Source organism: Papaver somniferum, chromosome 9 (assembly GCF_003573695.1).
Source record: "Papaver somniferum cultivar HN1 chromosome 9, ASM357369v1, whole genome shotgun sequence".
Lineage (NCBI taxonomy): Eukaryota > Viridiplantae > Streptophyta > Magnoliopsida > Ranunculales > Papaveraceae > Papaver > Papaver somniferum.
In genome coordinates, this window is record NC_039366.1 from 86664143 (window position 1) to 86736231 (window position 72089).

General features: G+C 38.4%; 1 pseudogene; it reads left to right on the plus strand.

Moving 5' to 3' along the window:
- The first annotated feature begins 47638 nt into the window (after positions 1-47638).
- LOC113314434 lies at positions 47639-49926 on the plus strand (annotated as a pseudogene).
- Positions 49927-72089: the final 22163 nt, after the last annotated feature.

The following is a 72089-nucleotide window of genomic DNA, read 5'->3' on the forward strand; positions in this document are numbered from 1 at the left end:
TCGTCCCAGAGAAAGGTTTAGCTCCACATAGTGAAAAACACGCTCAAAATATATTTCATAGCTCAATTGGTGTTTACAAAGAAGAAAATATAACTCCGGGAATTCGCAACACTGTCACGGCGCAACAGAGCTCACCGTTACAATATTTGTCACAAACTGAAGATAGCGTTACAAATCGGCCGTTACAAACTGTTAAATATAAGACCCTTGAAACGACAGTCTTTTACGGTAGTATGTTCTTCAGGTTCTTCTTCTCTGCAGCAGCAGAAAAATATGCTCTGCAGCTTCCTATTCTTCTCTGTAGCTTCCCCCAGTCACTCGACACCCTCTCTATGACACCCCAGCAGCATTTATATAGTCACAACACCTCCAAATCTCCGCCATCAATTCGAATAATCCTCCATTAATGATTTTTATTCTCCACGAAAGTTCACAGGGAATAATTACCATTCTGAACTCTTTCACGCGTCTGTTGTATACTGATTCACTCCAACACGTTGAAAACACAATCTTGATTGATTCAAACTCTTTGTAGCACACGCCAGCTTCCCGAAAATACAACCATAATCCCGAGATAATATAACTTTCATGTTTTGAAGAGATCTCCTTTTTCTTCCATTCCAAACTCGTTGGCAGTGTTCTCTTGTCGCAATAGGGTAATCACAAACCTATCTCACAAAAATAACCGAGAAAATATCACCACGTAATTGCCAGATATCACACAATCTCCCGATATACCCTCACTCCTGTTTCAACGAGATAATTATGGTAAGTCGGTTGTTTTCCAATTATACGCCACATACCAGCCCTGGTTTGTCGTAACAGGAAACTACCAAATCAAATCCAACCAAAACTCTGACCGAATATCCTCCAAAATGTCGCCTGTAATTCACACTATAAACTGATTTTTCTAATCAATTTTTCCCGCACAAATTATGTTCACGGTCATGAAGATGGGTGCCTCTAGCGGAGTCTAGAGTGCCTTTAGCAGTGGGGTGGAAATAGAAGCCCTGGGGGTGCAAGTAGCGGTGGGTTCCCCTTAGTAATTAAGGTACCCCTTATCCAAAGTGAGGGTACGAATAGCGGGTGTTCTCCGGAGATGCCTAAATCAACTTTTCGAGTCGAATTTTCCAAAAATGTTTATTTCCTAAAAATGCCTACAAACACACAAAACTCCAAATTTAGTACAAAATCGAGTGCCAATAATATATAGTACCGAGATCAAATTAGACACAAAAATGTGTCTATCATTTGGAAGTAAGTGTTACATTCTGAAAGATCGAGAACAGAAAGGGAAATTTTATTTTAAAAGTGATGAAGGTATTTTTCTTGGCTATGCATTTGATAGTCGTGGTTTTCGAGTATTTAATCTCAGAACCCAAGTTATGATGAAATCTGCAAATGTCATCATCGATGATCTGAGCAATTTTTTCATGATAGCTCTCCTGCTGAATTGCCTCCAACCGAGATAATTGAGAAAGTCAAAGAAATTCCAGAATCAGTAGAAGTTGTTCCAACCGTTACCGATCCTGACATTTCTAGTGACGAGGAGAAAAGCCCTAATCAGGCTATTCCTGTTGAAAAAGAACGTGCTCCTCCAAGGCACCTCTAGGTTCAAAGGAATCATGATACTAACAGTATTGTTGGAGGAAAGGATTCTACAGCTAAGACGAGAGGACAACTTCAAAATATTTGCATTTTTGGTTGTTATCTATCGCAAGTAGAACCAAAAAAATATTGATGAAGCTCTTAGGGATCCCTTTTGGGTGAATGCAATGCATGAAGAGTTAAATCAATTTCAAAGACAAGATGTATGGGAGCTCGTACCTTGTCCCCCTAATATCAATATTGTTGGCACCAAATGGATATTCAAGAACAAGTCTGATGTATTTGGCACCATTGTCAGAAACAAATTCAGACTTTTCACTCAGGGATATTCACATATTGAAGGTATCGACTTTGACAAAACCTTTGCTCCCGTGGCACGCCTTGAGTCCATTCATTTGTTATTATCTCATGCTTGTTTTCTTAAGGTTAAGCTGTTTCAAATGGACATAAAATCCGCGTTCCTAAACGGAAATTTAAAGGAAGAGGTCTATGTCGCTTAACCTAAGGGATTTGAAAATCCCGATTCCCACATCATGTCATTAAGCTCAACAAGGCATTATATGGGTTTAAACAAGCACCTCGTTCCTGGTTCGAAAAACTAACTACTTCTCTTCTTATGAAAGGTTTTTCGAGGGGTGGAGCTGATAAAACATTGTTTACCAAATGGAGTGGGAAATATGTTGTCATTGCTCAAGTTTATGTAGATGATATCATCTATGAATCAACATCTGAGAAACTTGCAAAAGATTTTCAAGTCTCTCTTGGTAAGGAGTTTGAAATGAGCAATGTTGGAGAATTAAAATTCTTTTTAGGATTACAGATTCAACAACATAAGGATGGATTTTACTTATCTCAAGAAAAATATGCTAAGGATCTTGTGACAGGGTTCGGTATTGATAAGTCAACTCCAAAATTGACTCATATGCCCACCACTGGTAAACTACATCGAGATGAGAAAGGAGTGAATGTGGATCAAAAACTTTATCGATTTATCATTAGAAGCCTTTTATATCTCACTGCCACTAAACCTGGTATTGCTTTTAGTGTTGGTTGTTGTGCTAGATTTCAGGCTAATCCAAAGGAGTCGCATCTTGCAGCTGCAAAAAGGATCATGCGATACATTCAACACACTTTCGAGTATGGTCTATCTTATACTTTTGACACTAACACTGATCTTACTGCCTATTCAGATGTTGATTGGGAAGGATGTGCGGAAGACAGGAAAAGTACATCTGGGGGTTTCTACTATATGGGATTGAATCTTGTAGCATGGCATAGCAAGAAACAAAACTCACAATCCCTGTCTACATGCGAAGCAGGATACATGTTGTACTCAACTTCTATGGATGAAACAAATGCTTGATGATTATGGAATTGACACTGGTATAATGAAGATCTTTTGTGACAACTCAAGTGTGATTCGCATTACTGAGAATCCTGTTGAGCACTCAAGAACTAAGCACATTGACATATAGTATCATTTTATTAGAGATATCTATGAAAATGGTATTATTAACATGGAATTTGTGCCTTCCGAACAACAATTGGCTGATATTCTCACGAAACCTTTAGATACTACAACGTTTCAACACTTACGATAGTCTATTGGTGTTGTTTTGGTTCATTAGCAGTCTAGCCTTTTCCCCCTGGACTTATCTATATCTATTGGGAAATCAAGGCTTAGAACTCCAGTGTAATGTTGTTTCAATTCCGCATTTGTTTCTACATAGATAACGTTATGTTAGGTATCAAAGTATACAAATAAATCCTTTCTTTCTTGTGAAAGTAAGGTCGCTCTTGTTGTTCTTTCGGGAATGATATTTGATGGGGGAGAGTTCTTAATTGAACTTGTGCTTAATTGCTAAATTTTATGGGGAGTGCGGTTGTGTAATATTGTAGGAGTTATCTTGTATCTTTATAAACTCCTTGATGAATACACTAAGTTTCGACTATGTGAAATCATCGAAACAAAGTTGATATGTTCTCTTTTAGTCATGAAGTATTTCTATGAGAATTTCATTATGATCCCGCTAGTTTTCGTACCTTTGCCAATTTATATTGACAAAAAGGGGGAGAATTATTGTGTAGTTCACACTACAAATACATATGGTTTACGGATCATTATGTAAGGGGTTATGGTTTTCATTGTGAGATGAAGTATTGACTAAGGGGAAGCGATACATATCACCATAGTATTATTGTCAAGGTTGTGATACAATTGAACTTTGATGCCGTGTAATAATACTATGATACTAACAATATGAAAACATCATGTTTTTTTATATATTGTTTTAGCTATGTATCTTTAACAACTATGATACTGAGTTGAACACATTCAGAATCAATGGAGTACTTGAAAGTAACGAAGATTTCGAGTAATGTTGAAGAACCAAGGAAATCAAGCATTTGGATGAGAAGCTACAAAGTTTATTTATTTTGTAATCCCATATGTATTGATAGTTTTGTCACTAAAATTGACAAAGGGGGAGATTGTTAGAGCACTGCTCGGCCGAACTCGCAAGCGTTGCTATCTCAAGCTTGTTTGTCAAGTTTAGTTGTCAAAACTATAAGTCTTGATTTCTAGCTTACTTATAGCTATGTCTCGGATTAGGATATAATGTGTATTTGAGCTTTAGACTTCACGGCGTTCATCGATTGAAGATGAAGAACTACTAAGGGGAGCATGTGGAACTTCATCATCAAAAGGTATGTGGAGACTTGAACTCATCTATCACTCAGAAGTCTATTTCTGTTCTATCTCCTATTGAGACAAAAGTCGTACAGCTATATAGAAGTCTTTAAGTCCAGTGTATCTTGTGTCGCTACCATACGATTAAGATCATGTGTCGTTCGTATGTGATTCTCTTCGTCTATTTCTCTTCGTCTCATCGTTTTTGATTCCACAATATCTTGTGTCGCTACCATACGATTAAGATCATTGTGAGGTGATTGATATTACTAGGATGTTCTTCGGGAGTATAAGTCCAGTGTATCAATTAGTTCATGTTCCTATTGATTTATCAAAAGACGAAACAAAAACTCGTAGGTATTTCTGTGGGAGACAGATTTATCTATTCAATAGACTTTTTTGTGTGTGTTTATCAAGTCTTCGAATTTGGGTCGTAGCAACTCTTAGTTGTGGATGAGATCAGCTAAGGGAATAAAGTGCGTAGAGTCTTGTTGGGATTCAAAGGCGTAAAGAACGCGACTGTACCTTAATCAGTGTGAGATTAGTTAGGGCTCAACTATATTCCAGTCCGAAGTTAACTTGTAGTAGGATAGAGTCTGTAGAGGCTTAATACAGTGTGGTGTTCAAATATGGACTAGGTCCCGGGTTTTTTTTGCATTTGCGGTTTCCTCGCTAACAAAATTTCTAGTGTCTGTGTTATTTTTTTCTGCATTATATTCGTTTATTTAATTGAAATATGACAGTTTGCGCGTAGTTCAATCAATTAGATAATCCAACCATTGGTTTTTTATATAAATTGATTGACACTTGAACATTGGTCTTTGGTACCTTTCAAGTTGTTTCTCATATTAATCAAGCTCACGGATTTCTATCTGTTTGATTTGCTTATTACATTGAGAAACAAAGATATAACTCTTGGATGTATTTTCCTTGATTGAGTCTGACTGTCTAGTTGATTCTATTGTAAATATATTGGAGTTAGTCTATACAAATTTCCTAAACTAAATATTGGGTGTGGTTGTTAGACCACCGCTTTTTCACTTAGTCCTAATGGTAGGGTTACCGAAGCCCTGGCCGATAACGAAAGGAATCTCTTCTGAAAGAAGAGAGAATGAGCTACTAGTGGCTGCAAAATCACCACTATGACTATGAACATCATGCTCACTGAGAATCAATCAAGATCAAAGTCAGACTTACAAAACTTCCTAAGTTCAATTCACAGAAACTTAGAAAACTTCCTGTTAGAGCATAGCTCGGTTGAACCCACCAAGCATTGGTATGTCAAGTTTGGTTTTCATATTTTAGTATCAAAACTCATCTAGAGTCGCTTGATTAATTTCTAGAGTCAACTTCGTTTAGGTTAGAATAGAAAGTCTAGGAATGTTGAGACTGAAGACCTGAAGAATGTGAAGAATTATCGACTACAATGAAGACATCATCCTTCAACTTGAGGTTAGTAATAATGACTTAACTTGTTTTTATTCCTAACATAACTTTCAAGTCGCTTTATACTGAAAACATAACATGCGAAGATCATTAACGAACTCTTCAGGAAAAATATTTTAATTGAGAAGATCATTAACATGAGATTTCATGAGATCAAGGTTAGATGAAACCTTTTCCAACTCAGTCCTTAGCATGTCTTGACCTTTCAGTGCTTCAACAAGCTTAATCTTTGCATTGTTTAAGAAAATCATAAACAATATTAGCAGAAATCATCTCTTCTTGTTCTATATCCTGATGATCATATGCAAAGTAGCAATTGACATGAGGATGATCCCCAGAGCCATCAACTTCATCATCAACGAGAGTTCTCTTCTTTTCCCCTTTTATCCCAATACCACTGCAATTATCAAGAACCCCTTCCATGTTGTTGCTAGCCATGAGAGATAAGCTTGAATGCAGAAATACTTTCAATGAGAGAAAACTCAAGTCTAAGGTATTTATAAGTGTATAACAAGAAGTCTCCCAAGAATAGGGTCGGTTCGTGACAACTAAATTTTTGGAAGTTGAGTTAAACAAGGACAAAGTTCGCGAACGAATTTTCTTTAACTCAAGAGTTTTATATTAAACAAAACATGAAATTAGAGACACATTGTCTTTTTATCTTTATCCACGAGTATTTCAAATGCACATGCAACTGTGAAGTACAACAGACAAAAAATTTAGAGTAAGCTCAACAATAATTTTGTAATGTCTTCAAAAAATCACAGTAATATGATATACTTTCTCTTTGAAAGGACAAAAAATAACTAAGTCAAAAGCAGAACTATTTGGGACAAATAGAACACTTGTAATTTTAAATCCTCAGCTAACAATACTTTTAGATGATGGGGTTTGCAGCCTCCTTTCCTAGGGGCATTAATATGAGTATTTTCATACTCATCATTTGAGACCCACGTTTTGATTTAACTCTTCTTCTTTGTTTACCATTGGGTTTTGAGAAGTTATCATAAAACTCACTATCATCAGAGACGAAGTTGGAAAGTTTACATGAGTTCTTATGCTTCTGAAAAGGGAAAGATAGCTTGTCTATGAGATCATTGTATCCTGCAATCATCAAGTTCATATTTGCGAGTTGAACCGTCTCTTCAACTAGTGAATCTTTAGATTTCTTAAGAAATTGAGTTCCAGCTGGAACCCATGTATGTGAAAATTTTCTTAGGTTTTTCTTAATTGTACCAAAACATGTTATCTTTGTTCTAATCGATGAGTAAGCTATACTAGCATTCATAAAAGGTGCCTTGATTCGAGAACCAGTATCTTTCGTTTTAAAATTCGAAGATTTTGTCTTCTAAATATCAATAACTTCTTTTAAGATGATATTCAAGGTATCTTGAATGGAGTCAATCTGATTGCTTTTCGGATAAGAAACGATTTGTTTCTTAACCAACGGCCAGCAGCTCAAGCTCAAAAGGTCATGATTCGAGGAACCAATAAATCAAAGGGGTAGCAATTTTGCTTAATAATTCTCTCTTGTTATCATTAATCAACTCATAAGGCCTATTTATAGGCTAAATTACTTGGAAAATAAGAAAACAATACTACTCCTAAAATACTATTCTAAACAAATATAAACTCTAAATAAAATAATTAAATACTTAAAATATAATAAAATACCTAAATAAATATATTATCTCTAATAATAAATAATTTATGCTTATCCAATGCCTTGTGCCTCCATTGGACTTGTGTGCTCGCTGCGCCCTTTACTTGCTAGCCAGGGTGGCTTCCACAATCTTGAGAGACTTAACCCGTATAAAGGATCATATATACCAAATATGCTGAGTGACGCATCGGGTCAACACCGTTGACATGTTCCATAAAACGTGGTCTTATCATTCCACCCTCCTTAAACGAGACTTTGCCCTCAAAGTCCACTATATATATTGATACTGGCTCCACATGTGATCTTACCATTCCACCCTCCTTAAATAAGACCTTGCCCCCAAGGTCCGGTTTTGGTGCACCCATAACCTGCTTTTCTTTTCCGACAGCTTCCAAAGGAATATTGACCGTATCTGAAATTTTAATCGGCTCACTGGGTGTTGAAGTTTCAATAATTGAATAATCAGATATAATTATTTGTGGTTTAACAACTTTAGCTCTTTCACGCTCCTTAAATTCTTGGAATACTGATCTCCAATAAGCACGATTGTTATCTAAATTTTGTTGCAAGTTAGCAGAACAAGAAAGGGATCATCACTTCCGAAACGCTTTAATAAAGCAAAACAAAAATTCTCCCAAGACCCTGAAATATAATCTTGCATCCACTTGTACCATTTGAACGGACTACCGATAAAGTGACCGCTAGCTACTTGACAAAGTCTTCCGGCAAAATTTTACGAAACTCAAAAATTAATCTTGCTTGAAATAACCAACTTTCGGGATCTCTGCCATCGAATTGCTGACATAATAATTTGCTTGTGGATCGTTCATGCATACTGCAAGCGAAACTGGTTGTCTAATACTTTGATGCAACTATTGTTGGACTGGACAGTTGGGCTAAAACGGGTCCACCTGTTAGCGAAGTGCTGGTGTTCTTTGTGGGCTTAAGTCACCTATCGGAATGCTAGTATCAATGTATGGACTGAGATTGGACGGTGTACTGTGTATATGAGGTGTTAAAGGGTTTGTGGATTGAGTGACGGTGATGGAGGCAACCAAACCTAGGATATGATGTTAACTTACCGAATAAAGAAAAATTGATAACAGTCCTTGACCATGAGCCAATCCAATAACACTGTTGACCCACACGTGTTTGATCTCCTCGATGTGAGCAAGCAACTGCAACAACTTGATACCAAGTATCAATACGGAACGAAAGAAACACAACACCTTGATGCCGCGTGATTGTTTTCTTTGATATTTGCTTCACGAAACACTAGACCCGGACCAGTAATGATTAATTTTGGAGTTGTAACTTGTAACGGCTTTGGTGGTGTTGTACCCAACCGGTATGGTAAATCCCCTGTGCTGTTCTTCGACAACAGTAATACTTCAGCATTTACACGACTTTTTTTTTTTTTTTTACGATGAAAGATGGGATAGATGATGATGATGGCGGCGGAAGCTGGGATAGAAACGAACTTGTTCTGATACCAATTGATAAGAAACGATTTGTTTCTTAACCAACGGCCAGCAACTCAAGCTCAAAAGGTCATGATTCGAGGAACCAATAAACCAAAGGGATAGCAATTTTGTTTAATAATTTTCTCTTGTTATCATTAATCAACTCATAAGGCCTATTTATAGGCTACATTACTTGGAAAATAAGAAAACAATAGTACTCCTAAAATACTATTCTAAACAAATATAAACTCTAAATAAAATAATTAAGTACTTAAAATATAATAAAATACCTAAATAAATATATTATCTCTAATAATAAATAATTTATGCTTATCCAATGTCTTGTGCCTCCATTGGACTTGTGTGCTCGCTGCGGCCTTTACTTGCTAGCCAGGGTGGCTTCCACAATCTTGAGAGACTTAACCCGTGTAAAGGATCATATATACCAAATATGCCTGAGTGACGCATCGGGTCAACACCGTTGACATGTTCCATAAAACGTGGTCTTATCATTTTCAATCGAAGCTTACATATTCTTTGTATATATCCTTCTGTGGAACCCTGACAGAGTAAGTTTGCACAGGCTTAGCAACATAACTTTTCCTTTTGGGAGATACAATTTTTCTTGGTCAGAGAAACATAACTGATCATCCTTTGTCAAAGTGGTAGGACTTTGAACATGGCCTTCTAAAACAGATTTACTTGAGTTATCATGAGTGCCACAGGAAATAACTTCCTCTAACTCTTTTATCTTCAAAATGGCCATAAATAAGGAAAATTTCTCAGATTCACACGTATTACATGAAGTTGGAGGAGTCTCCAGTAGACGTTGAAGATCCAAGGAGTTTTTCTCAAGTTGAGCCTCAAGTGAAATAATACGATTATTTACTTCAGCCTTTTCCTCAAGAAGAATCCTGATTTGTGAATTTTTTTCTTTAACCTTACCAATAAGATTTTTGACTTTGGTTTTCAGCCTATTAACCTCAGAAGCCTGAATTCCTAGATGACCAAGAATCTTAACACTTTCTTTGGCTGATTCTCTTTCTGCTTCTGAATTGGATTCATCAATAAGATAATAGGGATAACAATTGTCAACAACTGTCTTTATGGGAATCAAAGTGTCAGGGATTGATTTTCCCAGTTGACAGAGATGCTCTATTTATATTTTTCAAAGACCAGGGTTAGCTTAGAATTCAAGCTAAGATAACTTGAGAATCAAGCAAACTAATTAGGTATTCAAACTACAATACAAGACTATACACATAGGTTCGGTTATTGAACCGTGTATAATGACTGTTCAGTTTGGAAACTTAGCCAAAGAACTAAAAGCTATTTGATATTCATTTAAACACTTAAGAAATTAATCATAGTTCACACACATAAGTGTTTACGTGATCAATGAAGTCTTATAAGTGTTTAAGAGAGTTCTAGCAATGATAAACATATTAACATAATAAGTCTTTGAGCATCTGCTAAACATTTTCAGGACAGTTGGTACAACGGTTTGCCAACCATAGGGCTTGTTCACGAGTCAGGGTTCTACGGTTCGTGAAACGAGTTTTACAACCCTACTATACTACTGAACTCAGTTGACCTCGGTTCGTGAACCGAGTTCTCAAACTGCTAGCCAATTAATCCAACTATATAAAATCAGTTCACCACGGTTCGTCAACCGGGTTAGTGAACTGTTCCCAACTGAACTTGTGGTCTGCGAACTGGTTCGCCAACCTTCATCTATTTATGTATCTCAGATATCTATGGTTTGCAAACTGAGTTCGGCAACCTACCATGAGTAGAAATTCCAGTAAATTCATACTTCTCTCGTATGATGTTTGAAACATTCCCAAGTGATATAATCATTTGCATGGGAAATTTTCAATTGATCCACAAATTAATTCATAGAACCAATATTGTTAAGGATCTTTGATCATCTAATCGCTAAATCATATTTTGATATTTTTTACAAGACAATTGACTCGAAACATCTTCTTTGTTAATCAATTCGAAACTTGACTTAGTAAACTAGAAATCAAGATATAGTTTTGATCACCTAACATTGACAACAAGCTTGAGATCGCAAAACTTGTGGGTTCAACCGAACAGTGCTCTAACATATTAGGTAATAATACAACCCATGAAATGGCTGCTTATACTAAAACATTATAAGCAGTAAGCAGTTGAAGAATGGGTCTACATTTGGGCTATGCAATTAGCTAGGTCAAATGAATCAGATGTAAACAATTTGAATCATTAGATCTAATGAATTCCTTTTCTATCAAGAAAAAATGTTTTACGTAAACAATTTGAATAGGCCAAATGTAGACGTAAACAATTTGAATCATTAGATCTAATGAATTCCTTTTCTATCAAGAAAAAATGTTTTACGTTTTCAGATGACAATTTTAATCTTGCAAATGCTTAGTTCGACACATGGTGTTTGCCGGCCTAAAAGCAAAAACCTCTCTCCAAATAAACCCAGGGACGAAAACTCCCTTAGCCTGAAAACCCCTCTTCTCAGATCGGCTCCCTTAGAAGATCAATCAACACCCAAGCTCTCTTTTCACCTGTATTCTCCGATCTGTGTTTTTTTTCCTAGTTTTATTTTCGGATTCATCTTCTTTCAGTTGATGTTTTTTGCTGCTTTTATGGGTTTCATAATATATTTGTGGATTAGAAGTGAAAGTAAGGTTTGTGCGAGAAGGATTCGGAGCATGAGGGTATCATCGGCTCGGATCTATTAACAAATTCAAGCAACAACAACTATGTTAGTTCTCTCAACAGATCCACTGAAGATAAGCAAACTTACTTTGGGTTTTGGTTTTGGTGGTAATTTGTTTGCGTCTTTAATCTATTTTCGTGTGTTAGGATATTCAACAGATCATGATCTTATTAGATCTGATTTCCAAAGTAATGGTGTTTGTGGAAGGTTAATTTTAATTTTAACTCATGTATGTGGTGTTGTTAGGATTTTAATTTATCATGATTTAGTTTTAGTATGGAAGGTTAATAGTTCATCCTTGCTTATTTTATCCTTAGGTTTACTTGTTTTAAGATTTGTAATGAAGAAAAAGAGAGCATTAACTCGTCCCAGATCATCATCAAGTTCAACTACAATTTTTACAACATCTCCAATGCCGAGTCAGCCCGATTCATTCCGATTCAGACACTTAAAGACCGATTCAGATTACCACCATTACTTGAAACACTTTGGTTACCATTTGAGACATTTCGGTTACTTTTTTGCTAGTGTTACTACTAGTTGGGTCACTATTACCTTAATTGCATTAGGCAATCTAAACTTTAAAAACTCCAGTTCATGTTATTTACATGTTCAGATGAACATTGGGTTGGATTTGATCCAGTCATAGCCTTGTGCTTTGATACATATTGGTTTTGTTTTCAAAATCAGTTTGGCCCTAATTGGTTGGTCCTCTCCTCTCCGAAAGAGAAGGTCCTCTGAAACTTGTTTTAGGTCTGATAGGATAGTTTTGATAGGCAACACTTGGTGGAAATATTACAACTTGTATGAATGTGTTGTGATCTTGAAAAATTTCTGTAAGATTTCCGATTTTCTAAATTGGGTTTCTATAATACAATGAGGTTGGCCTCTTTTACGGGGGGGGGGGGGAAGTGGTGTTTGAAGTGTCAAGTTAATGTTTCGTTGTTGTATGGGAAACTATATACCCATGCGTGGGTATGTTGTAAGAGAGAATAAAATTGAATAAGGCATCTCATTTTCTCCATAGCTATGCACATTCTCATTCCGTCTGCCTGTTACTAATTGCATAAGCTACTCATGTACATTCGAGTGATGTACTTTATCAATTAATACGTAACATAACAGAAAATATATCTTTGAAAAATACTTTCTCATAGGCTTTTACTCATCTAGTTTTAATTGTAAATTGTAGCCACTATGACTGACACGCCACGTGATATGACATTCTAAGGCTGAAAATTTTGGTCTGGCTAAAAGACCATTAAACTGCTTCACATCTTCATCTAAAGTTTAAACAACACTACTGTGTTATGTCAACAAACTACTGTTAGTATTATCAAGAACACAGTAATGAAGCAAAACATTGATACGAGTCTTTATTATACAGTTATATAGAAAATATTAGACAGGAGATTTATTATGACAAACAAGAATGTAGAAAAGAGAATTCATCTAAAGCATTTGTCACCTGGAACAGGAACTGGTCCAGGGATGAAACCCTGATCCAAGAATTGCAAACCAAACACAACTATTACTCCAAGTAAAGCTAAGTAAGATTAGCCTTCAACAACACCCAACAAACCAAAAGGTCCATTTAGAAGACCAGAACCAGTTTTAGATTTTGTATACAAAAGCCCCGTTTGGGATTGCTTTTTTTTTTTTGCCTACAAAAGCACTTTGTAATCAAATCTAACAAATTTTTTAGGAAAATAGCGTTTGGTAAACAATTTTCAAAGCCTTTTCTGCAAAAGCTCTTCTGTTTTAGGCCAACTTTTAAAAGCTACATGTTGTGGAGATTAAAAGCACACAAAACACTTGCAAGTATACAAGGCCAAGTTATGATATAGAAGGTAAGCAGGGGGTCAGTCCACAGGGAGTGGGAGCATACAAGAGAAACCTAAGCTAACAATGGTGACAATGCACTATGGCAGTGAGCAAAGCAAGGTAAATAGCATGAACCAAGGGTGCAAGGTAAAGCAGCAAAGAAACAGCTAAGAAAACATCAAGGTAAAGCAGCAAAGACACCAAGGCTTGGAAGCCAAGGGCAAGGTGAGGATTGTGCACTGACTCAGTGCACAAAAGGCTTCAAAGTGCAAGGAAAAAAAGGAAGAAAATAAACTGAATTGAAAGCACACAGAACTGAAAATGTAAGTGACTGAGAAGGAATTGGTGGGTAAGCCAAGCTTAGGATCCACCTTGTGTCCTAACCAAATGACATGTTTCTAGGTTGTGTTTGATCCTATCATACATCTAGAAATGGAAGAATACCAAATTGCTCAATAGTTTGCCCTAGCATTGGCTGTCTTTTGACAGCACAGCCAATCACAGGCACTATGAGCATTGGTATCTCCCATTTGCTCAAGCAAAACAGGCAACAGGAGAAACTCTCCTAGCAACCTGTCAAATGACAGTGCACAAGGCTTCGCTGAGCCTTGGCCTGAAGTGTTTAGCTCATGCCTAAACATGATATAGCAACATACATAGGACAGATGATTCATACACAATTAACATTCAAGATAAAATTCTAAAAACACATGCAACATTAAACCATCACCAGATAAGCAACTGAAATTGAAGTTCAAAAAATTGGCTCAATTCTCTACTGGCTAGTCCAGAGAGATATTACAGTGTCTATAACACAACCCAACAGTACTATTTATACCCACAGATTAAAATTAGGGTTCTTCCCCCTTTTCCCAAAATCAGAAATTAGGGTTACCTAATTTGTTGAAAATTGAGCGTTGAAATCGAGCACCCATGCTTTGAATCGTCCTTATGCTCCTCCTGAATCTTCTGCTACCATTAATTTCCCTAATCGAGATGTTTTTATCAACCTCACCTAGGACAGTTGGTGAGAGAGGATAAAACAGCTAGGTTTAGGGGGATTGTTGGGGGTTTGTTCTGTGGGTGATGGTGGAGGTTATGGTGATGGTTGAATGATTTGGGGAAAGGATGGTGGAGTGATTTGGGGGAGAAGATGGTGGAGTGATTTGGGGGAAGGGTCACTGTTGCAGGAGAGGGGAAGAAGAAGAAAGAAAGAGGAGAAGAATGGGTCGATAGTTTAGGGTATAGGTATAGGTTGCTAGGGTGTTGAGCAGGTGTAGAGGATTTGATGTTTCGCGAAGCTGGACCGATGGATGGGAAGATGGCAGAACAATCTGACGGCGAGATGGAGTGAAGCTTATAGCGACCGCTGGATTGTATAATACAACAAATCAACGACGCCAGATGGAGTTAGGTGTTGTAGTGTTAGGCGGAGATATCAAACTTCGATGTACAGCAGGGAGCGACCGTCGGATGCTTCTGAGAACTGATCTGACGGCTGAAGACGCAAGCGGGTATGGATTTGGGTTTTAGGCTTTTGGGTATAGAATATGGGTTTGGGAAATGAGTTTGGGCTTGGAAAACCTTGAGCCCACTTCTCTTTAAGAACAACTTTCTTCTTCTTGAGCCCATTTCCAGCTTTTTGGACGTGCGCTCCATTCTTTGCGGCCTCCTTGCGTAATTTCTCCCGGCTTTTCACCACTTTTCTGCTCTTTTTGCTCCGCAACTCATCCAATCTTTATTTATTACCTAAAAATGCAAAAATTAAGTAAGAAAAATATATTCTTGAAAACAATGAAAATACAGAATATGGGATAAAATGTAGAATTAATGCATAAAAGATGAGTTAAATGCCAACAAAAAGGGGTAAATATTATACATATTTGGCACTCATCAAATACCCCCAAACCTGAATTTTTACTTGTCCTCAAGTAAAACAAAAACTAAGGAATCCTATACTATACCACTGTCGCTGGTCTCTCGAATGCATTTAGCGTATGCACTAAGCCTTTTAAACCACTAAGTGTCCCTAGTGGACGAGTTGAAGTCTCGTGAAGGTTTGCTTAGAACGTACCTACAAAGTTCTAGGTCAAAATATAAGCTCAGATTCCATCAATGTGACATGTGCAAAACAGTTTAAGCTCACAGCAAAATGGAGATGTCAATCTAGCTATCGAAGGCACAATCCTAGCACTGATAACAAAAAAAAGACATGTGATAGAGTGTAAAGTGTATCTACACATGTGTAAAGAAAGATCGGATTTATGATACTAATCACCAAGAGTAGTTTTCAGGCTAAGAACCAAGGTCGAAATCTAGCTAGCTGTCCGGACTTTACGAGAATTGTGAATGAGTTGGAGGTATTTCACAATTACTCGCGTTGTACATCAATGGCATACACCCTTCCTTGCTTATTACAATAAAACAACAAAATGACTCTTTACATGACTCTTATTTACATTGACTATTCTCTTTTTATTTTTGGAACAAGAGAAGATGGAATTGATAAATACTTGATTTTTTGTATTTTTTTTTTTTTTTTGATTATTTTTTTTTTTGCATAAGGAAACACTTTTGATACATACAAAAGGAAAACAAAAAATTACATGACACTTTGCAAGAGGTAGCCCTTTTTGATGCACCCAGTTAAATTCGATGGTTGTCTTTCTTAATGTAACCTCCACCTTCTATCCCAACCAACCAAAGAACAAGCTAGTCAAGTTTCGTTCAGTATTCTAAAGTGATTGGCAATCGTAAACTTCCTATCAAACACCTTGAAGATCGAGGCCATACATGTATTGGTAGATCGTGCGCGTGCAAATTTCTTATCACTATGTGAATTGTGCTAGAATCAGGGTGCCTAAATATCTAGACTAAGACTCCTAATAATACATATTTGCACAAGAGTCAACATTTCAAGGTAAATGAGCTCCATTTTTATGATTTTTTCATTTTTTTTTTTTTTTTTTTTTTCAATTTTTCAATTTTTTTCAAAAAAGAAGGAGTTCGTTTTCAATTATGGCAAATTATCATGGTATCTACTCTATACCCCCAAACCTAAACTAAACATTGTCCTCAATGTTTCAAAATATGGAAAGAATTATAAAACAATATATGAAGGGAACATGCTGAGTAGAGTAAAAGGAGAGAGAATACCCGATTGTACGGCGGCAGCTCGATTAAAACTCCGTTATTCAAGGCAAAAATCCATCATATTAGGAGTCACAATGGATGAGCACAAAATACACAAAAGGAAATTTAACTAACACATTATCTACAAGAAAATTTGGTTTTTAATGGGATTGGACTTTTTGGAAAAAATTTGGTTTTGTTGGGAAACATTTGGTTTTGATGGGAAAACGAAAAATTTTGGTTTTTAGGGAAGATTTGGAAAACTTTTTGGTTATTTAGGGAAAGAGTGGACCAGTTTAGTCCACATAGACTGGGTCCTCCAGGTTGGTTGTTTCAATGTCGGGTGGAAATGGCTCAAGGAATGGCTTTAATCTCTGCCCGTTGACTTTGAAAACGTTCTTGTTGGAGACATCCTCCAGCTCTACAGCTCCATGAGGAAAAACTGTGCGTACTAGGTACGGACCCTTCCATCTGGAACGCAGTTTTCCTGGAAAAAGATGTAATCGGGAGTCATACAGCAAGACTTTCTGACCAGGAGTGAAGGATTTGCGCAGAATACGCTTATCATGAAATATCTTCATCTTTTGCTTGTACAGCTTGGCACTGTCATAAGCCTCATTTCTCAATTCTTCCAACTCGTTGAGTTGAAGTTTCCTTTGAATTCCAGCTTCGTCCAGAAGAAGTTCAGCTCTTTGATTGCCCAGTAGGCACGATGTTCTAATTCCACAGGTAGATGGCACGGCTTTCCATACACTAGACGATAGGGGGACATGCCAATTGGTGTCTTATAAGCTGTTCTATAGGCCCACAAAGCATCATTCAATCTCAATGACCAATCTTTCCTGGACGGGTTGACCGTCTTCTCCAGAATGTGCTTAATTTCCCTATTAGACACTTCCACTTGTCCACTAGTCTGAGGGTGGTACGGAGTAGCAACCTTGTGAGTTATGCCATACTTGCGTACTAAAGACTCAAAGTACTTGTTACGAAAATGTGAACCGCCGTCACTGATGATAGCTCTAGGGGTACCAAAACGTGCAAATATGTTTCCTTTAGAAATGAAAGTACCACCTTGTGGTCATTTGTTCTGGTTGCTATGGCTTCTACCCACTTAGAAACGTAATCAACTGCGACTAGGATGTACAACTTGCTGTCAGACATGGGAAATGGACCCATGAAGTCTATCCCCCAAACATCAAAAATCTCCACAATCAAAATGGGGTTCAATGGCATCATGTTTCTCCTCGAAATGCTTCCTAGCTTTTGACAGCGTTCACAAGCAACACAATAATCATGGCAATCCTTGAACAATGATGGCCAATAGAATCCACACTGCAAGATCTTTGCAGCGGTTTTCTTGGCACTGAAATGGCCTCCACATGCTTGGTCATGACAGAAAGATATCACATCTTTCTGTTCAGTGTTGGGGACACATCTCCTAATGATTTGGTCTGGACAGTACTTAAACAAATATGGGTCATCCCAAAGGAAATGTTTGACTTCAGCCAGGAATTTAGAGCGGTCTTGTCTCGACCAACGTGAGGGCATCCTACCTGTAGCGAGGTAGTTAACAATATCAGCAAACCAAGGAAGGTCTGAGATAGACATCAGCTGTTCATCTGGGAATGATTCTCTAATCAGCTCACATTCATCAATAGACTCTAAAGTTAATCTAGACAAATGATCAGCAACCACATTCTCACAACCTTTCTTATCACGGATTTCGAGATCGAATTCCTGTAATAAGAGTATCCATCGAATAAGGCGAGCTTTAGCATCCTTCTTGGAAAGAAGATACTTCAAAGCCGCATGGTCTGTGTATATGATGATCTTAGACCCTATCAGATAAGATCTAAACTTGTCTAATGCGAAAACGACGGCAAGCAATTCCTTCTCGGTAGTTGAATAATTGAGTTGGGCATCATTAAGGGTTTTGCTAGCATAGTATATCACATATGGTAGTCTATCAACTCGCTGTCCTAAAACAGCACCAACAGCATAATCAGAGGCATCACACATAAGTTCGAACGGAAGCTTCCAATCGGGTGGTCGACTATAGGAGCGGTGGTGAGAAGGGTTTTTAATTCCTCCCATGCCTTCACACAAGCAGCATCGAAATTGAAGGCAACATCTTTGGAGAGAAGACTGCACAGAGGTCTGGAGATTTTGCTGAAATCTTTGATGAATCGCCGGTAAAAACCAGCATGACCTAGAAATGATCTGATCTCCTTCACAGAGCAAGGTTGTGGTAGATGTTGAATGAGGTCAACTTTAGCTTTATCCACTTCAATTCCTTTCTCTGAGATGATGTGTCCTAGAATTCCTGACACCATAAAATGGCATTTTTCCCAATTTAGAACAAGGTTCTTTTCTTTACATCTGGATATCACGAGGGCAAGATGCTTCAAACATTCGTCAAACGAGGAACCAAAAACAGAGAAATCATCCATAAAGATCTCGAGAAACTATCTATCATGTCAGAAAAAATGCTCATCATGCAACGCTGAAAAGTAGCAGGTGCATTACACAACCCGAAGGGCATACGTCTATAAGCAAACGTCCCAAATGGACACGTGAATGTAGTTTTTTTCCTGATCTTCCGGAGCAATGTGAATTTGGTTATAACCGGAAAAGCCATCTAGAAAACAGTAGTGACTGTGTCCAGACACACGTTCTAATTTGGTCAATGAAAGGGAGCGGGAAGTGATCCTTCCTTGTTACTGTGTTCAACTTCCTGTAGTCGATGCATACTCGCCATCCTGTGGTTGTACGAGTAGGGACTAATTCATTCTTGTCGTTCTGAACACAGTAATGCCTGACTTCTTAGGCACAACTTGAATGGGACTAACCCATTTGCTATCGGGAATTGGGTATATGATACCCGCATCAAGTAGTTTCAGGATCTCTCTTTGACTACATCTCTCATGTTAGGATTAAGTCTCCTTTGCATTCCCTCGATGGTTTGGGCATTCTCTTCAAGGTTAATGTGGTGCATGCAAATGGTGGGACTAATTCCTTGGAGATCTGAGATGGTCCATCCTAAGGCCTCTTTGTGTTCCTTAAGTACTTCTAAAAGCTTACTTTCCTGTTCCTGTCTAAACATGATGAAATAATGACAGGTAAAGTATCAGAAGAACCTAGGAATGCGTACTTCAACTACTAGGCAATGTTTTCAATTCAAGCTTGGGTGGCTCAACAATGGATGGAATAAGCTTTGGAATCAGAGAGTAGGGGTGGTTCCACTTCATATTTCCTTTCAGTGACGTCCATTTGAGGTACATATTCGAGCAGAGATAGGACGTCACTACAGTATGCATCATCATAGGAATCAGGTTAAAGTTCTCATACATGCTTGAAAGGGGTCGACGGATAGAATTTAGTCAAACGAATCTTGCATTAATCCTTCAATCATAATTAACACTTCATGCACATCATCATATCAAAGATTCACAGGTTTTGACTAATATCGAACACATTCAATTCTACCGTCATGTTACCAAAAGACAGTTTAACACTCCATTACGACAATTAATGATCGCGTTGGACGTAGCCAAGAAAGGACGTCCTAAGATGACAGGAATGTGACAGTCTGGGTTTTGTACAGGTTGAGTGTCTAAGACAATGAAGTCTACGGGAAAATAGAATTTGTCAACCTTGATCAAAACGTCTTCGACCACTCCACGAGGAATCTTGACAGATCGGTCTGCCAGTTGTAGAGTGATAGATGTTGGTTTCAACTCCCCAAGACCTAACTGCTCATAAACAGAATATGGCAGTAGGTTAACACTTGCACCTAGGTCTAATAACGCTTTATTGACCGTGTGTTCTCCTATAGTGCAAGAAATTGTTGGACATCCTGGATCCCTAAACTTGGGTGGGTGGAGTTTTGTTCAGAATGATGGAACTCACCTGCTCAGCTAAGAAAGCACGTTTTTGCACATTGAGCTTGCGCTTTTGAGTACACAAGTCTTTGAGGAATTTGGCATAAGCAGGGATTTGCTTGATTGCTTCAAGAAAAGGAATGTTGATGTTGACTCTCTTGAACAGATCTAACATCTCATTGTAATGGGTACTTTTCTGTTGATAGATCAATCTTTGAGGAAATGGGGCAACAGGAGATGAGTTGGCAAAGGGACATTCACAGCAGTAGAATTGTCAGATTTTCCAACTTGCTCAGTTCTTTGGTTTTCTGGGGTTGTGGAGACACGTGGAATTGTATCAGATTCATTAGGTTCGCCACGTTGTTCTCGATGACTTTACCACTTCGGCGGGTGGTAATGGCATGGATTTGATCAGGTGAGGTTTCAGTGCAGGATGTTGTGCCTGTTTGAAATATCCTCTTTGGATTTTGTTGGGGTTGGCTCGGAAGTTTACCCTTTTCTCTCTCACATATTTGATCCATCTTTTGATCTAGATTTTTCTGACTTTGCATCAAACTCTGGAACATTTCCTCTAGGGTGGATAATCTCTTGTCGGTATTGTGTTGAGGATATGATTGTTGTTGAGAGTTTGATTGTTGTTGAGGGTTTCTCGGGTGTTGATAACCTTGATTGTTCTGATATCCCTGATTTTTTGATAGCTCTGATTGGGTTGAGATGGTCCTCCTTGAGTGGGTCCTTTTGACCATGAAAAGTTAGGGTGGTTTCTCCATCCTGGATTGTAGGTCTGTGAATAAGGGTTATGCTCTGGTTTTTGAAACATGGCATGTGCCTGTTCAAGCCTAGACTCCTGGACTGCAAGCAAATCTGGACAATTTTGGAATTGATGGTTGGGGTCGTTACAAGCAGCACAAACAGACGAAGCGACATGTTCTCGGAGAGTAGTGGTGGAAGGTTTTGAATTTTTATGTAGTTCTAACTCTTCTAATCTCCTAACTATTGATGCCATGTTTGCTCTTCCCTCAAAATCCGCTTCAATCCTAAAAGCCTTTGCTTCGGATGTAGTCTTTCTGGTTTCACGGATGGATTCCCACTGTTGCGTCTTTTCAGCTACTTCAATCAAGAAGTCCCAAGACGCGTCAGCAGTTTTATCTACGAATAGACCATTACACATCGACTCAACCGTTGTTCGGGTGGACACATCTAGACCTTCATACAAAATTTGCACAAGTCTCCATTTTTCAAAACCATGATGGGGACATTGGAGCAATAATTCATTGAATCTCTCCAGGTATCTAGCTAAGGTCTCACCTTCTAATTGCACAAAGCTATTCAGACTTTGACGAATTGTCGCAGTCTTGTGGTTCGGGAAAAACTTTTTGAAAAACTCCTTTATGAGGTCATCCCATGTCATGATGGATTGAGGCTGTAAAGCATAGAGCCAGGCCTTTGCCTTATCTTTCAGGGAGAAAGGAAAAAGCCTTAACTTCAGGGTTTCGTCGGTCATTTGAGTGAAACGCAGAGTTCCACAAATTTCCTCGAATTCTCTCACGTGGTGGTACGGGTTTTCATTCTCAACACCTCTAAAAATAGGAAGCATCTGTATTGTGCTTGATTTCAGCTCATAATGGCCATTAGCCTCGGGCAGCAAATACAAGAAGGTTGACTGGCTCTAGTTGGGTACATATAATCCTTGAGGGTACGGGGTTCTCCCATTGTTTCTGGTTGATCTGGACTGTCTCCCTCAGAACTTAGAATTTCGATAGGTTCGTCTGGGTTAATTCTAACAAGTCTGTTTGTCTGGTCTCTGTAGGTCACAATCATGTCCTAGTAGGTACCTTAACTAACATGTTGGTCAGACAGAGCAATCGGAAACAATTTGGCCCACAAGGGTTATGAAGATTTGGTTTTGAATGGGTTTTGGTTTAAAGAAGGGTTTTGTTTTTGGTTTAAAATTTGGGCTTTGGAAAAAATTTTGAACTAAACCTAGCATAAATTATCACAACTCATAAAAGAAAATAAAAACAATAATAATAATTAAACAAACCCATAAAAGAAAAAAAGAAAAATAAAAGAAAAATAAAGAAAACAAAAAAATAATTACAGTCCCAAATAAAAAAAAGAAAAAAGAAAATAAAAATTATTACAATCCCAAATAAATAATTAAATTAATTATTACAAGCCCCGAATTTGAATTTAAATGAGGCCCAAGTGGGTTAACTCATGGGTTAGGCTTACTTGTTTTTTGGAGGGAAGCCCAAAAATAGGCTTTTAGTCCCCTTTTAGTTGCACAGCCCAGTTGGGCTTTAGGATCGTCCTAAGCAGCTCACGTCCAAGCCCAGCAGCAACAGGTGGAGCAGAGCCCAGCAGAATCTGCAGCGAAGCCCAGGAGCAGAAGTTGCAAGCCCAGCGAGATTGAGGTTACTAAGCCCAGCTCAGTTGGTTCAAGCCCAGCTCAGTTGGTTCAGAGCCCAGCAGCAGAGGGTGCACAAGCCCAGTTGACAGCTTCAGTTGGCAGCCCAGCAGGCTTGGCAGCAGCAACAGCAGCAGCAGCAGTTGGCAGAGGAAGCACCAACAGCAGCAGCAGCAACAGCAGGCTTTGGCTTTGGCTTGGCAGCAGCACCAGCAGCAGCAACAGCAGCAGCAGCAGCTCAGCAGAGAAGGCAACAGCAGCAGCAGGCTTTGCAGCAGCAGCTCAGGTAACAGCAGATGGCAGCACCAATCCCCGGCAGCGGCGCCAAAAACTTGGTGTGAAAATGGGGAGCACACAAAACACTTGCAAGTATACAAGGCCAAGTTATGATATAGAAGGTAAGCAGGGGGTCAGTCCACAGGGAGTGGGAGCATACAAGAGAAACCTAAGCTAACAATGGTGACAATGCACTATGGCAGTGAGCAAAGCAAGGTAAATAGCATGAACCAAGGGTGCAAGGTAAAGCAGCAAAGAAACAGCTAAGAAAACAGCAAGGTAAAGCAGCAAAGAACCAAGGCTTGGAAGCCAAGGGCCAGGTGAGGATTGTGCACTGACTTCAGTGCACAAAAGGCTTCAAAGTGCAAGAAAAAAAAGGCAAGAAAATAAACTGAATTGAAAGCACACAGAACTGAAAATGTAAGTGACTGAGAAGGAATTGGTGGGTAAGCCAAGGCTTAGGATCCACCTTGTGTCCTAACCAAATGACATGTTTCTAGGTTGTGTTTGATCCTATGCATACATCTAGAAATGGAAGAATACCAAATTGCTCAATAGTTTGCCCCTAGCATTGGCTGTCTTTTGACAGCACAGCCAATCACAGGCACTATGAGCATTGGTATCTCCCATTTGCTCAAGCAAAACAGGGCAACAGGAGAACTATCCTAGCAACCTGTCAAATGACAGTGCACAAGGCTTCAGCTGAGCCTTGGCCTGAAGCTGTTTAGCTCATGCTAAACATGATATAGCAACATACATACATTAGGACAGATGATTCATACACAATTAACATTCAAGATAAAATTCTAAAAACACATGCAACATTAACCATCAACAGATAAGCAACTGAAATTGAAGTTCATTAAAAATTGGCTCAATTCTCTACTGGCTAGTCCAGAGAGATATACAGTGTCTATAACACAACCCAACAGTACATATTTATACCCACAGATTAAAATTAGGGTTCTTCCCCCTTTTCCCAAAAATCAGAAATTAGGGTTACCTAATTTGTTGAAAATTGAGCCTTGAAATCGAGCACCCATGCTTTGAATCGTCCTTATGCTCCCTCCTGAATCTTCTGCTACCATTAATTTCCCTAAATCGAGATGTTTTATCAACCTCACCTAGGACAGTTGGTGAGAGAGGATAAAACGGCTAGGTTTAGGGGGATTGTTTGGGGGTTTGTTCTGTCGGGTGATGGTGGAGGTTATGGTGATGGTTGAATGATTTGGGGAAAGGATGGTGGAGTGATTTGGGGGAGAAGATGGTGGAGTGATTTGGGGGAAGGGTCACTGTTGCAGGAGAGGGGAAGAAGAAGAAAGAAAGAGGAGAAGAATGGGTCGATAGTTTAGGGTATAGGTATAGGTTGCTAGGGTGTTGAGCAGGTGTAGAGGATTTTGATGTTTCGCGAAGCTGGACCGATGGATGGGAAGATGGCAGAACAATCTGACGGCGAGATGGAGTGAAGCTTGTAGCGACCGCTGGATTGTATAATACAACAAAATCAACGACGCCAGATGGAGTTAGGTGTTGTAGTGTTAGGCGGAGATATCAAACTTCGATGTACAGCAAGGGAGCGACCGTCGGATGCTTCTGAGAACTGATCTGACGGCTGAAGACGCAAGCGGGTATGGATTTGGGTTTTAGGCTTTTGGGTATAGAATATGGGTTTGGGAAATGAGTTTGGGCTTGGAAAACCTTGAGCCCACTTCTTCTTTAAGAACAACTTTCTTCTTCTTGAGCCCATTTCCAGCTTTTTGGACGTGCGCTCCATTCTTTGCGGCCTCCTTGCGTAATTTCTCCCGGCTTTTCACCACTTTTCTGCTCTTTTTGCTCCGCAACTCATCCAATCTTTATTTATTACCTAAAAATGCAAAAATTAAGTAAGAAAAATATTTATTCTTGAAAACAATGAAAATACAGAATATGGGATAAAATGTAGAATTAATGCATAAAAGATGAGTTAAAATGCCAACAAAAAGGGGTAAATATATACATTATTTGGCACTCATCACTACACAGGAGTAGCTCCTCTCAATTTTAATTAACTGATTCTCTATTTTAACCTTGTTATTATATTAAAAAGAGAAAATTTACTCTTAAATATTTATTTATGTATAATTATTTCACTAATCAAATTTTATTAATTTTTATTATAAAATAATAAAATTAAAATATGAATAAGATTTTTATTCTTTTAATCTTTATTTAAATAATATTCCAAATATGAATAAGATTTTTATTAAAATATGAATACGATTTTTTTTATTTTTTTAATCTTTATTTAAATAATATTCCAAATAAAAAAAATATTTTATTATTAATAGATGCAATTTAAATAGAATTTTTAAATCATGCATATTTTCGTCATTAGCCACATCATAAGCACTTCAACATGATAATTTACCAAACAGAATTTACAGTTTGTTGATTCCACAATGTGGATGGAGAAAAACGGGTCGCCGGTTTTTCGGGAAGTGGAAAAACGAGCGTGGTGTCAAGACTCCTTGACCGGGAAAAATGTTAATCCTCACACAGATGCACCGCTGCAAAGGGGGTGCTTAGGTTCGAGAAATCAATCTGTATGACTCCGGCCTAAACCAAGACAATGGCCGTTCCAGAGTCAATTCGGTCGCAAAGAGGGAGATGGGTTGATCTGTAGGAGGGAAGCTGAAAATTGTGTGGGATCAGTGATGATCGAGGATTGTGGGTGTGTTGAAGGTTTCTGCAATAATGGTGAACTGCTGAAATTGAGTTCTGTGAATAAGTTTGTATCGAGTTGTTGACGGAAAATGTTGATACTGATGATATCTGTTGTCCTCGATTTTGACTTATTTATATTGCAAGAATGATGAACCACTAATCCCTATAAGTGTGACGGTTTCTTGAGTGAAAGAGTGGGAAAGTGGGAGATCGTGGTAAAGTCAGTTCCATGTCGTGTGGAGACTTGACTGATCGTGCACCCACTACTTTGCTAACTCCTTCAACCATTTACACGACTTACACACATTTCTCGTTGTGGATGAATCCACGTGCCGTTGACCGCCATACCAAAACCCTAAGTGATATCCCCCCATTTGTGACGTGATTGATGTCTCACAAATCGTGGAGTCTGCGGGGCAGACGTGTTTTGATTAGTTACTTATTGACTGATTAGACAATGAGTCTAAGTTTGGTGAATCAAGCATGGATGGTGAATGCTCGGCGATTCATGGGTTGAACATGTAGTTCTCTGAAAAAATGCCAGTATGATGGATTACCAACTAGTTGAGCGATTGAGCAAGTATTTCTCAATTCTGCGAATTACGAGAATTTAATGAGCAACTGAGCAAGTATTGCTCAATTCTGCAAATATTGAGAATTTGATGGACAACTGAGCAAGTATTGCTCAACTTCGCAAATTACTGAATATTAAGAATTTGATGGGCAACTGAGCAAGTATTGCTCAACTCTGCAAATTAATGATTTTGATAACCTGACGTGCAACTGAGCAAGTATTGCTCAATACGACGAATTATCGATGAATTGCCGAATATTGATTATATTCGGGTAATCGAGCAAGTGTTGCTCGATTCAGCCAATTATTTACTGGTGACGTGACCCAGTAAAATATCAATTAAAATATTGATGTTGATTAGTGAATCAACGTAAATTTTATTAGTGTTCGAAGAGTGCTCAGAATGATGGTTTCACAGAGCGTTCATTCGAAAACCCTAATTTTTGGTCAATCCTCCATCAATTGGGGAATTGCTGAAAATTAATCATGAATGATAGGGACCGACCACATGGGATGAGGAACGTCCATGTGGTGCCACGCACCAGGATTTCCAGTTTGAGAGTTGGTGAGGAATCATGAATAAATGGTGGATTCACCATTTACTGAAAATATTGTTTGGTTCAACATTAGGTGTAAAACCTAGGTATGAGAGATGAGGACCGACCAAGAGGGTATGGGACCGGCTCTAGGTGGTCACGTGACCAGTTGTTGGTCGTTTGGAGGATTCTCCAGTTGGTTAGAGAGAGTTCGGGCCCAGTATGAGCAATTGAGCAAATTAGGTCAGAATTGCGAAAACGTGTGGGACCGGCTTCGTGCAAGCCCTAGGAACGACCTGGTTGGTCATAGAGGCACGCACGTGTTACCATGATGTCCGTGTCTCCATACTGAGAGTTTCAGTATTTTCTGATGCGCAATTTTAGCAATATCGTGAATTTCCAGAAGAGTTTCATCTTGGCTGAGAATTCTCGATTTTTTGGTGGAATGAGCATGTATGCTCAATTCATCAAATATTTTAATATTTAAAATTGTCGTGAGAGGCTAGCCGGCCATGTGACCATGTTGGCTTTTGATTTTTTCGTGATTCGAGCAATATTTGAGAAAATATGGAGAACTCACGAATTTTACTCAAACCCATGAGTTTCATGAATTGGGAAAATAATAATTATGAGAAATTGCAAGGTGTGGGACCGGCCACGGTTAGGGCATGGCCGGCTGGCAAGTTTCCCGGTCCCGCATACCTTTCCTTATTTTATTATTATTTTTCATGAATCCTTGAAGTTATGGAGAGTCCTTGAAGATATGGAGAATCCATGAAGTTTTGACATAATACTTATAGAAAGCTAAGGATTGTGAGGTGTGGGACCGGCCACGGCTTGGGCATGGACGGCCGGCTAGGTTGCCCGGTCCCGCACGCCTCTCCTTATTTTATGATTTATTTGGTGAATCCACCAAGTTATGGAGAACTCACGAGTTTTGCACAAATTAGGAATTTTGCTAAGATGGAGAACCCTCGTGAGTTTATGAAAATAAAATAAGGAAAATTATTGGGAGGGGCGCGGACCGACCATGGCTAGGGAACGGCCGGCCGGCGGGCCGGTGGGCCCACCGTGAGCGCCTCCATTATTTTATTATTATTTTGATGTTTTCTCCTGTTTTGCGAAGGATTCCCCATTGTTTTATATTTTTGGATGCTCGTTCGTGCATCTGGGTGCTCAGTCGTGCATCATTGTCGAGTACACTTGCACCATTTTTGTGGGGCTTACGCAGTGATGGTCCAGATGCCCAGTTGTTCAGTATTTATTACTAATTTATGATATTCAGTGGAGAATAATTCATGAAACTGATTAATAAAAATGAATAGTTGTTCATTATTAATTCATATGATCAGATGTGGATTCGACTATGAATTCAGAATAATAAAACGAGCATTACCATCCTATGGGATTGTGGATTCGACCATAGAATCAGAGTAAGTAAGATTTATCTATCACCATTTCATGAGACCAGTGGATTCGATCATGAAATCGGAGTAATGAGATAATACAGTTGTTTCATTGTTATTCTATGAGATCAAGCCGTGGATTCGATCATAAAATCAGAACAATTGTTTATTTCCATTCCATGGAATCAGGCCGTGGATTCGACCATGGAATAGGAGCAATGATAGATTATTCTGGGAATTCAGTAGTGAATGTCACGACAGAGGTAATATACTTCAGAAAAGATATTAGCTAGTTAAAGCGTCACATCTATTCTGATTGGTGCACAGTCAGGGAGTCACGATGTTGTTTACGACCTGAAGGCGTTAGTGTTCACAATATACGGAGAACCGCCTGAATCTATGCACTCTCTCCACATAATCAGGGAACGATGAAGTGTCACCGACATCCTGAAGGCGTCCGCCGCCCAATTATTATTCTATGTGGAGGTGGGTCACTCTCCTGCAGTCAGGGAACAATGAGTATCACCGACGTCCTGAAGGCGTTAAGTCCTCAATCTACGGAGAACCGCCTAAATATGTTATTCTGCATAGAGGGCACGGTGAAATGCCAGGGATCGAACGCTCAGCTAGTGGAGGCTTTTCGAAAACATATTCATCATGACTTCGTAAAATATGAATCGTTGCATGCCTGAAAGCCGCTTCAAAAACATGCCTCATGATTTTACGGTTTTGCCCTTTGTTGAAAATCCACCATCTACATTAAGTCCCCTGCTTAGTGGGGAAAAATCATGTTCCGCAGTATGCATTAAATGGTGATTTTCAGTCGACGAGATCAGTGGTTGAAATCAGTCTACAAAGGTAGTTTCAGAATCCTCGATTTAACCCAATGGAGTTATGTACGAGCAAATGCGCGGATGAGGACTCTGATAGTAAGGTAGAGTGCCATCTCATGAGCGTGGAGAGATGAGGCACTGCTGATTTGGGCGTTCAGAAGCTTAGTTATGGTCGATTTAGGATTTGCGTGCCCAAGCCCAAAAAAGGAAACCCATGTTTTATTAGGTTTTGGAAATAAATTTGATATAAAAGGGAAGAAGCCCTAAAATTCTTTTTTGTATTTTGATTGACCGACCACTCTTCTCCTCACCATCACTTCACGAGCAGTAGCAGGAAAATTCACCGGAGCCAGTAGCACCGCTGCCCGTCCGATCACCGCCGACCGAATTCCGTCCGACGCCGACAGGTAAGTTCGTGGTTTATTTTTTTGTTGCTGGTTTTATGATTGATGAGTTGTCCATCAAACCAAAATCCCATGGTCGTATGCATATGATTTATGAAGGATTCTTAGAAAACGTATGTATATGCACGTTTGTTCGTTAGTCGGAGGAACAAGCAAAAAATCCCTAATATGGAAGAGACACATAAAATTTTGAATAGATATGCCCTAGTTGTAGTAGCAAAAGGTTTTGTTTATTAGGTTTCATGAAAACCCAAGTTGTTTTTGGAATCATGAACTTTGCAAACACTTTTGAGAACGTAGGTTTGTTCGCAAAAGTAGTAAATAATAATCCTTAGAGTTAAAAGAATTTTGAAAATACCTGGAGTTCATGATGGAAATCTGTTGAGAACTTTCGAAATTTTATTTGAAATATGGAGAGTTCTACAAAAATAGCGAATCCTTGTTTCATAGACGAATGCTCGATTGAGCAAAAGTTTTTTTTTTATTTTATATAATTTTTTTTGTGTGTGCGTGACTTATTCACGCTTTATTTGAATGAAAATTGAGTTTTTGAAAACACACAATTTATGAGTTTGGTGAATTCACAGTGTATGTGTGAATTCAACGATTTTATAGCGTATGTACGCGCAAAAATCAGGGAGTGCTCACATAGAAGGTTATGTGAATTACTCATAGTTTCTCGAAAAGTCGGTGTTGACTCTTGAATAATATGTTTCATGCTCGATTTTGCAGGTTTGAAAGAACGAGCAAGTTTTGGGGGTTTTACGTTGTTATCACTAACGTGAAATCGTAAATAGGTAAGAATTGAGGAATACCATTTTTGCAGGCGTTAATACCAGCGTGTTTGTAACTCCATATTCTTTGTCTCAGAAAATGGTGACTTCTAGCAGCAACACCGGTTATTCTTCCAGCTCTTCAGAAGAGGATTTCAAACCTTCCACAGTCAAAACTCGAGCTAAAGAGAATCCTGATATACCTGTTGACAATCAGCGATTCACTTATGCTGAGCTCACGAAGAGAAAAGCTGAAGATGACGAGTTGGAGGATCGTCTACAAAGAAGAGCCAGAATTGAGCGTCTGATAGCGAAGGCTAAGGATAAGCTTCATTCCTTTGCTGAAGTTGTAGCTTCAGACTCTGAGGCTTCAGAGGATGAATCTATGTGGGGACCACCGGAGCGTGAAATCAAGCCGGACTAGTACACTAGAGAAATTGAGAAACTGACCCGAGCTGATCCCGAGGCTGAGCGTGAGGAGGAAGCTGGCTGGGACACATATGAAAAGGATATGCACCCAGACTTCGTCAACGACCCTGATAGTAATTCTGATGAAGAGCGTGAAGAGGATTCAGCAGAAGACGATGATGATGGGCCTGATGATTCTGAAAAATCCAACGGTTCTGATGAGTCTGACTGATCTTGCTCATGAATTTTTCTGAAATTATTTCCTTTCTGCTGAAGTAGATACTTTATGATTATTTGATTAATTTGGCTGTAGAGATGTTGCAAGAAATTATTTTTTGAACAATAAACTCCTATCGTTTCTCCACCAAACTTCTCAACACTCTAGCTTTGAGCAATGACCCAAGATCCACATAGGCAATGATGATGCACGACCATATGAGCTGGATAGGGAGACACGTGACATGCTAGGTCATCAGTCGCAACGTTGACTATAGCTGAACTGTCAGTACCCAGTATTGTTGCGCTCCTCCCATATCTCCGTGCATCTGATTCGAGGTTTAGGGTTTCAGCAGAAACCGCAACTGACTCATCTTATCGCTATATAATAAGTATCTTCATCTTGAATTTCAATACTTAGGGTTTGATATTGATTCAACACATCTTCTTCGCTGCACACTATCAGAAGAAATTTTTTGATCATAATCATACCTCTTATCAACATATCTGGTAGTAGCGCTTCTTATCGAAATGGATCCTCGACAAAGTATGAGCATGGGACGCATATTCCAGTGAGTATAGCATGTTTTCAACTGTTTTCATGTGATTAGAAATCAATCTTGATCAAAGAAAATGATTCTTTGCAGGGCAATCAGGGGAATGAATCCCGACCTAAACGGACTGTCAGGGCTCCTGTACGTTATAGGTCTGCTCGTGAAGCTGGGACTGGGACGTCTATAAGTATTCCACTGAAGATATTTCTTTGACCGAGCATTTTACATGTCTTCTGAATGTTCCATCGTTTCAGGTTGACATTCAGGTTGTGGTCGATGCTAGAAAACGAAGGAATGGGAAATCAGTGGTCGTGGTCGACGATAGCTGCAACCATGTTGATGAAGACTCTACTGATTCCGTGGAAGCTAGGTCTAGGGATCACGAGTATCCAACAGCTGGACTCCCTTTTGAAGTTCCCATGACTAATACTTCTCCAAATAATAGCGTGGTCGGTGGATTCGTCATTCCAAAATGTCATGTACCTTTGTATACAAAAAATTGGAGGCGGTATGGGCACATTGCTACGACGGAAATATGGAGAGGTTTTCTCCCAACCCTTCTGACCACGGTCGCCGGATTTTTACCGATCATTGAACAGATGAACGAGATGAATTTGCGAGATGTCAAGAACCATGAACTGCACAGGTGGGATGAAATGATATCGAATTGTGAAACTTTGGGGTTCAACATAAGCTGGCTTCGTCGTCGGCTTGAGATGATCAAAATCCACAGGGAAGCCGCTACTGCTGATGCAATTTCTACCACAACTGCTTTCTTGGAAGAGGAGAAGGCACTTGCCCTGGAATCGGCGAGAGTTGAGAAAGCTGTCAAGGATTTGAAGGTGAAGACCGAGAACTTTCAAAAGAAGTTAGACATGGCTGTCTTTAAGAATTACCCTCTACTGGATGGTTTATTCTGAGTGAGCCTTTATGATTGTTTTTTTTTTGTAGGTTCAGGCTTTTCTGTAGGCAGAATAATTAATAAAGAAATTTTTGTTCATTTATGAAATGTTTAATGAACAAAGGAGTACTTTGCATACTCTTTGGAGGAATATGAATTAAATTTTGAGAAATGCTTGAATTTATGAAAAGGTAATGGTTTTCTACGGATCAAGCGTAATATGTTTTGAGCCATTTTCCGTTGATGATGTTTCCTTCGATTCCTCCATTAACAGCTAGGATTTTGTAGTATCCACTAGATACTGCCTTGATGACTATATAAGTCCCTTCCCATTTAGGAGAGAACTTGGGAGCGGACATGTCTTGTTGGATATGCTTTGCTGTTTTCAGAATTAAATCTCCTATTTGAAATGTTCGAGGTCTTACCATTTTGTTGTACGCTTTGGAGATCCTCTGTTTATAAGTTTTCACATATTTTATACTTTGTCTCTTCTCGACTCAAGCATGTCTAACTCGGCAATCCTCGAATTGGACACTTCGGCTTCGTCCCACTGCACCCCACTTGTTGCTACAATTCTTGCAGAGGGAATTTTGATCTCCGTTGGGAGGATGGCATCAGCACCATAGACGAGAGAATATGGAGAAGTCTCGATTGAACTCATTGGTGCGGTGCGGTAATCCCACAAAGCCATGGGAAATTCTTCATGCCACGTTCGTGGATTGGTATGAACTTTTCGACTGAGAATCCGGATCAGATTTTTGTTGGTGCTCTCCGCTTTCCCATTTCCCTGGGGATAGTATGGCGTGGAGAAGATTTCTTTAATGTCGTATTCTTCAAGTAATTCTGTGACATGTTTGTTGGCGAAGGGTCATCCGTTATCTGTGATGATGTGCTTAGGGATGCCAAATCTGCATATGATGTGCTCTTTGATGAAGGCAGCAATTGTAATTCCAGTAGTGCTCCGGAGAGGAATAGCGTCAACCCATTTGGTAAAATACTCTATCGCCGTGATGATGTATTCATGCTGCTTCAAAGATGCTGGGTTGATATTCCCAATAATATCCAGTCCCCAGCTTTAGAAGGGCCACGGACTGCTCAAAGAATTTAATAGGAGACAATGAGTGTGGATGAGATTACCGTGAACTTGGCACTGATGACATCTCCGAACATATGCGGCTGCATCATCTTCCATGGTTGGCCAGTCATACTTCTCATGAATTTGGAGAATTAATTTCTTCTTTCCTTGGTGCTCACCCTCGTGCATATCTTTCAGGATTGTAGGGATTTCATGTTCAGCCAGGCATCTCAGGAGATTCCCATCGAAGCTTTTGCGATACAAAATCCCTTCCAAGTAGACAAAACGTTTGGCTCTTTGAATGAGTTTGATCGCACTTTTCTTCTCTGATGGAAGATCGTTGTCACAGAGATACTTTACGTAAGGTTCTCTCCAGTCCCCAGTGTGATGAAGTGTTAGAACCTCCAAGTGATGAGGTGGTGTCTGACAATTTGGACATGACCCTTGCAACTTTCTCGACTGAGTCTCCATGGAGGGCCAATAATACCCGAGTCTCTGAAGTCTTCGGTAAAGCGTGATTACCAGGGTTTGTCCACATACTTCCTCATGTATGCGCTTGAGTTTTTCACTGGTTTCTTTATCTCCAAGGCATCGCAACAGGGATCCATCAGGATTGCGATGGTATAATGCTCCGTGCAGCAAGAAAAAGTTTTTCAATTCCTTGAGGCTAATTTTCCCCTCCGTAAGAGAATTGCTCAATTCATGAATGATGGGCGCTCGCCAGTCGTTCGACTGAGCATCATCGACTTGAATGAGCCAGGTAGATGACACAAAACGCCTTTGTACAGTGATAGATTTCTCGGACCCTTCGAACTGCAGTTTGGATGCTAAAGTCGCTAGACAATCGGCATGTCTATTGTTGGTGTGGCCAGTATGAACAATTGTTGCATCAGAGTTCATAGTCGTTGTGCCTCAGTCCTGAATGAGGCAAGTGTTATTTCTTTGAGAGAGTACACGCCATTCATTTGATTGACCAGAAACTTCGAGTCCCCTCTGATTTCTAGGTGTTTTTCTCCTGCTTTCTTAGCCAAAGATAGTCCTAAGAGAAAAGCTTCATATTCTACCGAGTTGTTGGTGCAATGGAAATCCAGCTTGAAGGAATGTGAGAAGACTTCACCGGATGGAGATACCAGCACAATACCTGCTCATTGCTCGGAGTAGCAGACCCATCGAAGTATAATAGCCACATTTCTTCCTGAATAATTGAGATCTCTGGAAACTCACCGGGCACTTCTTCATGTAACATCGTGATATCTTCTCCAGGGAAAGCGGCAAGTAAATCTGCGACTGCTTGTCCTTTGATTTCTTTTGGGGAACACATGCTATGTCAAATTCTGACATTTGAAATAGCCACTTCCTGGTCTTCCAATTAAAGCAGGTTTCGACAGTAGGAACTTTATGTGATCGGCTTTGGCTACCAGCATGATACTGTTTGATAGTAGATAATGTCTGAACCTCTGGATCACGTGAACCAATGCTAGACACGCCCTTTCAGCCTTCGGGTACCGGAGTTGAGCATCCCTCATTGTTCGACTGAAGTAATAGATTGGACGTTCGATGCCTTCTTCATCCTCCTGGGTGAGGAGTGCTCCAATAGCGACATCACTGGAAGCTGTGTATAATATTAGAGGTCGTCCTTGTACTGGAGATTTCATGACAACAGGTGATAGTAATATTTGTTGTATTTTCTGAAATGTCTCTTGTTGGACGGTCGTCCACGTGAAACTTGCTCCCTTCCTTAGCAGAGGAGTGAATGAAGCAATGAGTTGAGCCAGTCCAGGAATGAAACGCCGAATGTAGTTTACCTTGCCCATGAAACTCTGGAGTTCCTTCACAGTTCGTGGAGGAGGCATGGTGGTGATGACTTTTGTTTTGTATGGATCGACCTTGATTCCTTCTGCAGTGACTAGGAATCCGAGAAACTTTCCGGAAGAAACGCCGAAAGCACATTTCAGAGGATTCATCTTTAGCTTGTATTCTCTGCACCTCTCGAAGACTTGTCTCAGAATGTCCGGGTGGGATGCTTGAGTCCTTGATTTCACCACCACATCATCAACGTAGTCTTCTACTTGCTTGTGCATCATGTCATGAAATATTGCAGTCATGGCTCGCTGATAAGTGGCTCCTGCATTCTTCAGACCAAAGGGCATTACTGTGTAATGGAAGTTACCGATGGAAGTTCGTAATGCAGTCTTGTTAGCGTCATGCTCATACATCTTGATTTGGTTGTATCCGCTGTAACCGTCCATGAATGAAAACATGTCGTGACTGCTGGTTGCATTGACGAGCATATCAATATTTGGTAGTGGAAAGTCATCCTTCGGGCATCACTTGTTTAAGTTTCTGAAATCTACACAGCACCGGATATGACCATTCTTCTTCTTGACTGGGACAATGTTCGCCAGCCACGTTGGATGTTGAATGGGTTTAATGAACCCTGTTGTTAGTAGTTTCTGGATTTCCACCTTGATTTGTTCCTCGACTTCGTGTCTGAACTGCCTAGGTGGATGTTTGACGGGTTTGGAACCGGGAGTGATGTGCATATGATGAGTAACCAACTTGTCATCGAGGCCGGGCATTTCTTTGTACATCCAGGCAAAGATATATTGATACTCTTTCAACAGACTTATCAATCCTTCTCATTCCTCAGGCGAGAGTGTGGAACTAATTAGAATTGGCCTTGGGCTCTCGTCTGTTCCGATGTTGATAGTTTCGAGGTCATCAGTCGTGGAATCCGTGCCATCTTGCAGCTGTCGTGGTGAGTCTCGAACTTCTTCATCGAGTGATTGCTCACTCTAGCATGATTCTTCAGGGCGGGGAGACTTTTCATCGACCTCCCCTGTTAATTTCTAATCCTTACGACGGAGATAAATGACTCTCCCTTCTGCATCATAATCAGTAATGAAGTTGGACCTTTTATGAGTTGTACCTTGACCCTGACGATGCTTGAGTGGTGTGGTGGACGACTTGATGAGTTTAGCATCCGCAGGTGACAGTTTGTCAGCTTTCTCAATAGACTTCCAACTTGGGAGTGGAGTACTGTAGATCTTGCTTGGAGGTTCGGGGATGCTCTTTGGAGATTCCATGAACTCGGCATCGTGAACCGGAGCATAAGGAGACACCGAAGCCGGGATGCGGGTAATTTTTTTGTTGAGCAAAGCCTTCATACACTGGTGGTACGTCGAGGGAACAACCTTGTTTTCATGAAGCCATGGTCTTCCGAGTATCATGTGATAATCAGGGTCTTTCTCGATCACATGAATCTTGACAGTGGATTGAATCGGCCCCACCTTCAGATCCATGTTAACATACCCGTATGTATGACTCTGGCTTCCTTCAAAACCCGTCATCAGTATGGGATGATGAATGATTTTGGTTTGTGGAACCTTGGCCTCCTTGAGAGTCTTCATGGTGACGAGATTCGTAGAAGCACCTGTATCGATGAGGACTCTCCTGAATTCGACACCTTTGATGGAAGCAGTTACGAACAGAGCGCGGTTATGTCCTTCTTCTGCCATTCGGTCTTCTTCGGTGAAGGTGATGTTATTAATCGACAGTTCCGACATCATGGACACATGTTCGGTCACTGGAGATGGTGAGACGACTTGCACGTCAGATGATATTTTGTTGAGTGCAGCAAAAATGTTTGTGCACTGATCTCTGGAGAAATGTAGAAGTTCACATAGGTTCTCGATCAGTCGTGCGACCTCTTGTTCCGCCGGATTTTCATAAGTGGTAAAGCTGTTGGCTTGAGGAGGAGCGTCAGTTGAGGGATTCGGAGGTTCCACCATTTCTGCTCCCAAAATCCTTGTCACGTGCACCAGGCAAGTGAGCAAGTTATCAATTGCTCTCTTCAGCCGGTCCACTTTCTTGAAAAGCCTTCCTGTCTCCGTGCCAATTCGGCCAAGCTTGGGATTTCTCCGTCAATTGATTAAACGGAGATAAATGGAGAGGTAAAGTATGAAAGTTCATTGTAACCAGAATTATTTGGAGGAACATGAGTAGAGTTTCCATTTGGGATATCCTGGCTAGGGTTTGGAGTGGTTGAGTTAGTCCTAAGACCGACCATATTTGCGAAAATGAGAGATTGCAACCGAGAGATTAATCTCCCACTGTGGTCACCAATCTGTGGATGGGGAAAAACGGGTCGCCGGTTTTTCGGAAAGTGGAGAGACGAGCGTGGTGTCGAGACTCCTCGACGAGGCAAAATGTTAATCCTCACACAGATGCACCGCTGCAAAGGGGGTGCTTAGATTCGGGAAATCAATCTGTATGACTGCGGCCTAAACCAAGACAATGGCCGTTCCAGAGTCAATTCGGTCGCAAAGAGGGGGATGGGTTGATCTGTAGGAGGGAAGATGAGAATTGTGTGGGATCAGTGATGATCGAGGATTGTGGGTGTGTTGAAGGTTTCTGCAATAATAGTGAACTGCTGAAGTTGAGTTCTGTGAATAAGTTTGTATCGAGTTGTTGATTGAAAATGTTGATACTGATGATATATGTTGTCCTCGATTTTGGCTTATTTATATTGCAAGAATGATGAACCAATAATCCCTGTAAGTGTGACGGTTTCTTGAGTGAAATAGTGGGAAAGTGGGAGATCGTGGTAAAGTCAGTTCCATGTCGTGTGGAGACTTAACTGATCGTGCACCCACTACTTTGCTAACTCCTTTAACCGTTTACACGACTTACGCATTCTCGTTGTGGATGAATCCACGTGTCGTAGACTGCCAGATCAAAACCCTAAGTGATATCCCCCCATTTGTGACGTGATTGATGTCTCACAAATCGTGGAGTCTTCGGGGAAGACGTGTTTTGATTAGTCAATTGTTGACTGATTAGACAATAAGTCTAAGTTTGTTGAATCAAGCATGGATGGTGAATGCTCGACGATTCATGGGTTGAACATGCAGTTCTCTGAAAATATGTCTGTATGATGGATTACCAAGTAGTTGAGCGGTTGAGCAAGTATTGCTCAATTCTGCGAATTACGAGAATTTAATGAGCAACGGAGCAAGTATTGCTCAATTCTGCAAATATTGAGAATTTGATGGACAACTGAGCATGTATTGCTCAACTCCGCAAATTACTGAATATTAAGAATTTGATGGGCAACCGAGCAAGTATTGCTCAACTCTGCAAATTAATGATTTTGATAACCTGACGTGCAACTGAGCAAGTATTGCTCAATTCGACGAATTATCGATGAATTGCCGAATATTGATTATATTCGGGTAATCGAACAAGTGTTGCTCGATTCAGCCAATTATTTACTGGTGACGTGACCCAGTAAAATATCAATTAAAGTATTGATGTTGATTAGTGAATCAACGTAAATTTTATTAATGTTCGAAGAGTGCTCAGAATGATGGTTTCACAGAGCGTTCATTCGAAACCCCTAATTTTTGGTCAATCCTCCATCAATTGGGGAATTGCTGAAAATTGATCATGAATGATAGGGACCGACCACATGGGATGAGGAACGTCCATGTGGTGCCACGCACCAGGATTCTCTGTTTGATAGTTGGTGAGATATCATGAATAAATGGTGGATTCACCATTTACTGAAAATATTGTTGGGTTCAACATTAGCTATAAAACCTAGGTATGAAAGATGAGGACTGACCAAGAGGGTATGGGACCGGCTCTAGGTGGTCAGTTGACCAGTTGTTGGTCGTTTGGAGGATTCTCCAGTTGGTTGGAGAGAGTTGGGGCCCAGTATGAGCAATTGAGCAAATTAGGTCAGAATTGCGAAAACGTGTGGGACCGGCTTCGTGCAAGACCTAGGAACGACCTGGTCGGTCATAGAAGCACGCACGTGTTACCATGATGTCCGTGTCTCCATATTGAGAGTTTCAGTATTTTCTGATGCGCATTTGAGCAATATCGTGAATTTTCAGAAGAGTTTCATCTTGGCTGAGAATTCTCGATTTTTTGGTGGAATGAGCATGTATGCTCAATTCATCAATATAAAAATATTTTAATATTTAAAATTTCCCTGAGAGGCTAGCCGTCCGTGTGACCATATTGGCTTTTGGTTTTTTCGTGATTCGAGCAATATTTGAGAAAATATGGAGAACTCACGAATTTTACACAAACCCAGGAGTTTCATGAATTGGGAAAATAATAATTATGAGAAATTAGGAATTGCAAGGTGTGGGACCGGCCACGGATAGGGCATGGCCGGCCGGCCAAGTTGCCCGGTCCCGCACACCTTTCCCTATTTTATTATTATTTTTCATGAATCCTTGAAGTTATGGAGAGTCCTTGAAGATATGGAGAATCCATGAAGTTTTGACATAATAATTATAAAAGGCTAAGGATTGTGAGGTGTGGGACCGGCCACGGCTTGGGCATGGCCGGCCGGCTAGGTTTCCCGGTCCCGCACGCCTCTCCTTATTTTATGATTTATTTGGTGAATCCACCAAGTTATGGAGAACTCACGAGTTTTGCACAAATTAGGAATTTTGCTAAGATAGAGAACCCTCATGAGTTTATGAAAATAAAATAAGGAAAAATAATGGGAGGGGCGCGGACCGACCGTGGCTAGGGCACGGCTGGCCGGCGGGCCGGTGGGCCCACCGTGAGCGCTTCCATTATTTTATTATTATTTTAATATTTTCTCCTGTTTTGCGAAGGATTCCCCATTGTTTCATATTTTTGGATGCTCGTTCGTGCATCTGGGTGCTCAGTCGTGCATCATTGTCGAGTACACTTGCTCCTTTTTTGTGGGGCTTACTCAGTGATGGTCCAGATGCCCAGTTGTTGAGTATTTATTACTAATTTATGAGATTCAATGGAGAATAATTCATGAAACTGAGTAATAAAAATGAATAGTTGTTCATTATTAATTCATAGGATCAGATGTGAATTCGACTATGAATTCAGAACAATAAAACGAGCATTACCAACCTATGGGATCGTGGATTCGACCATATAATCGGAGTAATTGAGATTTATCTATCACCATTTCATGAGACCAGTGGATTCGATAATGAAATCAGAGTAATGAGATAATACAGTTGTTTCATTGATATTCTATGAGATCAAGCCGTGGATTCGATCATAGAATCAGAACAATTGTTTATTGCCATTCCATGGGATCAGGCCGTGGATTTGACCATGGATTAGGAGCAATGATAGATTATTCTGGGAACTCAGTAGTGAATGTCACGACAGAGGTAATCTACTTCAGAAAAGATATTAGCCAGTTAAAGTGTCACATCTATTTTGAGTGGTTCACAGTCAGGGAGTCACGATGTTGTTTACGGCCTGAAGGCGTTAGTGTTCTCAATCTACGGAGAACCGCCTGAATCTATGCAATCTCTCCACATAATCAGGGAACGGTGAAGTGTCACTGACGTCCTGAAGGCGTCCGCCGCCAACTATTCTTCTATGTGGAGGTGGGTCACTCTCCTGCAGTCAGGGAACAGTGAGTATCACCGACGTCCTGAAGGCGTTAAGTCCTCAATCTACGGAGAACCGCCCAAATATGTTATTCTGCATAGAGGGCACGATGAAATGCCAGGGATCGAATACTCAGCTAGTGGAGGCTTTTTGAAAACATATTCATCATGGCTTCGTAAAATATGAATCGTTGCATGCCTGAAAGCAGCATCAAAAACATGCCTCATGATTTTACGGTATTGCCCTTTGTTGAAAATCCACCATCTACACACAACACTTTACATAATATAGTTTACCAAACGTCTGACTACTTTATTTTTAAAGCACAACATAGCACAACAGAAAAGCATTTTTGTAAAACTCACAGCAATACCAAACTAGGCAAAAGACCAACCAACAATTCCAGCAATAAGTAAATAACTTACACCTTCAAGTTAACCTATTGATCCTCCTGGACCAGGTGGTAAACCACACCCGGTTGTCTTAAGTGTGTATAGAGACCATCCGATTACTGGATTGGAAATCAATCCACCAGCTATAGCTACTTTCTCAGCAACCCCATTTCCAGCACTACTCTCTTCTGTCATTGCTACCACTTTGAGAGGTACATTTTGCATTCCTCTTCTAAGTCTTATTGGATTGTCACGGCATTGATGTCGTAGCGACGGAAGCACCAGTGACTGTTGCGATAACATCATCATCCTAGAAGCCTCCATTTATAAACAGAATCAAATTTTAGAGAGAGGGATACGTGAAAGTGTTCTTTTTGCTCTGTAACTTCGTTAAATGTAGGAGGTTCAAACTTGCTCTGAATCTTATCCACCTATTCATGTGTATGGAAAAGAAACATTCTTTAGTAGTGGACCGGTGACCGGTCCCAATTCAGATGTTTGCCTTGGTTTGCAATGCAGGTATTTACAGGGTAAATGTTTTCAGTTGCAACATTTTCCCAGCTGTGTGCTTATGAGGTACAAATGTATAACTGACACGTGGCAATCATCCAAAAATCTGAGCCGTCTATCTTATCACTTCATTTTTGATGAAATGAGTTTTATAAATAGTCAGTTGACAATCGACAGCAAAATGAACTAGAGACTTCGGTAGAGAAAATTGAGAAATCTACTCTTTGTTATTCATAGAAGCTTTTGTACAAAAATGTAATCTGCATTGAATCCTTTGAATTACAGAGAGGAAAACTAGGTAGAGAAGATGTTGGAAATATATGTTTTAAAATAAAATAAATAAATAAAAATATATTTTCATTTATTAATTTTTTTTGTTTGTTAAATCCATTTTTAACAATCTTTATGATACTCATAAAAGCAATTTATTTTTATCATAAATTTATTGACCATTTCATGTTACAAGAGTAATGGTTTATATTAAATCATATTAATGTTTTCATTAAAAACTTTATGAAAAACCCTTGACTATAAATCATATTTTTGGTTGGAAAAAGATAAAGAGGTTTTTTCTTTATGTTTTTGATTTTAGAGAAAAAGAATTTTTGAGAGAAAGAAAACTAGTGTATGAGTATCACTTGTTTTCTACAATTATGATTTTGAGTAAGAATAGAAGTGAGCAAGTATCACATACTCTCAAAGTGTAAGAGTGATTGTGAAAGAGATTTGCTCGGCTGTTTTATCCTGGGGACGACGCGACATGGAAGAACTGTTTGCACAATTTTGGGCAGAGCCGCGAAACGTCTTAAAGAGAGCGACCTGGTCGTGACTCAGCCATAACACTATTTGTTTGGTTTTTCTTGTGATTGTTTTGCAGGCGGATTTCGGCAATTGTTCCAACAATTTTAAGACGTTTTCTTCTGCCATAGAGATTAAACGAGAAACTATTGCTAAAACACGATAAGTATCATTGTTATTTGGTAATATTGAATCATCACGGTATAATTATTCATTAACAATTTATCTTCATGATTGGATTTTAGGTTTCTTCATATCTAAAATTGAATTTTGGTATCTAATGTTAATAGACCATAGTTGTGACATGTTATAGAGTTTTCTGTGGATCTCTTAAATGAAAATGAATTTTGTGATGAAATTTATATCGTATATATTAGACATCATGAGTATCACCTAGGTAAAATTTCATAATTTTTGGAGTCTAAAAAGTATTTTTAAGGTATTTTACAAAACCACATAACGGTGTTGAAAATTTCTGACGGGCAGAAATTTAGCCCTAATTGAATTCGTTTGTCCCAATCTTTGTGTAGTTATTTTGAATTTTTGTAACATGAAACTTGTAGATCACAAATTTATCTTCAAAACCTATTTTGAATTTTCCATTGGGTTCTTTGGTTTAAGAGATGTGGTGGTTTTCAAAATCGTTGTGTATGTCTGTGTAAAAAATATGAGATGTGATGTTTGAGTTTAGAGATTAGAGATGTAAGAAATTACAATAAAAATCATGTTTTGATTTTAGTACTTTACTATTGTATTGGTAATGAAAAAATAAGATCATTATTGGAAATCAAACTAGTGCACGACATATGTTTGATAAAATGCTTAGTAGAAAGTTATAATCCATGACGTTATAACTTTACTTTGTTTGATGCTTGGAGTACTAATTTTTATTTGATTTTTAAGTACTTACATTAGTGTATACCTTACTTATTTTGGGTTACAAATGCTCACATTTAAATGATTGTGACAGGTGATAATTTCACTTGCTTCAACAATTTTTTGTTTCCCAATGGAAATAAAAAATTCCGAGTAAATATTGGAGATAAATCGGTGGATGGAGCAATGGTTTTGCTGATTTCTTTGTTGGTACAGAAAGAGTGGACAATAGTTTATCACCAATTGAGCTTTCAAAGCAATGAGGTATGTTTGATTAACAATTTGTAGTTATTGTAGTGATCGAATAGTTGCATTCTACATTGAAAATGAATTGATTCTTCAATGATAGAATGAGTTGTACGAAAACTAGATATTGAGAATTATTGTTTATGATAATAAATGAGTGACTCATATAAGTTTGGAACTTATGAGATAGAACTTGATACCAAACCAAAACCGAAAGAATAAAAAACATAGTCAAAACAAATATGAATACCAAATCTCACCAAGAAATGAACATAATTTTAATTATGAAGTTATTTGCTACGCTTGCATTAAACCAAGTCTAACGACACGGCATTGCAAGAATATCAAATATTATTAACAATGCTTTTCAAGCTAAGTTAATGTGAATTGTGGATATGGTGAGAGGTTGGTATATATTGGTGTTTTACACCATGTTTGTTTTGATAAGTTATGGTTCAAAAGTTGTATGGAATCGTTTGAAAGAAAGTGGTGTTGAGTTATAATCACATCTCTAGGATTCTTGGTATTGGTATGGTTTGAAAAGTTTGCTTCCGGTAGAACTATCTTGTTAAAAATGTTCATACTACCAAAATGAGAAAGAATCTAGTTTCCGCCTATCTTGTTTTTAATAAGATTGAGATTAAATTTTTTGTTGAACTTGATCATTGCACTACTACAATAAATATGTTATCAATCGAATGTTTGAACCAAATATTGCATTGTTTATATGATATGGCTGAAGCTTTGGAGTGCTTGAAATATGTGATTTTATCTTGCTTCTATGAAAAAAAATTTTGGGTTAGTGAGCATGTTGTGTTTTTCCTCTAAAATTTTTAAGAATTTTTAAGTGACATGTATGACATTTTACCCAAGTCTTCAAATCATGTAGACTCCCAATCTTACTAGTTTACAAAAGCATCGGATGAAATAAAATGTTTGAGAATTTTATAAGATATTTTTTTGGTGTTTCACGAAGTCTAACTTGGTGACTAAAAGTGATATTTTGAGTAGTGACTAATGAAATGATGTCTTCATGAAAAAAAATGTTTGTTTGGTCGTCCTCTATATTGTGCCAAAAGGATTTTGAAATTGGATAATTACTTTATTAGTAATGAGCAAGAACACATAGAGCGTCAAATATGAATTTAGAGAAATGATTTGCGCTTAAAAATTATTTCTAATTTTTGTATGAATGAGGAAACTTTCTAGTTTTTGAATTAGTATTAAACATTGAAATCTGACGTCTAACGAAGTCTATAGAAATTTTTGAATGAACGTGGCTAGAAATGCAACTTGCATAAGTAACTTCTCAATTTTGTATTTTGGTGTTGATTTGAAATTTCCTTTCGTCGAGAAATAGTGGGGGTTCTCTACCCTATGTATGTTTGAATGTTAAACTTAGATTAAAGAGCTAGCTAGAAATGGAGATCACAAGATCATTAAGAATTGATGTGCAAGTAGTAAGACTAAAACGAACTTTAGTCATAATTATTATCTTTTTTGAGATACTTAGATCCTCATAATTTTAATCTTTGGAAAAAGGTTTTATGATTCAAATATTTTAGTTTGAAAAATAGAGAAAGGGTAATTAATTCTAATACTTGCTTTCATGTCGCTGGATTTACATTCTTGATTGGTGATGTTATTTCTACGATGCGTGATTTGTTATGTATCATATGTAGAAAAATATATGGAATGTATTAAAGATGAGAATCTATGTAGGCCGAGCATGAAAATTGTATAGTTTCTACAAGAACAGAATGGATATAAGTTAGATAAGTCATCATCATATATATTCTGAAACAAACTTTGAAACAATTGAATGAGACAAAATTAATTTTTTGATTAGTTTGAATAATTTCAGAATTTTTGAAAATGAAATGCATAACGCTCGTTGTTGTATATGCATAAGTGATTTGTGGAATTTAAATTCTAACTTATATGATGTTAATGAAAATGAGAACATGCTTAGTTTACTATTTGACATAAAAGACTTGAGGGAAGATAGTGTATATGCTTGAATTGAATTTATTCTTCTTTTGAATATATTTAATACAATGGAAAGAAATAGAAATATATATAGTCTAATTGTAAACTAGTTTTCACTCATTTGATTTAGTGCCAATGTTTTTGAGATTGTGTGTGATTGCACTAGACATGAGTATGGTAGCATGGTATGTTTTCTTGCTACGTGATTGACTATATATATACTTATAGTGAGGGTGTAATATATTGCTTTCATATTGGGGGTTTTATATTCAGATTTACCAATCCTAGTATGGAAAATTGGTAAAATATTGAGAAGGTTATAAGGAGTTTCGAACACATCTTACTATCTAAATGTTTACTGAAATCCTTTATGGATATTGTGAAGCTGATTGGAAATACTTTCAGATGAATCCTCTACGGGATGGAGCGATTCAGTCCTCTACTAGATAGAGGAAGAACATACATATTAATCCAATGCGATAGTAATGCGTCTATTGCAAGAGTTGAGAACCGTTAATTACAATGGTAGAGTCGACATATAAGGTGATAAAAATCATTTTTTTCTATGAGAGTGGATTATATATGGCCTGAAAAGAGTTATCGTTGATCCTTTGACGAAAGGATCAATAAGAAGGTGTGAATACATCTTATGGGATGAAGCTGATGCCCATTGAGAATTGAGTAATTTGTGATGGATACCCACCTAGAAATAGGTTCAAAGGGAATAACGATTCACAAATGATATGAACATAGTTGTTCGTGATGGACACCCAACCTACAACTCAAGATTCCAGAAATAGGTTCAAAAGGTAATCCCTACCTATGAATGGAAATCCCAAAATGTAGGTTCAAATGGGACTAAGTCACGGATAATATGTAGACACAGAATCATGCTTTTGAGAATTCATCCCACGCATGATATCCTGAAGCGAGTTAAGGTTGAGTTTTTTGTTTCTAAAATTCTTAATGATGTCTATATCTCTATTTAGAGTGGGGTACTTAGCTACAGGAGTACTCTTGATAGACTCACCTATATGGATGTGAAAGTGTGGCCGCTTTCTATGAGAATATGGGCAGTTCTCTAGATCATTCATTAAACCCGGATTCAAGCACAAGGCCATAATGTGTTGGCTTTAGACTTTACACTAGTATAGTTGTGTGTGTTAAACAATCTTTTCATCTCCTGGAGTTCAAAGACTTATGTTCACTCTATGGTTAGATTTTGAGAGAGTTTAGCACTATGTAAAGGTTCAAAATCGAAAGATATCTTTACTTATGCACATCACTATATAGATCTTGCTCAATGTTTTAAAAATATAAGTGGGGGATTGTTGGAATATATGTTTTAAAACAAAATAAATAAATAAATATATATTTCCATTTATTAATTTTTTTTGTTTGTTAAATCCATTTTTAACAATCTTTATGATACTCATAAAAGCAATTTATTTTTGTCATAAATTCATTGACCGTTTCATGTTACAAGAGTAATGGTTGATATTAAATCATATTAATGTTTTCATTAAAACCTTTATGAAAACCCCTTGACTATAAATCAGATTTTTGGTTGGAAAAAGACAAACAGGGTTTTCTTTATGTTTTTGATTTTAGAGAAAAAGAATTTTTGAGAGAAAGAAAACTATTGTATGAGTATCACTTGTTTTCTACAATTATGATTTTGAGCAAGAATAGAAGTGTGCAAGTATCACATACTCTCAAAGTGCAAGAGTGATTGTGAAAGAGATTTGCTCGGCTGTTTTATCCTGGGGACTACGCGACATGAAAGAACTGTTTGCACAATTTTGGGCAGAACCGCGAAACGTCTTAAAGAAAGCGACCTGGTCGTGATTAAGCCATAACACTATTTGTTTGGTTTTTTTTTGTGATTGTTTTGCAGGCGGATTTGGGCAATTGTTCCAACAGAAGATGAAGTGTCCGTATTGCTCAGGTGTGTAAGGGAAGTGTACAACAACAACATCAGGGCGTTCAGTAACAAAATGTTGTACATGTGGAAGAATAGTAGAAGAAAGACAATATCAAGTTCATGATCTTTTCAATCTTAGAGCTCAAGATTCTCCACTCTGTGTAGTCACTTCTGATATTGCTTCAATTATCCCATCTCCAGATATTGTGGGTGCTAATAAACCCCCAAACCCTAAAATCTACAATAACAATGAAGTAGAAGAGGAGGGGGAGGGGGATGAAGATGATGACCCATTTGAACCAACTGGTTTCATTACTGCTTTCTCAACTTGGTCTTTAGAACCAAACCCAATTACAGCTAGGTCTTCTATTTCATTTTCTGGTTATCTTGCTGAACTTGAACGTTCAATTGATTCTTCTTCAACTTCTGGGTCTGGTGTTGTTGTTGATAATTTAAGAGCTTATCTTCAGATAACTGATGTTGCTTCAATTTTAGATTTGGATTCTGATATATCAGATCATGCTTTTCAATTGTTTAGAGATTGTTCTTTAGCTACTTGTTTGAGAAATCGGAGTGTTGAAGCACTTGCTACTGCTGCCCTTGTTCAAGCCCTAAGAGAAGCTCAAGAACCCAGAACTCTTCAGGTATGTTTCCCACTTTAGCATTTTTTACTACAACATCTCTTTTTCTTTTTTGGAAAAGGGGGAAATTTGTTTTTAGGGTTGGTTTAACATTGGATTACAAGTATGGATTCTAGTGCAGTAAACATTGAATATATGATACACTGATTGTGTTATAGACTTATAGATCGATTTCAACTGTATCTCTTAGTGTGGTGGTTTAAAAAAAATTGTGGTCTTAATGGTTGTGGTTATTGATTGTAGCATGTATGCTCTTCCATGTTTTGAGCCGATTGTCACTACAGTTACGCATACACTAGTGTCTGAAGAACACCCTTTGTGTTGCAGGAAATATCAAATGCAGCCAATGTACCCCAGAAGGAGATTGGGAAATACATTAAGATATTGGGAGAGGTTTTGCAGCTGAGTCAGCCGATTAATAGTAATTCGATAGCCGTTCACATGCCGAGGTTTTGCACTCTTCTCCAGCTAAATAAATCAGCTCAGATATCATTTGAAACAGTCATATAACAAATCAGTTACTTCTCAAAAGATTTGAAACAATTACCAACTTTCCCCTGTCAAAGATCCACTTAACCATTTCAGTATCGCTCTTCTTTTGAGGTTTTATATCAGTCTTAAACTTTCTCAGGAACTGGCTACTCACATTGGAGAGGTTGTAATCAACAAATGCTTCTGCACACGTAGAAACCCTATTAGCATCTCTGCGGCAGCTATCTATCTGGCTTGTCAACTAGAAGACAAACGCAAGACCCAGGCTGAGATTTGCAAAGTTACGGGTCTAACCGAGGTGACCCTGCGCAAAGTCTACGAGGAACTATTGGAAATTTGGGACGATCTTCTACCACCTAACTACACACCTGCCATCCCTCCAGAGAAAGCATTCCCAGCCACTCTAATTACAGCGCGATCTTCATCGGCTCCTAGAAATGACCCATTTGAGATTGCTTCATCTTCTGATAAAGATAAACAACCTGAAGTTACCAAATCTAAGAAATCATCTGAGCTCTTGGAGAGTGATCATCAGCTTAGTGGCAAAGCGGAGTCAGAAAACAAAGCCATTGCCCGTGAACCTCATGGAGCAGCCAACAATCCTGCAGTGAATCGTCAGACAACATTTTGGCAGGGTCAGGTTCCATTTGGTGGTTCTGATTCTAAGCAAACTGAAGCAGAAAGAATTCGGATTTCAGATAGAGGGATTGACATGAATGAAATCCAGTTGAGCCCTCCGGAGGAAGATAAGGTAGTTAAGAGAGAACTAGATACTGCCACCAGTTCCCAGATGTTGTATAACTTTTCTGGTCCCTCGCCCTCCAGTGGATCCAGCATATGGCGTTTCCAAACACCACTTTCATCACAGCCTCATGTTCAGTTTGCGCAGCCACCAACACAGATTGGACCAGGTTTTACAGAAATTAGAGGAGCTGGGAACCAAAAGAGAAATGATAATCGATTTTTGGATAGGGAGAAGCAATAAGCAGTGTTATGGCTTCCAAATCTAATCAAGAAAGTTGATGTAGAACCACAGAAATAGTTATTAAATATGTTGTATCACTGTATCCTCTTGTGTGTTTGTGCATGTACAGAGTTATGATGCAAGTATCCAGAATAAATATTGACTATTGGTCGGGTTTTGGTGTGATTTAATATCTGGTCTGCTTGTCTTATTTTGTTTTGGAGCTAAAAATATTGTGCTCTCACTGCAACTGCATACAACGGAGATGGGTTGGTTCTTAGAAAAGGTAAATCTGGAGCTCTGATCCCTTTTTGGAAGTTCTTAGAACCGGGTTTTGCACTTTCTACCAAGCAGTTTTCATAGCTCAGTTGGTTAGAGCACCGATTTAGTAAGTGGGAGGTCTTTAGTTCAACTCTCAATGAAAGCAACCGGTTTTGTCATTTATTTTATTTCATCATTTGCGCTTTGCTGAAGGAATTCTTATTAAGAAACTAAATCCATACTAATGCAGCCCATGCAGGTTATTTATTATTTTATTTTTTTTGATCAGAAGCCTATGCTGGTTATTTATTATCTAAATGCATTTAATGCAGCCTATGCAGGTTATTTATTATTTATTTATTTTTTATCAGAAGCCTATGCTGGTTATTTATTATCAAGTGATGGTGAGAGATCTCCGATAGCGATCCCCTGGTCATGGGTATGATTCGCATGTATGTTTGGCAACCCGGAATGAGAATTCAAAGAAATATGCATGTTTCCGATAAGAGATAGCACTGGCCTAATCCTCTGGGCCAAGTTTTGCCATAATGTCTTGCTAAAATTTGCTTGTCTCAATCCTTCCATTTCTGTCACATTGACATGATTATTCATTTTTTAACCAATCTACGGCACAAGGGATGACCATTGACCCCCCCCCCCCAAAAAAAAAAAAGAACGGGAACAGACCTACAAAATATGAAAGACAACTCCAATTCTCCATTAAACATTTTTTTGCATTGCTACAATGATGCATAATTTTCTAGCACATAATAATGTAATTAATTTCTAAGCCCACAAATTTTTTGCATTACTAGAATTCATCTCCAGAGCATTTTGGGTCAAGTACAAGCTGCTAATTTTGTTTAGTTTACTGATTACCACTAAGAGTTAAGTCATAAGATGACCTAGTTGTAGTTTGCACAAATTTTAAGGCAAGGAGGAAAGTGGAGTATATTTAACTATTTTTTACAATTATACCCTTATGGACAATAATTAGTAAAATTTAGAAACGATTTATCTCTTAAACTATACCACGGTTATTTATAAATTTTATACCGTTGAAAAGTATTTTAAAACACCTATGCAACGAATATAAACATGACTATCAAATTATACATATTTCTTATAGAAAAAATAATCAATTAAAAGGATAGTTTTAGAAATATCCCTTGATTAGTGAAATAGGTCATCTATTTATGGGACAAAGTTTAAAACCAAGTAGGTCATCTTATTAGAAACGAAGGGAGTAGAAAAAAAAAATAAGTTTCATATAAAAGGCCAATTGAAATTCTATCAATAAAAACCAAGAAGAAGGCCTACAATATGTAAAAAGAAAAAATAGGGTCTCAAAACCGAAAACACCATAGGAGGTGACAAACGAATATCAAAAATTTAAAGTCCCTTTTTCTTTCATATTTTCATTTTCTAAATTTCAAAACTTCCATTTTTCACATAACATAGGATATATAACAGGTGAAGTGCTTAAGAACCTTACCTCTTCTAGCTTTCTTCATGCTCCTCACTGTTTATTATTGTTCCCCATTTGGTTTAAATATGTACCAGAGTTAAGTGAAACAAGGATGGTCACATAGTTAACTGCATCCGAATTAGTTTCACAAACCGGAAGTTTCCAATATCCTTCGCTCTTTGGGTCATATAAGATTAACTTGTCATCGCCCTGCAATAAAATCTTATTGTTCTCAAAACTCCATTTGAGCCTCAGATTGAATGATTTGGTGATAGTCAATTCAGTAATCGTGAAGCTTTTAGTCCATGATTCCCTCACTCCATACTCTTGCATTACCCGAACACCAAAAACATGAAAAAGCAAACAAAGACACCCTCCCAGCTCCCCCATTTTTTTTTTGTTTTGCATACTTGGCATCTTCCAAAGGTTCTTCTGGATATGTCAAACGCTCTTTAGTCAAAGGTACCTCCACAAACCTTTCATTAGCAATATTAAAAGATACTAGAACTTGCACTTGTTTCACACATGAAATGACAAACCAATGAAGTGCACCATTAACAAGTACCCCAGGTTGACGTTTCTCAAATTTATAAGGTACGTTTTCAATCCGTCTCCAAGAACCCGTTCCCGGTGTAAAAACCAGTAGATGGTGAAATTTGGATAAAGGAAAAAAGTGTCAATTCAATTCTATAGACAGAATTCAACTTTCACGGGAGAGATTAAGCCATTGGTCCTCAAGGCAGCCTTAGCCACGATTTCTAGTATACGTCCCCGCGAGACACTGCTGGTTGTGATGCCGTGATTCCTAGCGCACATCCTCAACGAGGTACTGCTGGTCACGTTTCTTCTGTAGAGCGTAAAACGTCCCCGACAGACTTATGAACAAGAACAACCACAATTCCAGCATGTTCGCGAGACGCAACTGATTGTGATGCCATGATTCCTATTATACTTCCTCAACGAGATGCTTCTGGTCATGTAGGCTTTGTAGATGCGTAAATACGTCCTCGATGGACTTATGACCCAGAGCGGAGATTTGCATATCTCCTGTAAGCACGACTCACCCTATTTGAGATCAAAGACTGATTCCTAGTACATCATCGCGAGATACACTGGTCATGTCTGCTCTAGGCTCTGACTCGACTTACTGAAGTTTCCGGATAACTCCTAGGACATCCCCGCGAAATACGCTGGTTATTCTACCTCTGAGCCCTGTCGACAGACTCCTAGAACATCCTTTCGAGATACAGTGGTCTTGTTGGCTCATTATATGGACACGCAATTGATTCCTAGCACATCACTACATGATACGCTGGTCAAAGACAAGTGAGCCAAAGTCTCACAGAGACATTAATTGGGCGTACAAAGCCTTTTTCTCTTTCTCTCCAGGCCGAGTCCCAGCTGACCGCAGAGAGATACATATCCGTTAATAAAATCTTCGGAGAGATTTTTGATCCGTCCGCAAAAATCTCTGAGAGATTCAAAATCCCTCTGCAAAAATCACGGAGAGATTTTTGAGCTGTCCGGAAAAATCTCTGAGAGATTCAAAATCTCTCTGCAAAAAAATCACAGAGAGATTTTTGAGCTGTCCGCAAAAATCTCTGATAGGTTCAAATCCCTCTGCAAAAATCACAGAGAGATTTTTGAGCCGTCCGCAAAAATCTCTGAGAGATTCGAATCTCTCTGCAAAAATCTCTGAGAGATTAAAATCTCTCTGCAAAAATCACAGAGAGATTTTTGAGCCGTCCGCAAAAATCTCTGAGAGATTCAAAATCTCTCCTCAAAATCTCGGATAGATGCACATGATACACACACGCCTTACCTAGTGCGCAAGACTATTTCTCAGCCTCTCAAATACGCTCACGGGTAGTAAATTGAGCCTGAATTATACATGGCTATCCAAAAACGTGGATAGGATCTCTTGAGCACCGCATGCTCAACAAAGGGACCTGCAAACAATAATATGATTTTCACATAGCATGTGTGACCGGCCATGTAAAGAGGGAGATCGGCCTCAGCTCCTCTCACACTCTGCACATGATTCCTAAGGAATTTCATTCCTTTTCACGTGACTCATCCTAGTCATTCTCACAAATCATAGAATATATCTCTATCTTAGCCAATTCGACTAAAGAGAATATTTCTCTCTCAAAATACTTCATCACAAAGGCTGACTCAGCTTCACACAAATAGGGGGATATCAATTAGGGTTTTGGTCTGATGGTCTACGACACGTGCGAGAAATACCCGGCTTATTTCTCACCGAAGAAGAGAATAAAGGCGGTGGAATAATGAGATAAACTCAACCTAGTTTATCCCTATTCCTGAAGAGACAGGAGAATTGTTCCGCACGGCACAGAAAGCAATCCTTATCTTCACCGACTCGAGATTAGAGTATTCAGATATAAATAGGTCATCTACTTTTCAAGCTACAATCATCTTTCTCATAACCTCTCAGAGCAATAACTTGTTCTCTGATCTCTCTCATCATCTGCTTCCCTCCATAAGACCAACCCTAAATCTCTTCCCCGTGACTAGAACATCCTTTGAACGGCCACTGTGTGTGGTTTAGGAAAAGACTGCTCGTGCTCAACCTCCCGTAACTCACTTTCAGAAACCCTAGAATCCCATCTCTAGCCTCTCACTGATTTTAGGTAACTACATTTTGGAGACCACAATGGGAGGTTGTTCACTCAGTTACAGATCTCAATCATGGTCACTATTAGGAAGGAAGCCGATTTCACCAATCCAAACATAAAAAAACGTTCCATTGATTCAGTCTCTGTAAACCCAGATTTAGTCGAGAGAGTTATCCTTACTAGTACTTTTATCTCTCAGATTAATTTTCGACCTTAGTGAACAGGTTAATGACATTCTGGATCGCCCGAATCTCTTTGTGCATAAAAAAACGCCCCAGTAACCTATTTTCATGAAAATCTACTGTTGATCCTTGAAAACGTTGGATAAGGACCAAGGAGAACTCCTGAAGACTCAACAGAATCTTGCAAAATCTCAGATCGACATCCAAACTTATCTGAAAACTCCTTTAGAGTTACCAGAAGGGATGGAGCCAAAAATCTAAATTGAGTAGACGATTCCTATAGAAAGAGTACTAAAAATGTCAAGAATAGCACTGACAGTATCTTTCATGCAATCGACCTCACCAAAGAAGATAAAGCTCATTACGAACGCGACAGAGCAAAGGAGCAACCATCCAGCCGACCTTATCACTCTCAAGGGCCTCAAGAACCAGATGACGCTCTAAACTTAGAGATTTTGATGAATATTTGCACCAAAACTCGTTTAGGATAATCTTAACGAAAACTTGGAAAGGCTCCAGAAAATTCGTGACCTAGAAAAAAGCGTTGAAGATCCACATAGGGTCATAAACTGCCAACAAAGATACTTCTTGGCGCCCTTCCTACTTCAGAGAATCATGACAAGAACGCGACAAAGTATGAAGCGAAACTAGATCCCAATACGAGGCTCATCTGAAACTCATCCTTATCCAAAGAAGCAAAGATGCAAGTCGATATGCTACCTCAACACCCGTTCTGTCAGGAAGAAGAGGAACTAGACCTATGAGTTACGGACAAGCCTCGATGAGCCTCCAATTCAGCTTTACAATAAACTATCACATTTCATTTTCTAATGGAACCTCTGTCCACCCAAGACGGAGAAGGGTAATATATTTGCAACCGAATCTATCAAGGGAAAAGAAATCCAAAACGATACTCATGAGGCCAAAAATTCATATAAAACTTCATTATTCGTCATACAACCACAACCAACTACTATCACTGAAGTAAACAAGGGAAGGGTCCGAGACCGCTGCTCCAGGACACACGCTATTCATCCAGATGCCTACTAGTTCCCTCAGTCAAAGCCTCTTCTCTTCGAAAGACCAGCTCGATAAGATATCCCATGTGTCAGAGTCGGACATGACGACCGAAGAACAAGATGCGACGACCACTTATGGCTCCCCAAATCAGAAAACCACTTCCTCAAGTTGGGATGTACCGTGGGGACTTTCGAAGAACTCCATCATCAGCAACAAACCAGATTTCTATTATCCTTAAAGCACGTCTTTTGCATTAATATCTCTATAATGCGTTCATTGTTGTACTGGTCCTATGACATGTCTACTTCTCTTAATTTTGGTTTACCATCTCCCGGAAGAAAGACAGACCTCATGATTCGGCTACATAAGTTCGCGTGAATCAAGACACCTAGTAGAGGCCGAACAATAACTATATCTTATGCATGAAGACACATGCGGCTAGTACCTCGATATGATTCTCCATCGACGTCTCCAACCCATAGAGTATCGCTTGCCCACCTTGAAGACTCAATCTCATACGCTAGAAGCATATTTCAATTTCCAAGCATCCCGAGTTGATGAGAATTCCTAATCATATATCAAACTTGGGACTAATGAAGAAGCGTGCGTCACACACCTGCATGGCCAACAGAAGGTTCCCCAGACATCCATTTTTCAAATAACAAATTTTAAAATGATTAGGCAAGAGTCTCAAAGGATCGGGACACATCAAGACCATTCAACTCCTCAAACCCACATCACAACATGTATTGGGATTAGGTGACTAGAGACCGGCCTTTAAAATCGTTAAGGAGAGTTATCTCGAGAAATCTCGCATCTCTCTCTGGTCTCGTCTAATTCTTCTCCGTCGGCATCTGTACTCAACAATTGCAAGCATGTCTCAGATCCTAACTGAAGATAAGATGTTTTAGGGTTTTATACGCGTGCACCAGAACTATATCAAGTAGAAGAAGCATTCAGTTTATCCCTCAATAATAAACGCATGCAGGAGCAAACTAGGGTTCACAATCGGTTTGAAGAGGAGTCGATAGTTCCCAGTTTACTCATACACGACTCATACTTTAGTCACATGACTCGATGAATTAATACAAATGGGTAAAGAATTCGACAACGCGCCATTGATAAAATTATTCGTCCATGTCTTTCTTATCATGTGTTAAAAGGGCATGATGTTTTGATACATGATCCAAAAGATATCATCAAAACACTTGAAGGAATTGTTGCTAAATATATCTGGACTCCAAGTTAAATTTCATATGGACATATCACCGGAAAAACAAGCTCTAAATCCTAATTTTTCTCCAATAGATGAAGGTTGGGTCTTTTCTGTTCGATAGTTGGGGTCAACCACTGAAATCGGACGTCAAACGAAGTTTTTACAGCCTCTGGAGTCAGGATCGCAAAAGGAAGGAACTTCTATTACGAATTTAACTTAGGGTTTTCACCTACTCGCATACCCGACGGAGAAATTTAGGGTTTACACAAATTAAGAACTCATAAGGGTCTTCTTCCTTTACCAGATGCATATGGAAAAGGTCCAGAAAAGGAAAATACCAACCTTAAAGAATGGAGGTTCTTAAAGAAAATCTCTTGCTTCATGTTCGGCTGTTTCACTTTAATCCGCCTGCTTATCATGTTTCTGAAACTATGCTAAGACCGCCATCCAGGCATGTACTTCGTTTTCGTGATCGGTTTTAGTGAGGGTCTCACATCTGAATTTTCTGATTACGAAATTTCATGAATTAGAACAAACTTCTGCAAATCATCTCAGCCATCCAACTTGGCTAGCCAACTTAAACGGTTTGGATTTAATTTGGTCCAACCAATAGGATGTCAAATTGGCTACAAGCCACCATTCTCCTATAGGGACCGATCACCACATCTTTAATGTACATGGATAGCTCCTAGCAGCTACTCACACATGACCACCCGCCACCTAGCTTGCGCATGATTGGTCAGAATAACTAGGTCTTGCAAACAAGACCCATTCAGCAGCCTGCTGCATATTTTCCACGAAAATACTCGAGACGTCAAACATATCACAAACTGGGGGATGCTCACTGGGGTATTGGTTTGGCGGTTTACAACGTGCGGTGTGCAACGCGCCCATTACGAGAACATGTTAGGGAAGAACGGACGGGTAACAACAATGAGATAGTGGGTGAAGGCGTGGCCAGTTTTCCCTCATAATGGAAACCTAGTGATCACCACTTTTTACACAACTCCACTTTTCCACTGCTTAATCACCTTCACTTCCTGCGATATCAGGGTGTGCTCGAACATGACTTGTATAAATAGGATTTCAACCTATTTCGACAGGACAACAAGTGTTATCAACACAAGTAGCCAGAAACCATTTTTCTGATACAAGTCGTAAAACAACCACACCTTCATAATTCAACATTTTTGATCTCAAACACCTTCTTCGCTTCTCTCCCTAAAATCAACCCTTCTCCTTCACCTTGTGACCGAATTGAATCTGGAACGACCATTTCTTGGTTTAGGCCAGAGTCTTACAGATTGATCTCTCGAATCTAAAGTACTCTCGTGCAGTGCATTTTTTTAGGGTTTGAATTCGTTTCTCATTAACACACCCAAATTTACCAAAAACAGCAGAATCAATTTTTACCCAAAACAGAGGGGAAACAAGGGAGACAAAGCTCTGATAAGAACACCAGGAAGACAAGGATTGAGGTATAAATAAGACAGCACAAAAAGATCAAAGAAATACAAGTGCTGAGAGAAACCAAAAACAGAGTTGAGCACAGATTAAAAAGGAGAACATAAATAGATGACAATCTAAAAGAACATGCTAAAAGGACAGATATAAAAAAAGAGTAAGGACTACTAAAATTGCATAGAGGAGATTGCAAAATTAAGCTAATCAGAGAGGATGAACAGAACTAGATATAGGGATCTCAACAGGGTAGGATCACAAGATAACAATGGGGGAAAATTAAAGGAAGGCTAATAAGAGAAATTACTTTATATTACAGTACAAAATACAAAATATAGCTACTAGAGACTGCACAGAACAGGATTGAACAAGCTGAGGAATAGAAGATGATTCACAACAAAGTAGCTAGACAGACACTAAAGATATACAAATAAACACAAATACTAAACAACAAAGCAAGGAAACTATTAAGCAAAATAAGAGCAGAAGACTGAACACTACTAAAGCAGAATATAAGCAAAAAAACAAGAAAGGGAGCCATAGTCTCTGATGGTATTCTGCACATTTGGGGCACCAAAATATTTCTGCATCTTAGGGTCATGGAATCATCAATCAGAGATAATAACTCCTTTTCCTTTTGATTTTGGATCTGACTCAGTAGGAGTTGCATTGGAAGCTTCACCCTTGTACAACTGGTGAGGATAATTGATCACATTTCTCTGTTCTTCAATCACATGAATATCTCTGGGGACTTCAGTTAACTGATTTTATGGTGGACAATTCAAATCAAGTTCACTGAATCTGGGCTTCTTAGCAGCAGGGAAAGTTGGATCCCATCGAAGGTAATACTGCATCAAGTTCCAATTTCTCAGGTAAGCAGTTTTATTTGCTTGTACCTGAGGAGAAGAACAAGTCTCACTCCAAAAACCAGCTTCAATATTAATCAACTGTCCAGGCCTTTCTGAAAAAGTGGGGGTCTAACAACCATACCCAAAAATTCGATTAGCAATCTGTATGGACAAACACCAATATACTTTCTAGAGAATCAACTAGACAGTCAGACTCAATCTAGATAAAAAAGTATATCAAAGAGGTTATATCTCAATCTCTCGATTTGATCTTTACTCAAGAAAATAGAAATCTGCGAGTCTCTATCAAAGAGAGATAACTTGGATGGTACCAAAGACCAATATCCAAGTCTCAATCAATTTAAATCAACAACCGAAAAGGTCGGATATTCTAATTGATTGAACAACGCACAACCTGTGATATTTCAATTATATAAACAAATATAATGCGGAATAGAAATAACACAGACACCAGAATTTTGTTAACGAAGAAATCGCAAATGCAGAAAAACCCCGGGACCTAGTCCAGATTGAACACACACTGTATTAAGCCGCTACAGACACTAGCATACTCCAAACTAACTTCGGTCTGGACTGTAGTTTAACCCCAATCAATCTCACACTGATCCAAGGTACAGATGCGCTCCTTACGTCTCTGATCCCAGCATGATACTACGCACTTGATTCCTTAGCTTATCTCACCCACAACTAAGAGTTGCTACGACCCAAAGTCGAAGACTTTAGTAAACAAATATGTATCACATAGAAAAGTCTACGGTAATAGATAAATCCGTCTCCCACGAATATACCTATGAGTTTTGTTCCGTCTTTTGATAAATCAAGGTGAACAGGAACCAATCAATAACCTGGACTTATATTCCCGAAGAACAGCCTAATATTATTGATCACCTCACAATAATCTTAATCGACGCAGCGAAAAAAGATATTGCGGAATCACAAACGATGAGACGAAGTGTTTATGATTTCTTTTCTATCTTGCCTATCGGAGATATAATCTCAAGCCAATTATTTCAATTGTACTCGTACGATAGAAACAACAAGATCAAATCACACAACTACAAGAAAAGTAGTATCGGTCTGGCTTCACAATCCCAATGAAGTCTTTAAGTCGTTAACCTGGTTCTAGAAGAAGAAAACCAAAGGTTAAAGGAGAATCGACTCTAGCTTAGCAAACTAGTATCACACGTAAGGTGTGGGGATTAGGTTTCCCAGTTTCTAGAGTTCTCCCTTATATAGGCTTTCAAATCAGGGTTTGCAATCAATGTTAGCTTGGTAACAAAGAATTCAATATTCACCGTGAGATGAAAACCTGATTAAATTCAAGCTAATATTTCTCAACCGTTGGATCGAAAACTTAGCTTGTCACACACAAATGAAATGTCCAATTTTGGGTTTATGAACCGTACCCAAACATTAACATTTTTTGGTTCAACAATAGTTAACCAAATGGTTAGCCATATGATTACTCTCATATCAACCATATTCTTATTCACCGAAACTAGTTCAAATGACTCAAATGAACTAGTTAGAGAGTTGTTCAATTGCAAGGAAATCTCATGTAATTACACAAGACACAGTTGAAGCAAAATCGGTTTGATTCACTCAAATCGGTTCATGAACTTTATAGCCACGGTTTGCAAAAGCATTCATTAGTTTATTAAACATGAGTTCAAGAACAACCGACTTTAGATATAACCTGCTCAAGTTCGCAGACTGGGTTCGCGGACTTAAGCTCATGGAAGAAGTATACAAACTCCAGCAGAAATTCACGGGCCGAAAACTTCCGCCAGTTCGCGGACTGAGTTCGCGGACTTGGCTCATGCCACTTCCATTTCTCTTGATCAACAAAGTTCGCAGACTTTCACAGACTTTGGTTCAAGGAATAAGGAATTATACATATATGTGTTTCCACAAAAATGCTTATATCCTACCAATGGTTATGTAATCTAAACTCTCATTTCAATCATTGAAACATTCTCAGAGGGCGTTATATAGTCGTTATTCTCAGACCATTTTTCGTCAGAGCAATTTTCAAAGTGATTAAAACATAACATGACTTTCGTCACTAGGTAAAGATGAACTTGGCCAAAGCGAAAGCTTCCCAACACATATTTCGAGAAATAGATAGGTGAGTTAAACTCGGCTTGAAATAGCAAATGTGTATAATGAAAGTACATATATCAAAACGACTTTTGTCTCAAGAGTAGGAGATAAATAAACTTTTTAGTGATAGATAAGTTCAAGTCTCCATATACCTTTTAGTCGATGAAGTTCCACTGGTTCCTCTAGTAGTCCTTCGTCCTGTATGATGATTGCCATGGAGTTCTGATCTCAACTACACTTTCTATCCTAGTCCGAGACCTTTAGCTATGATAGGCTAGTAATCAAGACTTATAGTTTTGAACACTAACATTGACAAACATGCTTGAGATAGCAACGCATGCGAGTTCGACCGAGCAATGCTCTAACAATCTCCCCCTTTGTCAATTTTAGTGGCAAAACTATTAATACATATGGAATACAAAAAATAAATAAATTAACTTTTATAGCTCCTATTCCACATGTCTAATCTTCAACATTACTCGAAATCTTCGTCACTTCCAAGTACTGCAATGATCCCAAAGGTTGTAAGTTTAGCATCATCGTTGTTGAAAATCCGTATCTATAACAACAAGAAAACAATAGTTCTCAATCATTGTTATACATTGTCATAGTATCATTACATAACGTCAAAGTTCAATTGTATCACAACTTCAACAATAATACTATGGTGATATGTATCACTCCCCCTTAGTCAATACTCCATCTCACATGGAAACCACTCCCCCTTACATAATGATCCGAAAACCATATGTATTTGTAGTGTGAACTAAATATTAATTCTCCCCCTTTTTGTCAATAAAATTGGCAAAGGTACAAGAACGGGATCCTAATGAAATTTCCGAAAGAGACATTTCATGACTAAAAGAAGCTAAATGCATAAAGCATAAGCTAAATGCATTCATCAAGGAGTTTAAAGATACAAGATAACCCCTATAATATTCCACAACCGCACTCCCCACAAAGATATGGCAATTAAGCGCAAGTTCAAAAAGAACTCTCCCCCATAATATGTATTTCCAGAAAGAACAACAAGAGCGACCTTAGTTTCAAGAGAAGAGAAGGATTTCTTTGGACATAATAAATCACATACAAGTATGAATTTGAATCCAAAAACTCAATTAAATTAACCACAAGAGAACCCATGATTAATTCAATCGAAAATGCTCAACACAAGTGAACTTATGGAGACTTAAGAGCGCTCAATTAGATTAATCACAAGGGAACCCGTAATTAATCTAATCGAAATACACAACTAAACTAATCACAAAAGTAATCAATTTAATTGGTCATACTCACATAAGAGAATCTATGGAGCAATGACTAAGTTAATCACGAAATAATTAACCCAGTCAAAAACGCTCAAACATAAGAAAACTTACGGAGTCATAACTAAATAACCAAACAAGATGATTAATTTAGTTCAATATGCTCGAAGTATAGTATCTTACGGAACAAAACTACAAAGCTAATCACAAAATAATCAACTTAGTTGTTTAGTGCTCAACATAAAACACATTACGGAGCCTCACAGTAATACACAAAATATGGATCAGGGAAGATCACTTACTGCGGAATACACAAGGGTCATTCTATTTTCCATCACTACTCGCATAACGACATCCAATAGACATAATCCTTGAAAACAAAAGATTTTAACGTATCTTCCATCAATAATTGACAATATAGGCTTAACTTTTGTAATTGTCAAAAGTCCATTCATTCTTTTATCAATACAAACATATCGAGATACGAAAGACTTTACTTTTGACAAGTTATGGGACAATCATAGTTCACGGACGCAAACACACATATCCCATAAACAATTGCAATATATAAAACCATAAAGATTAATACTGCAAAAATCATCTTCCAAACAAATTTTAGAATTGAAACTAATAAATCTAAAAACATGAAGATGAAAACGTTGGACATAGCTATGTGTAATCACAATAATGGCTATTCCAAGTTATAGATATTCTTCTAATAAAAATAGAAAAATAGAAGATTTACTAGATGTTAAGACCTCTGAAGAATTCTTTATCGTCCCCGAACTCCTTGTCCTCAACAACCATTGGGACATAAGGTTCATTAAGGTAGGAATATATGTCAATAAACCTTCTTGGTTGATGATGTCGAACCAGGGCCTTCTGAATCTCATGAGTCTTAAACACAAAAGCCTTTATTTGTTGAATCTTGTTTCGCATCTCTTTCAACACTTCAAGAACATCAGAAAACTTCTGAGATTTTGAAGGAACGACTCTTGGCTTCCTCATATTCCTTCTTTTTCTTTTCAATGTTGGAGCTAATGGAGATTTTTCGTTTTCCTTCATGATTGATGGCTTGACAATCATATTAACATCCTTTCTATCAGAAGACAAAGCACTTGGAGCATCCATAGGCGTATGGGTTTGTGAGAGGAAATCACAGTCTCAACAAGTAGTCTTGGGATAAAAAGTAGTTTCAAAGAAGGAAAATAAATGTAGGGTTTCGAAACCTTTAACAGGTTCGTACACGACCACTCTCAACCCTATGAAGAGTAGAATTGTCGATAGTACCCTTTCTTTTTGTTTGATAGACACAAACTCAAAACTAAGAAAAAGAAAAGAAAAAAAACTTTTCCTAAAGCCTGTGAGGTACAAAATCATTGTATCTTTGAGCAGGCATATGAGAAAAGATTTTCATCGATCAACACAATTAAATTGCGTTGCGGTGAACAACAATTTGTCCACCATTTTCCTCCTGATAGGAATCCTCAGACCTTTGTCTATCAAACCGACTTTACCATACTTTCTTCTCTAATGGTCTTGGTTTGTCCTTGGAAACTAACTTCTTAGATGAAGATAAAATCCTACATACCTCAACGGTCTTCTGAGCAATTTTAAACTTCCTTGTTAAATGATTTGTTATTCGTTGAAGTTTGTTGACGTGCCTCAGTTGGTGTTTGTACTTGTAACACCTTGAAAGTTCATGACCCTTTTGTGAACAATACGAACACGTCAAACTAGGATAAAAGTCAGGCTTTTGAGATGTGCATGCAGCTAGGCACATAGTGGAACCTGAAACATTATAAACAGAGTTTCCAAGGAATGGATAAACTTTATCTTCCAGAATAGTTGGATTATCTTCTGAAAGAATATAAAGATTGATGTATGTAATGATATAATTATCAAAATCAATATTTTCACAAAGAAGTGCAACACTTGATTTCTCGTCTTCATTAGAATCATAGTTGTCAGACATTTCATCAAGAGTTGTAGCAAGACCTTTGTTCCCAGTGTATTTTCTACGATTTGGGCACTCGTTTGCAAAATGACTAAATCCTTTACACTTAAAGCACTGAGGCATATCCTCGTCATCAGTTTCATCATTATCCCTATTTTTAGGAGGAACACGATTATGAGGTTCGACTGATGCCTTAGGCTTATCTCTGGAAAACCGTTTACTTCTCTTCAGCAGAAGATCCCTAAACTGTCTTGTGATCATTGAGACTGATTTGTCAAGATCTTCATCTGATGAATCTGTCTCAGAGTGATCATCTTCAGATATATACACTTTTTTACTTTTATCAAGTAATTTAGTGTCCTTTAGTGCTTTGAACGCAACATCCTTAGTTTTGGATGAATGTTCATGATCAAAGATCTTAAGCTTCCCAACCAGCGTTTTTCTGGAGAGATTATCAAGGTTATTTCCCTCAATGATGGCATGCTTCTTAAAATCGTATCTGGATGGCAGCGATCTGGGAATTTTCATCACAATGTCCTTTTTAGGAATAGTCTTACCCAATGCAAAAGATGCATTAACAATTTCAGACACTTTGTGATTAAACTCATCAAATGTTTCTTCATCTGCCATACGAAGGTTTTTCCAATCAGAATTAAGGTTTTGAAGCCTAGCTTCCTTTTCACTGGAATTTCCTTCAAAAACGGTTTCTAAGATTTCCCAAGCTTCTTGCGACTTAGTGCAATTTGACACATGGTGCTGAAGATTTGGGGTAATGGCATGTATGATGGCATTCAAACCGTCGGAATTTTGCTTTGCAGCAAGTATCTCAGCAGGGCTGTATTCACCAATATTCTTGGGAACGTTTACATTTTCGACTTCCACAACGGGAGGATCATAGCCATCAACAACATATACCCATGATTGAAAGTCATGTGCTTGAATAAAAGCTCGCATAGCAATTTTCCACCATAAGTAATTCGTGTCATCGAAGACTGGTGGTACGTTAATTTAGATAACATCTCTGTCCATAGAGTCAGATCGCTACAAACACAGACTTATAAGGTCTTGAACGTGTTTGCCTGCTCGGATACCAATTGAAAAAGCGGGGGTCTAACAACCACACCCAACAATTCGCTTAGCAATCTGTCTGGACAAACTCCAATATACTTTCTAGAGAATCAACTAGACAGTTAGACTCAGTCTAGATAAAAAGTATATCAAAGAGTTTATATCTCAATCTCTCGATTTGATCTTTACTCAAGCAAATAGAAATCTGCGAGAATGCTCTATCATATGTCTCAAAAGAATTGGATAACTTCACTTCCAAAAACCTCTCAGATCACTATTGTCCAGTTAGACAAACGAATTTTTACATGAATTCAAAATCATATCCAAAAAGAAACAATCCTAAAATGAGAAATAATGTAAAGGGTAATACCTTTTTCAATAAGGATATGAGATCTGATGTTTCAAGGTGGGAAGATACAATGTCTCTAGAAATGAAGAATCTTCATTCAAAGACTACCTATAAATTGATACCAAAATCTGAGAAGGTATCGAAAAAGTCATCTAGAACAATTTCTAAGAAAAACAATCATGTCATAATTTTAGACAAAGATGACTATGAAAGTTTAGTTGTTAGACTCAAACAGGATCTAGAGATATCCAGTGATATCAATGTGAAAACATCTTTTGATGATTTACTACAAAGTAGAAAAACAAGAAAGGGGTCGAATAGGTTTCAGGAACCTCTCAAACCATAGTAATTGTTTCCTCACTTCTGTAAGGAAAGAATCGTTTTTCGGAACTGTTTAGGAATTCTTTCCTTTTTGAGTTTGAAATAGGGATTATAAATAAGTCCGATTGTGACCCTCTTGTAATATCGTGTAACAATGCTTTCACCGAATGCAGAAATTGAGGAAGACTTGACAAGAGGAATTTCGGAAATAATTAGCTCATGCACTAATTTTCCCCGTTCAAAAATTCTTTACATGATTCTTTTCATAGTGGAAGGAAAAGAACGGTATGATGTTGTCTGTGATTATTGTGTTGAAAAGATTGAAATGACTCTTGAGTCTAGCTGCATATATTGTGAGAAAAGAATATATGGAATTTGTTCCGATTATTGCTCCTTTTCTATCAAGACAACTCTGTCAACAATGCTTGCTCAAAATTTGTTTGAGGGAACAATGGAACTCATTGGAAGAAGAGATCTTCTCAAGGATGATCTTATTTATGCCAAGATGAGTATCGCTGGATACAAAGAATCTATTGCAAAATATAGATGTCCTGAAGACCTTGGACAATTTAGAAGAAATTTAGAATATTGAAAAGAGGAAGAAACCAAAATTGAGATTCTTCTAAAGGATTTCTCCAGTAAGGCATGCAAAACAAAGATAAGATTAAATTCTTATTTGAAACTAGGATACTTTATGTAAAGTCTATTATGAATAAAATTATTTGATTTATAATTTTTCTTGTGATAGTTTTCGGTTTATGATAGACGCATTTATGTGTCTAATATAGCCCAATTGTATACATTGTTAGTACCCATTTTTGTGCTTATTATGTTGTTTTATTTATTTGTAGGAGTTTTTGGAAAAATAATCCCTTGCGGCAAAATGGGCTCAAAAATGTGGCATTTGGACCTCCGTTGATAGTATACCGGAAGCGCCCCAGAAGTGGACCGGAAGTACCCCAGAAATACCTCGGAGGAACCTCGAAAAATTGCGGAAAACATCCCAGAAAAATTACTAAAGTCACCCATGTTTTGGTTATTTCCACCCCAAGAAGTCTATTTCAACCCCACTTGCTATTTGCACCCCTGAACTGGATAGGGGAAGGTCTTCAACAAAATTCAAATTCTTTTTTTTGGCGGGAAATTTTTCTTCTTCCCTGGCAGAATTTCGTTCGAGATATTGATGGATCTGTTGGGAGATTAAAGAGCTGAAACTTAATGGTTATATGTTATATTAGTATAAGAAGATATTATGGTGGTTGGGATCGATCAAATTTGGCCAGAAAATCAATTCCCAATCAAAACAGGAGAGAAGAATATCGGTTTCATTTTTGGAAAGAAAATCACGTAAAAGATGCTGCATGGTTGTGGAGTTAAGACCAGATACTTTCCTAGGTTGCGTATCAATCAGTTTCTGAAGATTTTCAAGGAAATTAACGTACACAGAGAAAGAAATAAGAAATTATTCTCAAAAATAATTTTCTTCACTGTGAAGATTTTTGAGGAGTTATGGCGAGATTAAATGAGGCTTAGGAGTATAAATAGGCTCTATGGGTCGACTAGAATGGGTGTCGAGAGGAGAGCTCAGGAGGCATGAATCAAGAGTTTTCAGAACTCTGTTGCTGATGCTCCTGCTGCTCGTGAAGAACAGGGAAACGGCGACGGTTTATTCATCCGTCGTAACAGTTTCTTCAACTGGATTGCAACATTTATCTTCATTGTAACATTTCCTTCATCCTCGTTTGCAACATTTATCTTTAGATTTGTAACGATTATCTTCAGCATAACAGTTGAGACTTGAAACAGTCGGTCTGTAACGCAAATGCGTTGTTGCATATTTCCTGTTTCATTGTTTTCTCTTCTTGTAAATACCAATTGAGCTTAATAAAATATTTTGAGAGGTATTTCACCATGATGAGCTAAACCCCAACACTGGGGCGATGGAGGAAGCCTTAATTCATCTATGTGGTAATTTTATTTAATTCTATATTTACTTTTTGCACTAATTTTAATTGAATTAAGATTTTAATTAATTATTTGTGATTTCATTTGATGGTTTATGCTTAGTCCTAGGGATTTTTGATATGCCATGCTTAAGAAATATAAGTAATATTTTATAAAATCTACTTTGGCAAAGAATAGAGTTAATATTCATTTTGTTTTGAATTATAATTGCCTAGAATCAATTTCTGAACCATTTAAGAAATGAATTTGGCCGAATCCTAAGCCCCAGTAACTCTCACCATTGTTAATATTTTATTGTATATATTTATTTATTTTTTATTAAGTCTAAAAAAATTATCCTTCACAAATCCGAGCAACGAACTTTTACTACCACTTTCAAAACTAAATCATTTTGGCGCCGCCGACGCGGAATTGTGTTTAGGTAGAATTTTTTTTATTTTTTAGATTTATTTTTCTTTGTTCTTTTTTACGTTCTTTGGGTATTTGTCTATGTGATACAGGTTTTGAGGCTTGGATCGAAAAGAAAAAGAAGAAGAAGTTGTCAAAGATTTTTGGCGATTCATAAAGACTAGGAGCAAAACTTAAAGCAAAAAGAACGGAACGAAGACGAATGACTTTTTTTTTATTATTATTTTTTAGATATTTTTTGTTTTTTAGAAACTGTAATTAAAGTTTTTATTTTTGTAATCTTTTATTTTTGGACATTTTTTTTCCGGACATTGAACATTGGACATTTTTTTAACCCTACGGAAGGGTATTATTATTAAAAAAAAAAATTATTATATAAACTGTGTGCAGGGAAGGACGACGATTACTATATCGTCTCGGCCCCTCGGGTTCGCACACGGCAGTCGTCGTGGCCCGAGTCGACGACAACGGTTCATCGCCCGTCTGGTACGGGAGGTAAGTCCAATCGAAACACCCGCGAATCTCCTGCAAGCGGGTTACTGTATTCCTTAAGGTGATCATTGATTGAGGACGAATTTGGACTGTTTTATTCCTAGTAAAGGGCAAGGCCTGGCCAATACAAGATAAGGGTTCGGATTTCATCACCGCTCCCTTCTTGCCCGCCTTAGGAAAACGAAACCTAACGCGAACCCAAGCTTAAAATTTGGAATAGAACGAGACGATAGGGTAACGAGCTTAATAGGAAACTCGTTCGAAAAATATTGGTTGCTCTTTAAGCACACTCCAAAGTTCATGATGGTTTCTGTGAGTTGAATGCGTGACTGCGCCGCCTTGTGATAGCGGTGAGGCCTTGGGTATCAAAGCTCCACTGAGCTTCCCTCGCCTCAATTCAACTTACTTTGACTCGGATTGATTCCAGAGGGGTTTGCTCAAATTGCAACGAATTCCCTTTCGAAAGATAGAAGCTGGTCTAGAAACAATCTAAGTGGAGCCATCATGCTTTTTGTTTGCTAGAAATCTTTAGGTTTGCTTTGGTGGAGTCGAGTCGGCCTTGTTTGTGATTGTATAGAATCCCTCTGTAGTTTATATTTCTTCGGTGATGAATCCTTTTGAGGAGACGCCACCTGCGATGACGTTGCGAGAATATATGTCTAGAAATTCTCGTTATCAAGAGACGTCTTCGGAAATGACTCTTGGTGAATATATGCGTGGGCAGCGATATATGGATACTCCAACTTTTATTGAGGAATCACCTCTAACGATCTATGAGAAATATTATAAACATAGACCATGTAGTTTGGAACAAAGATTGAGAATTCTTGAATTTCAAAAATTGTATCATGATGATGAGGATAGTGATGATGAAGAATCTGAAATATGTAGGCAGAGTAATCAGGAATTTGTTTCTCCAATTGAGCCTTATAATGATAATGTTATTTCTAGTTCAAATCCAAATAATTTTAATAATTATTCACCTATTCAAAAGGACGAGGATTTGACTAGAGATACCACAGTTTTAGACGAGGATTACGAAGCCGATAATGGTCTAGAGGAACGAGTTTATTCTGAGAATATTGTTTTAGAGTCTAGCGATTTAGAAACATTAGTCTTAGACGAAGAACATGAACTCGTAGAGATTTTAAATATGAGTAAAGATGCACCACCTGATAATAACTTAGAAGAATCAATTGACCATTTTCAAGAATCTAATGATCCAGAAATTAGGGAGATTGTGACTAGTCTAGCTAGAGACACTGAAAACTCTAAGTTTGGGGGTGATTATCACCTTCCTAGTGCCTTACCTTTAACTCTTAGAAAGGTCCCTCACTTGGGACTTGACATTGTGCCTCAACCATTTTACAAGATTACCTTCATACTCGTTTTCCCGAACCTAATGATGTCCAGGAAGAAGTTCAGTCGTTAGAAACCCATCCTCTGGTTGATGTGGTTTGCCCAGGCTATGATCCCCAGATTGACTTTTGTTTTCCCACAAATAGTTCTTCCAACTGTGGGAACGTTTATATTCCAAATGTGTCGAATATTAAGTTGTGAGACTAAACCTAAATGCCTTAGGAAATTAGAATCGATACATTTGCTTAAGAATGACCACTATTCTCACTGTGGTCAATTTTGTAAGTCATATCTGATTGACTTAGAGGATCCGCAATTATTTAGGTTATTACTTTGTGATTCCAAGTTCTTATTTGAGTTTTTCCAGACTCTAGGACCTAATAATTTGGATCCAACCTATGAAGAAACGCAACCAATGAAAATATTCTATTTAGACCCTTTCATAGAACCTGAACCTGAACCACAATTAGCGATAGTTATCAGGAAACTAGGTAAGGGCATGCTAGTGTTGTTCATTTCGTTGGTTCACTGTAGTTTCCTTTTGTCAGCTCTTTTTGGTTTTAAAGACCCACAGTTATTCCGGCTACTGTTATACGGTTCGAGTTGACTAAACCTTTCCTACGTCTGGCTGAAGACTTTAAACTTAGCACTTCTTGGGAGGTAACCCAATCTCATGCAACACGGTAATATCTTTCCTTAACTCTTTCGCTTCAAATGGTAACAGTTTCTCCTTGTTCATGCTTTTAGTTTCATCTTTAGAACATTGAGGACAATGTTAGATTTAAGTTTGGGGGTATGGGAGAAACTTTTTAGTTGCAATAAATAAACTCCAGAGCCTAGAAATTTACGCCTATTAAGGATAGCACTAACCAATCTAAGTGGATGGAAACATTTTTGTTTTAGGAGCTGAGGAACCAATCTGACTAGATGGAAACATCTATAGAGTCTATTCATAAAAGCACAGAGCTCAGGTGTTAGAAATAACATGATAGTTTCGCCATATCTCGTCGAGTCCTTTTCACTTTCTATTTTTAGTTTTCTTTTGTTTCAAGTGATTTGGTGGGGCACACGATTCAAGTTGTTACCTTTGCTAGGGTGAAATAGAGTGACTGAGTTACCCAAAAAAAAAAAAAAAAAAAAAGACCGGACCAGTTAGACCAATCGGAATAAGTATTAACACTTGGATAGCAATATGCGTGTGTTCTCCCTGTTTCCGTCGCCTAAGCAAGCGTGGAATGCAGGACCCGTGGGAACTATCGTGTAATCTGCTGACAAGAAGCATGCGCTTGGATCCAAAAGATCTATTCATGCCGTTAAGTTTAAAAAAAAATGGTTATTGTTATGTGTAGTCAACTGCTGGTTCCCTTGTATTTGCCAGTTTGTTGATCTAGATTTAAGTTATTGACCACTGGTTCCCTTGTATATGCCAGTGTGTTAATATTAGTCAGACCGGTATCTCAGTCATTTAGGTTAGGTTCACCTTGACAGAGGCCTTCAGACAGATATGGGAAACACCGTTCGCTTTTCAACCATCTACATTTTTCTTTTTCCATCTTCTTAATCTTTTCATGTGATTAGTCTGACTCCGAGTATGATGTCCATCGTGAAACTATCTTAGTAGAGCTCTGTCACTTATATGAATTTTAGTATGCTTGAGTGCAAACTCGTATACAACAATTGGAATTTCGCGTCAGGGTACTTCCTCTTGTAATTAATAAGTATGCCAACCAAGGAGGTTCTTTAGTGCTTTCTTCCAAGATTTTTCGTAGATAGCTAGGGTCTGGAGTATTGGTTTTTGTGGGTACACCTCTGATAAACCCACCCGAGATTAACTCGGTCACTTTTCAAGAATAAAATTTGCTCGAGGACTAGCAAATAATAAGTTTGGGGGTATTTGATAGACGCATTTATGTGTCTAATATAGCCCAATTGTATACATTGTTAGTACCCATT